At 42.8% G+C, this 70,851-nt stretch overlaps 6 protein-coding genes and 1 long non-coding RNA gene across 7 annotated transcripts in view; 1 reads left to right on the forward strand and 6 right to left on the reverse strand.

The window, feature by feature from the left end:
* Positions 1-8,305: 8,305 nt before the first annotated feature.
* Positions 8,306-14,427, reverse strand: LOC138952672 (uncharacterized). The gene is made up of 4 exons (XM_070324404.1): positions 14,254-14,427; positions 10,141-10,284; positions 9,358-9,577; positions 8,306-9,089 (listed from the first exon to the last, which is right to left on the reverse strand). The coding sequence occupies exons 1-4, from the start codon at positions 14,425-14,427 to the stop codon at positions 8,623-8,625; spliced, it is 1,005 nt and encodes a 334-aa protein (XP_070180505.1). The 3' UTR covers positions 8,306-8,622.
* Positions 14,428-18,317: 3,890 nt separating this feature from the next.
* On the reverse strand, positions 18,318-22,959 carry LOC138958536 (uncharacterized). Its single transcript, XM_070329738.1, has 5 exons — positions 22,808-22,959; positions 22,249-22,391; positions 20,737-20,880; positions 19,862-20,090; positions 18,318-18,895 (listed from the first exon to the last, which is right to left on the reverse strand). Exons 1-5 carry the CDS (start codon positions 22,860-22,862, stop codon positions 18,438-18,440), a joined length of 1,029 nt encoding a protein of 342 aa, XP_070185839.1. The 5' UTR covers positions 22,863-22,959; the 3' UTR covers positions 18,318-18,437.
* A 2,300-nt stretch (positions 22,960-25,259) lies between these two features.
* LOC138983003 (acidic mammalian chitinase-like) lies at positions 25,260-36,569 on the reverse strand. The gene is made up of 9 exons (XM_070356400.1): positions 36,435-36,569; positions 35,397-35,485; positions 33,185-33,371; positions 32,362-32,614; positions 30,773-30,894; positions 30,126-30,249; positions 27,145-27,327; positions 26,520-26,639; positions 25,260-25,554 (listed from the first exon to the last, which is right to left on the reverse strand). Exons 2-9 carry the CDS (start codon positions 35,479-35,481, stop codon positions 25,414-25,416), a joined length of 1,215 nt encoding a protein of 404 aa, XP_070212501.1. The 5' UTR covers positions 35,482-35,485; positions 36,435-36,569; the 3' UTR covers positions 25,260-25,413.
* An 8,322-nt stretch (positions 36,570-44,891) lies between these two features.
* LOC138983044 (zinc finger protein 271-like) overlaps positions 44,892-70,851 on the reverse strand; it is a 39,386-nt gene continuing 13,426 nt past the window's right edge. Inside the window, exons 2-6 of the mRNA XM_070356449.1 lie at positions 60,959-61,521; positions 59,613-60,617; positions 57,911-58,250; positions 56,002-57,472; positions 44,892-50,680 (exon numbers count right to left, since the gene is read on the reverse strand). Of these exons, the coding sequence (XP_070212550.1) occupies positions 50,456-50,680; positions 56,002-57,472; positions 57,911-58,250; positions 59,613-60,617; positions 60,959-61,250 (3,333 nt within the window). The 5' untranslated portion in view covers positions 61,251-61,521 and the 3' untranslated portion in view covers positions 44,892-50,455. The remainder of the gene's footprint in view (positions 50,681-56,001; positions 57,473-57,910; positions 58,251-59,612; positions 60,618-60,958; positions 61,522-70,851) is intronic.
* Positions 61,592-70,851, reverse strand: part of LOC138983117 (activated RNA polymerase II transcriptional coactivator p15-like) — a 72,529-nt gene continuing 63,269 nt past the window's right edge. The window contains exon 5 of the transcript XR_011461043.1: positions 61,592-61,723. The gene's annotated coding sequence lies outside the window, so the exon portion shown is untranslated. The remainder of the gene's footprint in view (positions 61,724-70,851) is intronic.
* Positions 66,347-70,851, forward strand: part of LOC138983008 (uncharacterized) — an 11,371-nt gene continuing 6,866 nt past the window's right edge. Inside the window, exons 1-3 of the long non-coding RNA XR_011461034.1 lie at positions 66,347-66,776; positions 67,458-67,523; positions 67,992-68,072. This is a non-coding gene — a long non-coding RNA (uncharacterized lncRNA). The remainder of the gene's footprint in view (positions 66,777-67,457; positions 67,524-67,991; positions 68,073-70,851) is intronic.
* LOC138950887 (uncharacterized) overlaps positions 68,921-70,851 on the reverse strand; it is a 4,957-nt gene continuing 3,026 nt past the window's right edge. The window contains exons 1-2 of the mRNA XM_070322592.1: positions 69,543-70,851; positions 68,921-69,271 (exon numbers count right to left, since the gene is read on the reverse strand). The exon at positions 69,543-70,851 is cut by the window's right edge and continues 3,026 nt beyond it. Of these exons, the coding sequence (XP_070178693.1) occupies positions 70,149-70,851 (703 nt within the window). The 3' untranslated portion in view covers positions 68,921-69,271; positions 69,543-70,148. The remainder of the gene's footprint in view (positions 69,272-69,542) is intronic.

Here is a 70,851-nt window from a genome sequence, read left to right on the forward strand (position 1 = left end):
CGAACATAAGTCTATCTTCGTAAAGCAGACGTGTTTTTGTGTGTGTCACTGAACAAAATATTGCGTTTTCTTCTGTAAAACTACTTGCTTTTGATTTTAATTTGGTATCGTCCTTTTCTCAGATCTGAACAGGATTTTCAATGAAGATTGGGAAAGTTTTTAAGAATCAATTTCTTGAAAGCCACAAGAAGCACGCAGGTAATTTTTGTTTGTTTGTTTGCTCAACGCCCAGCCGACCACGAAGGGCCACATCACGGCGGTGCTGCTTTGACATATAACGTGCGCCACACACAAGACAGAAGTCGCAGCACAGGCTTCATGTCTCACCCAGTCACATTATTCTGACATCGAACCAACCAGTCCTAATGTCACGCGCATTCTTACGATTACGACCATCTTAAGATGGCGCTGCGCCGGTACACGCCGCGTGTATTGGCGCAGCCGGCTTAAGACGGTTGCGCTATTACACGTCTGCAGAAAAACAGATGGCTGCGCCGATACACGTTCATAATCACAATCTATCAAACTTAAGTCGATACATATTGATAGTAGCCGACCAATGCTTTAAATGTAAAATGTGTGTATGTATAATTATCGGTGTGGGTTTGAAATGAAGTTAGGTAGTAGTAAACATTTGTTGTGAATATTACTATTCTGACAATGTGGGTAGTATGGAAATGTGAGCATTTGAATATGCCTTTTAGGAATTACAGTACCCAGGAAGAGAGATGAGAGACAGATAGAGTAAATCGCAATAGGTTGTGTGGAATCTTTGTGCTTTGTTTTAGGAAATATTTATTTAAACATTGGAAATTACTGTTATGTCATTGGGGGGGACAATATGTCTGCTTATTTCCTGAGGCATTACGGTAACTTATTTTTCCGAGCCTTGGCATAACATATTTATCACTTCATCGCTATAATGACAGTTTCTTTTACCTTGAATGACATAAGTAAAAAAATCAGGTATAGTTTTTTAGTTTTATATAAGTTCGAACTGCCCTTTTAAATTGTTTGATACTACGAAAAGTCAGCTGGATGTCATTCTCACCTGGTCTCCTCTTTTGTTCGGTGCCACCAAAGCATCAGTCAACCCTCTCAGTGGTATGTCTTTCAACACGAACTTGTTCCGTTTGAGGATCTCCCGGCAACTCTTCCTCTCACGTAAATCCTCTGGGGTTGTGGTTGGGAGGGAGCTGTTGTCCTTTATATACTTTACAATGTTGTTGTAACGGCCTTCAGTCATAACAAGAGACCTAGGATGGTCGGCCTGTTCTTTTGCGAGGGTCTCGCCGATTTCTCGCCAGACTGGATCCATGTTGGCTGGGAGAATGACGATGGTCAGAAAGCGACGGGCACACACAGTGACACTGAACACCTGGGGTGGAGGTCACGACGCGATCGTAAGGCATTTACAAACGAACTTAGCGATACGTCTGTCGTTTAGTGCTCGAGATCTTAACTTCACCAAAAATGTGAGTCGTATCTTCGCACGTAAAATACGTGCGTCTCATGACCTCGGGCCCCGGTCACAGTGAGTTTCCAAAGAATGACGCTATCACGTGTGACAACAACTCAATGTGAAAGTGAGCAATGCTCACACATTAGGAAAATAATAGGTTTTACTGAACGCAGTTTGCTTTGTAGGTGAACGTGTATCGGCGCAGCCATCTGTTTTTCCGCAGACGTGTAATAGCGCAACCGTCGCCGGCTGCGCCAATACACGCGGCATGTACCGGCGCAGCGCCATCTTAAGATGGTCGTAATCGTAAGAATGCGCGTAACACTAGCACTAACCCCATAATGCCAGACGCCAGGCGGAGCAGCCACTAGATTGCCAATTTTAAAGTCTTAGGTTCGAACCCACGACCTCCCGATCACGGGGCGGACGCCTTACCACTAGGCCAACCGTGCCGGTGCACGCAGGTAGGTTGTAGCCGGTTTTAGCGTGTCTAAATGGAGGGATATGGTTGGCCTTATTCCACGAAAACGCCGCAAGGCAAGATCTGACACGACAAGCCAAAAAGTTTGCACTGTGTCTAAAAAAACACACCAGTTCCTTGCAGATCTTTGACGTCGGAACGACAGATATAACTGACATATTGTGTTTGCTTGTTTGTTTGTTTATTTGTTTGTTTGTTTGTTTATATATTTGTTATCCACAGTGGGCGTCTGTGGTGGCAGACGTGGGAGGCCAGGTGGGCCTGTGTCTTGGCTTCTCTCTGATGACAGCAGCGGAGATGTGTGAGCTCTTGATTCGCATTGTGCGCCTTCTGCTCGCCAGGCTTCGCCCTCGCGCACGTGCCAATGAAATTCAAGACTTTGCTATGAGATGAACAGAAAAGGTGTGATTAAGGTCGCAGTGTGGGTCGCCATTTCAGAACTCGCCAGACTTTTACCTGGGATAAGTCAATTCCATCCTGACTGCCTCGTGTGCAAAGTGGATGATTTTGCATGGCCCGAATTCTCATATCGCCACTAGTGTTAGTTTAAGAACATAACGCATTAAAAACTTTCCACTCTTGATTTTTGGTGTGTTTTCGAGTGGAGGTATGGTCTTGTCCCATGTCAGGTCTGAGGGTGGGGGCAGAATCGTTTACACGGGAATGGCTGTTCCTCACAATGCGCCCCGTCTGCCTCATCATGCCGTTACCTACATGTAGTTACATTTATTTGTGCAAGTTGGGAAGGGCTGATGTGAACAAGATTGAGAAAACAACGCCAGTAAAGCCGGGAAACAAAACTCACAACATGAACAGTTAAAACAAATAGTGTCATTTTTGTCTTGTCTCCAATTGCTGTTTGATTGCACCATGCATCATTTCTGTGTGTAAGTTGTGAACAACCGATGTAAACGAGTAACATTCTAGCTGTATCTCTATGACAGAGGAAAAAGTCGCCTGATCCATTTTATGTTATTTATTGTGCGAGTATTGTGTTCTGTATCTATAATGCACTTTTATTCTCTTAGCAATTTGTTAATTTCCGAAATGTGTTTTTTCCTCAACATCGATAGATGTTGCTTTTGTTTTTGACCTGATTTTATTGATTGTGTAGATGGTGTAGTGTTTGAGAATCTGTTACCATCTAAGGGAAGCAACTGCTATAGATGTGTTAAGTAACTAACGAGAGTTAGTTCCCTTGTTACATACTCTGATCATCTTCATGGCTGACAATAAACACAGCTTGCCCCCTCAAACCATCGTTTGTCGGCTTTATCGTATACATGCATGGTGAACGTGTATCCACCTTCATCACAGACATCATATTGGCGACGAGGTAAATTATTTTACGTACATATCGGCTCTACCTTGTGCAAGAACTTTGTAATTTCACTTTTCTGACTTGCCACGTGCTCCTCAACTTCCAACATGGCTGAAGAGTTATCTGCACTACCTACTTATCCTTCGTTTGACTGTTCGTCTGATGGCGTGTCTATCAGATGGAGCAAGTGGATCGTAAGACTAGAGAACCTGTTCGTTGCATTCAACATTGCCAACGACAAGAGGAAGAAAGCGTTGCTGCTTACGTACGCTGGGAACGATCTGAATGACATTGTGGACTCTTTTCCAGCTGCTGATCTGACCCCTCGGGATGGTGAGACTCACTTCCAGAAACTTGTTGATCGTATCAATGAACATTTTAACCCACAGATCAACAGAGAGTATCAGGTTTTTACCTTCAGACAGCTCACGCAAACATCTGACAGTGTTGACATTTTTTATCAACAGCTGAAACGACATGCCTCTCTCTGTAACTTTGCAAACATTGAGTCTGAAATTAAATCGCAGCTGATAACCGGTTGCAAAGTGAACAAGGTGCGAGAGAAGGGCCTGAGCAACCCAGGAATAACACTGTCTGACCTCCTGCAGTATGCCCGCACATTGGAGTTGACTGCTTCTTACTCAAGAAAAATGCATGAAGACGGTGCAGTTAACCGACTCCATCGTTCAGCTACATCAAGCCAGCATCAGCCTGATCGACGTCATCACCAGCCCCGCCGTAGTCAAGCCTCACACCGTCATAACCAGCCAACCGAGCAATGCAAGAACTGTGGTGGTACATGGCCGCATGAGAAGGGACAGCATTCGTGCCCTGCTTTCAACAAACAGTGCCGCTCCTGTGGAAAATTCAACCACTTCTCATCCGTCTGCCGTTCCAGTCCACGCAACACGGCAAGATCAGGGACAGGTGGAAGGGGCAGTGCATCCTCTTCCTCCTCCCCCCAACAGCCTCGCTCTATCAAGCACAAGCCCAAACCTGTTCACCACGTTGAGCAACATGATGAATGTGACAACAACGACGCTTCGTTCATCGACGACGGCAATGACGCAGACACTGAGTACGTCTTCACTGCAAACGGCAACTCGAATCAACTGCCACGCTTCAAGGTCTACCTCAACGGACAACAGACAACCTTCCTTGCTGATTCCGGAGCTACAGTCAATCTGCTATCACGGACAGATTATGAAAGTCTTACACCCAAGCCACCGCTCAGCCCGTCAAACGTGAGAATCTCTGCGTACGGCAATCAACACTCCATCCGTTCGTTTGGACAGTTTCGCGCTGAACTACACACTGACACAGCATCCTGCTCAGCCACGATATGTGTTGTTCCAGGCAATGAGAAACCCATCCTGAGCTGGTCAACCTCGCAAACACTCAAGCTGCTGACCACCGTCCACTGCATCGAGCACAAAACTCAGCAAGAGAACCAGCTTGGTAAACTCAATGATCGACAAATCAAACTCCACATCGACGAGACGGTACAGCCTGTCGCTCAGCACTACCGTCGTGTTCCCTTTCATGTCCGCAAGCATGTGGAAGAACAAATCCGAAAGGATGAAGAACTTGGTGTCATTGAGAAGGCAACTGGTCCAACACCATGGGTATCTCCTATAGTTGTGGTGCCTAAACCCAAGTCTCCAGGCAAGGTACGCGTGTGCGTCGACATGCGTTCTGCAAACAAGGCCATCAGGAGAGAACATCATGCTACCCCAACACTTGATGAACTGAAAACCATGCTCGCAGGTGCTAAAGTTTTCAGCAAGCTTGACCTGAACCAAGGCTACAACCAGCTAGAACTAGCTGAGGAGTCACGCTACATTACGACGTTCTCCACACATCTTGGTCTCTACAGATACCGACGCCTCTTCTTTGGTGTGAACTCCGCAAGCGAGATCTTCCAAGAAACCATCAGGCAAGTACTGTCTGGCCTCAAGGGTGTCGTAAACATCAGTGACGACATTCTCTGCTACGGTACGTCACAGCAAGACCATGACAACAACCTACGCGCTCTCATGCAGCGTCTCCGTGAGAAAGACCTCACTCTCAACACTGACAAGTGTGAGTACAACAAGAAGTCGCTTGAGTTCCTTGGTCATATTTTCGGGGAAGACGGCATCACCCCAAGCCAAGACAAGCTCAAGACCATTCTTGAACTGCCAACACCAACCAACGCATCTGAAGTAAGAAGTCTTCTCGGCATGATGAACTTCTGTGGTGTACACTTCATTCCAAACTATGCAACACTCACCCATGAACTCCGTCTGCTGACAAAGAAGACAACACCATGGTCGTGGAATGAAAAGCATGACGCAGCCCTCGGAACGCTGAAAGCAGAACTCAGCAAAGCAACGACTCTTGCTTACTTCAATCCAGGAAAACCGACAGAGATCTACACCGACGGCAGTCCTGTAGGCATCTCTGCAGTCCTGACCCAAGACAAGCACATCATCCAGTTTGCAAGCCGAGCGCTCACTCCAACAGAACAAAGATATTCACAGACAGAACGTGAAGCACTCGCCATCACATGGGCCTGTGAGTATTTCCACATCTACCTGTTTGGTGCTACATTCACTGTCTACACTGACCACAAGCCTTTGGTCAGCATGTTCAACAACCCTCGTGCTCAACTCTCTGCTCGTGTTGAACGCTGGGTACTGAAAACACAGCCCTACGAAATGACTGTTCAGTACCGACCTGGTTTCGACAACCCCGCCGACTATCTCAGTCGACATCCAGTCCAACAGCATCCCAGCAGCAGAGAAGAGAAGATCGCAGAAGAGTATCTTCACTACGTTGTCGACACGTCCACTCCAAAAGCCATGACGTTAGACACAGTCATCTCAGAAACAGCGAAAGATGTCACCCTTACGGCAGTGATCAACGCAATCCTTACCAGTGACTGGGAAGCCAAAGACGACGTTGACACAAAAACTTTCAGAACCCTCTACTTGTGTCGTTCAGAACTCTCACTCAGTCACAACGCATCAGTTCTACTCAAGGGTACACGCATCGTTCTCCCAGAGTCTCTTCATCTTCAAGCTGTGAAAGTCGCTCACACTGGACATCAAGGCATCGTCAAGACAGTCGCCCTGCTTCGAGAAAAGGTTTGGTTCCGAGGAATGCAAGAGACTGTTGATAAAGCGGTGAAAAACTGCTTAACCTGTCAAATCTCCACTCCCACACCAGCCAGAGAACCGCTGAAGATGTCTCCACTGCCCACAGCACCTTGGTCTGAACTGAGTGCTGATTTCGCAGACGCACCCAACGGAAACATTCTCCTTGTCATCACAGATGAATATTCCAGATTCACCGTTGTTGACATTTTGCAATCAACATCCAGCCGGAGTGTGATTCCACGTCTCGACAAGATCTTCGCAGAATACGGCATACCAGATGTTCTGAAGACAGACAATGGCCCACCATTCAACAGCCACGAGTTCGCGACATACGCAACACACACCGGGTTCAAGCACAGGAAGATCACCCCCCTGTGGCCCCGTGCAAATGGAGAAACGGAACGCTTTATGCGTACCATCAAGAAGACTGTCAAAGCCGCCCATGCACAACAGCTGAACTGGAAACAGGAAATGTACAAGTTTCTTCTTGACTACAGAACAACTCCACACTGCACAACTGGTGTCGCACCTGCTACTGCCCTCTTTGGTCGCAACATCAAGAACAGACTACCACAACTCCCGCCGCAGCAGCCAGCGGACGCAAAGATGAGACAACAGGATGCCCGCGCCAAAGGCAAGATGAAGCTCTACGCAGACAACAAGAACTATGTCAAACCAAGCAACCTTCAGATTGGTGATTCTGTTCTCATCAAGGACACTTCCATTAAGAAGTCTACTCCTCCATTCAACCCAACACCCCTCACTGTTGTGTCAAAGAACGGTTCTATGATCTCTGCGCGCCGAGGAAACAAGATAATCACGCGAAACAGCAGTTTCTTCAAACGCTCCCCCAGACATCCAACTCCTTCAGAAACAAATGACGCTGAAGCTGACGCCGAAGCTGAAACTGAAGCTGTTACTCTTCCTCACACAGATGAACCAAACTCGCAACATGCACATAACAAGCAAAACCAAAACGCACAAAACACACATACTAACATCGCACCAACTCCACGTCGTTCGCACAGGGAAAAACATTTACCTACCAAACTGCAAGATTTTGTTCTGACTTGAACGTTGAACTGACTGATGTTTTGTAAAATCATTTTATTTCTGGTGCCTGTGCAGACATATTATTTTCAAGATTTTTCATGTCAAGTGCCTATTGTGTCGTTTTATTTCACATTGCTGTTTAGCATCATTTCACAGTATTTTTGGGTAACACGTAAATTCAGTTTTGTTTTGTTTTTCTTTAATGAGAAGGGAAGATAAGTACACTAATTTCTACTTTCATTATCATTTGTTAGTACTTTCAAAATTCATAAGGCTGAAGCATTACTTCATAAGATTTGGAGTGAGAACATTTTTCTTGTTGAATGTAAAGTTAAACATTTCTAGTCAGCATTACATTTCTACTTCTAGGCATCATTCTTTAATCTTCAGGAGAAGATATCATTTCTTATCATTTTGCTTGTCCAGTTATCCATTTTGTAATTTTGGATTTTACTTCTTAAAATTCAAGAAGGGGAGAGATGTAGTGTTTGAGAATCTGTTACCATCTAAGGGAAGCAACTGCTATAGATGTGTTAAGTAACTAACGAGAGTTAGTTCCCTTGTTACATACACGAATCATCTTCATGGCTGACAATAAACACAGCTTGCCATCGTTTGTCGGCTTTATCGTGTACATGCATGGTGAACGTGTATCCACCTTCATCACAGACATCATAGATGGTTATTATTTTTTTGTTTCTAGTAAATCAAAATTTTCCATCGTTATGTGAGAACAGTTTGTTGTGTCTGCGTGAATGTTCGTATCGTGTGTGTGAGTTCGTTGTTTCTTTGTGAACTAAAAAGCCGTATTGGCCAAGAGAAAAAATTCATAAAACAAAAACACAAAATAAACTTGTAAAACTGTCCTTAATTTCAGGAATACGAGCTTCTTTTGTGATATCTATGCCGTTGAGATCAGTTGCATCGAATGATTAAGAGAGTTTACTTCAGACACCAAGATGAATACTTATGTGAGTTTACCACTGGCATCAAATCTAATGATAATGAGAGTTTACCAAAGGCATCAAACCGAATACATCAAATCGAATCGTTATGAGAGCTTAATTACCATAGGCATCAAACCAAAACAATTGTGATAGTTTAATCATAATCATCAAGTCGAATAATGTTCAGATTTTGTCACAGCCATCAAATCGAGTGATTTTTAAAGTTTACCATAGGCATCAAAAGAAAAAGGTGCGTCGTAACCAGGAGCGTCAGGGTACAACAAGAACCCTGTGAAAGTAGTCCCTGGGGCGTAGTAATCCACCAAGTTATCCAGCGAGCGCAGCCACACGTCCTGGCGGTGTTTCAAATGCACGACGCCGTGCACAGTCCCCAGTTGTGTCTCATGTCCCACGTTACGTGTGGTTGATAAAGCCACCACCAACCCGTCGATGAGTAAGGCGAACATAGAGCTGGCGTTAGCCGTCTGTAATCCTGTGGTGGCAGCGAAAAAGTAGGTCCCGTCCATCGGCGTTCGAAATTTACCCGTAGCGGAGTTGTAACAGCTGCCCTCGTTGGCTGTCACGTTGCTAAGCACCAGGGTGATATGCCCGAAAGGCGGGGTGGAGGTGTTCCACAAGTTGCGAGCGTGAAAGTGGACGTGCTGTCTGGTCAGGTTGTCCAAATCTGTTGATACAGAATGGCTTTTTTGGTGGCGAATCAGATGCGCACAAAAAATACAGCAGAAGTTCATTTGAACGCTTAGAAGACGTTTTGCCCTTTTTTCTTCAGTTTATTTTTTAAAGGACTTCATTAACTTAGAACTTATCATGTTCCGGAGTCTTCTGTCTGTACGAAACAAATCATGCACGCAGTTCCAAACACACACACACACACACACACACACACACACACACACACACACACACACACACACACACACACACAAACTCACACTGTATGTCATCGAGGCGTTTACCCAAGGTTGAATTGAACTCTTGCAGCTTGGACTCAATGCCAAGGACGTGTGATGTCAGAGATGTGTTGGAGCCCCTGAGTCGCCCTTGTTCAGCTTTTCTGACGTCATGTTCTTTCTGCAGAGCTGCCTGCTGAGCCTCCAGTATCAGCATCCTCGCGTCCATGCCGTCCACGTGAAGCGTTGCCTCTCTTTTAGGCTGACAAATAAAAGCCTGATTTTAGCATAACTTAAAAGTATTCATCCTCGTCATTTAACTGGTTTTGTTCAATATAAACATGATAAATTCGAAATGAGGGTCAAAATGTTTGTTCCACATAAATGAAACAGTAGGAGCATGCCAAAACTTTGGATTATCTTTAGCAGTTGACGAATTGCGTTTCCATGTGTTGATGCTGAATGGTAGCAGTGAACTCATTTTCAGAGTGATAATCATAATCTAAGGTCGTGCTTACTAACCTCGGGTCGGAAAAGGAGAGAGACAGTATTGAGAGACAGAGAGAGGCAGAGACAGAGGGACAGATAGAGGGGGAGAAAAAACGGACGAGAAGAGACTAGAAGAGAAGATAATTATTTTATTCATGAGGGTAATAAATAACAGACAGAGAAAGGCGACAGACAGACACAGAGAAAGTTAGAGCGAAAAACAAAGAGTGATACAGACAGAGAGAGACAGAAAGAAAGCGAGGACAAAAAAAAGAGAGCGCTAGACATACAAAGAGGCGGACAGACACACAGACAGACTGACACACAGAGACTGACACTGTTTTCATCTAGACAGGCGAGATGTGAGGACTGTCTCGGGATGCCACAGACGTAGTCACCACCCTCCACAGGGGCAGATAACAACAGAGTGAAGTGCCCGTTTTCGTAGCTGGTACCAGTTATCGTCCTTCCTGTTGGTATCTGGAACAGTGAGATTAGTTTTCGTTCTTTGCCGTGTAATCGATTTGGTTCACCATCTCAGATCTGGCCAGGCTTTTATGGGATAAGATCATTTCCTCCACTTTGACTAACACAATCAACGACCTTGTTGATTTCTGTGTAGAGTGGGGTATACTTTTTTACACCCCCGGTATAGGGGTGTGTATAGGATTCGGTCGATGTGTTTGTTTGTTTGTGTGTTTGTGTTCGCATATAGATCTCAAGAATGAACGGACCGATCGTCACCAAACTTGGTGAACAGGTTCTATACATTCCTGAGACGGTCCTTACAAAAATTGGGACCAGTCGAACACACGGTTAGGGAGTTATTGGTGGATTAAGATTCTACAAGGACTTATAGAGGGACATATTAATGGTCAAAGGGAAATAACCTTCTCAGTTGGTGGCAGTGAGAATGGTAAGGACGGGGCAAGGACTACTAAAGGGAAGTGTTTTTCCTACCTCGGAGGAATTTCTTGTTTTTAATAGAAAAAGTCGTAATGGGCGGTATAAAATCCATTCAGCAAAAACAAAACAAAACTCTACTCTGCACGGTAAGCAGTCAGTGTGTTGAGTTTTGGTATGTTTCCAACCTTAAAGCCTAGCCGGATCTAAGCGAATGAGATTAATCGTTTACACGGAAAGGACTGTGCCTCTTCGCACATACACTCTTCAAAATAAGTTAAGGATCGGTTGAAAAAACGGATCTAATTATAAAAATTTGCCAAAAAAATTAAACATCAACATAATAATTAAAAGATTAATGTGTTTGAATTAACAAATGAACAATGAGTCTTGACCTAGAATTTTGTTTGGCAGGCAGAGTTATTTCCCTTTGTGGGACTTCTCAAAAGCTTCTGCATTTTGGAAGAAAAAGATTGTTTGTTATAGTCCCATGACATTTACGGAACGCATGCCAGGGCAAAAGGTTGTGATGCACGTGCTACAATGAACATTGCTCACCAGCTTGTGTTTAAAGGTTGACACGCTGACACAATTATGCACAGTAGCAACATGCCCCCACGAAGAAAACTGAGCGATTTGGATAGAGGAAGGGCAATAGGATGGCTACAAGACGGTGTTGCTGCCAGGCAAGTGGCCCAGAGGCTTGCAGTGGCTCCCTCTGTCATCATCAGACTAAAACAGAGATTCCACGCAACTGGAAGAGTGCAGGAGCGACAACGTTCTGGTCGGCCCAGAGTCACCACACAGCAACAGAATTGTATAGACATATTATTTTGATGAAGTAGTGTATGTGTGTGTGTGTGTGTGTGTGTGTGTATGTGTGTGTGTGTGTGTGTGTGTGTGGTGTGTGCGTGTGCGTGTGCGTGTGTGTGTGGTGTATGTGTGTGGGTGTGTGTGTGTGTGTGTGTGTGTGTGTGTGTGTGTGTGTGTGTGTGTGTGTGTGTGTGTGTGTGTGTGTGCGTGCGCGCGCACTCGTTTTTACCGGTCTCGGTAGTTTGCCAGTGTTAGTTTTTGTGCGCATGTAACAAGTTCTATGTTTATCTCTTTAGACTTCTCGTTTATTATAAACTAGGCTCTTTTTACATTTGGTCAAGTTCTTACTAAATGTTTTAACATAGAAGGGGAATCAAGACGAGGGTCGTGGTGTGTGTGTGTGTGTGTGTGTGTGTGTGTGTGTGTGTGTGTGTGTGTGTGTGTGTGTGTGTGTGTCTGTGTGTGTGTGTGTGTGTGTGGGTGTGTGTGTGTAGAGCGATTCAGAGTAAACTACTGGACCGATCTTTATGAAATTTTTCATGAGAGTTCCTGGGTATGATATCCCCATACGGTTTTTTTCATTTTTTCGATAAATGTCTGATGACGTCATATCCGGCATTTTGTAAAAGTTGAGGCGGCACTGTCACACCCTCATTTTTCAATCAAATTGATTGACATTTTGGCCAAGCAATCTTCGACGAAGGCCGGACTTTGGTATTGCATTTCAAATTAATGACTTTGGTCATTAAAAATCTGAAAATTGTAATTAAAATTATATTTTTATAAAACGATCCAAAATTACGTTTATCGTATTCTTCATCATTTTCTGATTCCAAAAACATATAAATATGTTATATTCGGATTAAAAACAAGCTCTGAAAATTAAAAATATAAAAATTATGATTAAAATTAAATTTCCGAAATCAATTTAAAAGCAATTTCATCTTATTCCTTGTCCGTTCCTGATTCCAAAAACATATAGATATGATATGTTTGGATTAAAAACACGTTCAGAGAGTTAAAAAGAATAGAGATATAGAAAAGCGTGCTATCCTCCTCAGCGCAACCGCTACCGCGCTTTTCTGGATTGTTAATTTCACTGCCTTTGCCACGAGCGGTGGACAGACGATGCAACGAGTGTGCGGTCTTGCGGAAAAAATGCAATGCATTCAGTTTCATTCTGTGAGTTCGACTGAGCTTGACTCAATGTTGTATTTTCGCCTTACGCGACTTGTTTAATTATACATTCAGGAATAGTGTATTCACTCTTTACGACTAAGAGAGGATCGCTTCATTCAGAGACAGGCCATGCAACAAAGAATGGCTACGGCAAACAACATTGGGCAACGCCTACAAGCTACCACCACCACTGTTGTTAGTGGTCAGACGATCCGAAACCGCTTACACAACTTTGGCTTGCGTGCAAGGCGTACAGTCCGAGGAACAACCCTGACTGCTAATCACCGAGCAGCTCGCCGAGCCGGGTGCACTCAACATGTGAGATGGCAACGTCAGCAGTGGGCTCAGGTGTTGTTTACAGATGAGTCCCGCTATTGCTTGGAACCTGCTGATGGTCGCATCCGAGTGTGGAGGCGTCGCGGAGAGCGCTTCGCAGAAGGCGCTGTTCTGGAACGACAGCGTTTTGGCGGAGGCTCTGTGATGGTCTGGGGAGGGATCAGCACACGTCTAAGGACACCTCTGTACCATGTAGTGGGCAACTTGACCGGTGTCCGCTACCAGAATGAGATCCTGCAACCCCTGGTCGTTCCAGCCCTCCAAGCGATCGGCCCTCGTGCGATTCTTCAGGATGACAACGCACCTCCCCATCGCTCTGCAGCTGTAAACACCTTCATCCAGCAGGCCAGGGTCAACAGGATGCTGTGGCCAGCCAACAGCCCGGACCTGAACCCCATAGAGCACATGTGGGACGAGCTTTGTCGTCGGGTACAGCAACATCACCCTCCTCCTGCCAATCTGGGTCAACTGCTGCAATGGCTCCAGCAGGAGTGGAATGGTGTTCCCAGAGCATTCATATGCAACCTGATCCACTCCATGCGCCAACGATGTGTTGAATGCCTGGCACACAACGGAGGGCACACGCGTTATTGACACTGATTCACATTGTTGTGAATTCCATTTTCGAGGGTTGTCACGTTTGACACACTCTAGCTAAATTGTCGCTACCGCGTTCGATCTTTGCTTTGTTTGTCATTACTCCTTGGTTGTTTAATTATATAATTTTTTAAAAATGAAAGAATTCGGTCTTGTCTGTTTTGTGTGGCGTGCTTGTAAAAAAGTGATCCTTAACTTTTTTTTGAAGAGTGTAGGTTCATCAAAGTCGAGGTGGGCTGGAAGGGGGAGGAGCACAAAAGCAGTAGCTCTCAATTTTGTTTTGTTTAAATCCGAATATTTCTTTTTTAATGTGTGTGTGTGAGGAGGGGGAGTTGGGTAGGCTTTGTTGTCTGTTTCTGCAATGAGCTTTAAATATGTTCTATTCCGACGGATATTTGATTCGTAGATAGATAAATTAAACTAGAGTGAGACCGGCAAGAGAAGCAGACAAACTGGCTGACATACTAACAGACTGACAGAGACAAATCAGACGAAATAAAAGCTCATAAAGCTAAACATGCCTAACAACAAGACCGTTATGTGTGCACGAGTGTTTTTGGCTGTTGTTCGATGAAGCTAATTAGTCTGATTTGTATTAATCATCCGAAACATGTCCCTTACCTGCCACTCTACATCGAACGGAGGATGATCCGGGAAGGTGAAGTTACCACAGCGCAGCTCCAGTGACCAGCGGCCATTTTGGTCCTGCACAGCGACATCGCTCTGTATCACGTGCAACGCGCTGTCTGTTGTAGGGAGGTCAGCTGAGGTCAAATTAACAGAACTATCTTTCATGTATCTTTTTACCGGATTAGCCTATGCCTGATTCACACAACAGCATTTGTCGTGCGTCTTTTCACAGTGTACATGCCATTTTGCCATTTTCGTCAGTGTTATGTTGCACACTGTAGCTGTTAAAAAAAGAAAAAGGAAACTAACATGATATGGAATGACAGGTTGCCATGGCGCCGGTTGGTATGGAAATGTCCAAGACGGAGAGGTGGTCCGTGTGTGTACTGGTAGTACTGGTCCGTGTGTGTACTGGACGATGACGACGGCTATGACGCAAAGATGAACTCGCTTTGCATAAACTACAGTACTACAAATAGTTTAACATTCAACATTGTAACCGTTATATCAAACAACCTAAAACAAACATATGTAGCACTTTTATCTATCGAGTAAAGAGCGTATAAATAAGGCAAGCAAAGTCAAGAGTTATCGTAAAAAGCAACGACAACAACGACAACAATATCTAGCTCATCGCATACCCAATATTTCGACGTGGACAGATCTACTCAAGGTGAAAACATCTCCGGAACTGCCACGACCGATAACGACCACAGAATAGCTCCCAGCATCTTCGTCGGTCACGTGACTGAGCTCCAGTCCCGCACTGTCGAGCAGCTGAAGCCTTCCTTCATAGGTGAGCATGGGGAGAAGATGTCCATTGGTTGACGTGGCGATTGTCTCCCTTACGCCTGAGACGTCCAACAAGTGCCACTTAATATTCTGGATCACATCACCTGCAACGTTAGCCCAGTCGTTTATACACAAATACTAAAAGCGATAATTATGATACTAGCACATAGTTTTCAAGACGATAAAGCGACGATACAATGTGCGCTATGACATTCTTCCACATAGATATGATACTAACATTCTCTTTGTGCTAAGTTGGAATTTTCGCTGCATGATTTTTCTTTTTTTTCTTTTTGTTTTTGTTGTTCTTGTTGTTGGGGGGTGGGGGAGGGGTTGGATGCAAATATCTATGGTGAACTCTTATGCATGCTAAACACAAGACGGTTATCAGGTTGCACTTAAAAAAAACAAATGTTTTCTTATGCGATTCAGTTTACATTTCAAGGCAAAAACTGTGTGTACATAAACTCATCATAGAAGGAACTTGGATCTCAAACGAATAGCTAGCCGTGGCAACAGCACCAGCACACCTGAGGTGGGGTTGATGACCGAAGTAAAGACAATAAATGGTTACGTATAATTCTAAATTTCAAGACCGAGGCTTTGAATCATTGTTCAAGTTGATCTAGGTGAACGTTGAGCTTCAAAAGGGTTGTTTTTTTGGAGTTTCGACGTCATGGCGGAAACAACTCACCTGCGGTCAGGTTGACGGACCAGGGAAGAGACAGTGTACTACCAGTACACACACGGACCACCTCTCCGTCTCTGACATTTCCAGACCAACCGGCGCCATGGCAACCTGTCATTCCATGTCATGTTAGTTTCCATTTTCCTTTTTTTTTTAACAGCTACAGAATTTTATAGACATATTATTTTGATGAAGTAGTGTGTGTGTGTGTGTGTGTGTGTGTGTGTGTGTGTGTGTGTGTGTGTGTGTGTGTGTGTGTGTGTGTGTGTGTGTGTGTGCGTGTGCGTGTTTGTGAGTGTGTGTGTGTGTGTGTGCGTGCGCGCGCACTCGTTTCTACCGGTCTCGGTATTCTGCCAGTGTTAGTTATTTTCCGCATGTAACAATTTGAATGTTTATCTCTTTAGGCTTCTCGTTTATTATAAACTAGGCTCTTTTATAATTATACATTCAGGAATAGTGTACTCACTCTTTACGACTAAGGTTGCCATGAAAATGAAGAAAAACATAGTCAACAGCAAAATTAATCTGACAATAAGTTACACATTAATCTTACGATACATGACTGGATTTGACTGATTTGACCTGTAGTCTTGACAAGATAGTAAATAGGTGTGTTAGAAGCAGAAAGCAGCTTAATCGTGATACACATAGAAGAATGCGGGAAATGGAACTTCTATGTGGCACAGTTATGATAAGGACAAAGTATGTGTGGCATTGAAGTCCGTTGTATTTTGAGAATAGACGAAAGCAATGATAAAAAGTTCTGTTCGTTCTGATAATCCGGTATACCTGTTAAACAGTTGCCGCGATGTTTTTATTTTTTGTTCTGGAACTCCAATACCCACACTACCATGCTTTAGAAAATACACAAACTGAGACTATCATTTTATGATTTCCGTTCACGATTTACATTGCCCAGAGTATCGAAAACGGCAAAGTCAGAGTGTTCCCATGCTCACAATACTAAGAAATGCCGCAGTGTGATATGAATGGGTTAGTTCTTGGGCGTGTCAATAATGTAGAGCTGATTTCATATAATATTGGTATAAAAGAGAGAGAGAGAGAGAGAGAGAGAGAGAGAGAGAGAGAGAGAGAGAGAGAGAGAGAGAGAGAGAGAGAGAGAGAGAGAGAGAGAGAGAGAGAGAGAGAGAGAGAGAGAGAGAGAGAGAGAGAGAGAGAGAGAGAGAGAGAGAGAGAGAGAGAACTCAGGAACTCAGGAACTCAGGAAATTTAATGCGAGGCCACCGGCATATACGCATGGGGGTTTACAAAAGACACAGGAAAAAAAATAGGAATAAAAATCCACAACAAAATTTCATGGTTGTACAGAAACAAGAGAAATATATATCGTGGCACGAAAATTTACAAATTTTGTCTCAAAGTATCAGTCATAGCAACAATTGCCTGTTTGAAATTTCTTCATCACGTGTTTTCATGGCATAATAACAATACATGGCTACAGCTCTATTAATGTATATACTCTCATTTTGTAGCAGAAAAAGAGAGAGAGAGAGAGAGAGACTTAGACTTAGACCTAGAACATTTTATTGACATAAAGGGTAAACATTTTAAGCCAAGGGCCTAATCTTACAACGTGCCCTTTACATTCACACTAACACATCCGCACGCATATAAACAACATAATATAATGAATTCATATAGGCATAACATGTAAATGTACAGTAAATAAGCATAAGCACCACGGCCACACGAAACACAAAATCTAATATACGAAGTAAAACAATATGAATACTATATGCTATGAATATGTAATATGACGTGAATATAATTATATAGTAATATTAATATAGTATACATTAGACAGAACTGTAAGATTCACATGATTATGTCACCGCGGGTGTGTACTTACAGAGAACAGTTTAGATGTTTTTTTAAAGAAGATTTAAAAATATTTACAGATTTGCTAGTTTTAACATTCGAAGGAAGAGAGTTCCACCTTGACGGCCCAGCAAAGGCAAAACTAGTTTTATATAGATCTACACGGGTCCTTGGTAGTAGATATTTATCTGATCCGTATCTCTCAGGAGCCTCGGTTATGAATGCATTCAAGTATGGTGGTGCTAGCCCATGGAGTGCCTTGTACATTAACACTGCAATGTTATTGTCAAACTGCTCCTGCAGTGAAAGTAAACTAGCAGCTTTAAGATTTTCTCACGTTGACAGATACGGGTTATTAACAATTAGTTTTGCCCCTCTTCTGTGCAGGGAATTTAATTTTTTAAGCAGATTTTCGCTCGCACCGCACCATGCAGTAGAAGCATAATTGATAAAAGATTGGCAGTGTGCCACAAAAAAAACATTTGTAGACCTTCCGCTTCTACAAAGGGTTTTAATCTGGATTAAGAGAGAGAGAGAGAGAGAGAGAGAGAGAGAGAGAGAGAGAGAGAGAGAGAGAGAGAGAGAGAGAGAGAGAGAGCGTGAGTGTGAGTATATACATTCAAGACAGTAAATAACCACACACACACACACACACACGCACACACACACTAACTGACAAACACATGAGTGCGGGCTTTGTTAGAAATAGAACATATTGCAGTCTGTGAACACTCCATGAAGATCATTCTGACAGAGCTTATATTGTGTGTCTTACATTCCAATAAAACATGAAAGAAGTGACGAAAGGGGTAAAAGTCTATATCAACACATAAGGGCATGGTCAACCGTAGACACTCTAACCAGGCCAGGGAAAGATAGCCGTGGAGTTGGGTGGATCAGGGTACAACAAAAACCCGCTGAAAGACGTTGCCTCCGAGAAGAAGTCCACGTTCTGACTCATCGCTCTGATGAAGACTTTCTGGGAATGCTTCAGATGTACGATGCCATGCGCCGTCGCAACCTGACCCTCCACGTTCCCTGGATTCCTCGTCGTCGAATACGCGATAATAATCCCTTCCACTATGAGCGCGAAGTCCGCATTTCGGTTTGGATCGTACGAACCGGTCGTAGCGGCGAAGAAATAGGTTCCCGGAAATGGCGTCATGAAGAACCCCGTGCTGGTGTTGTAACAGCCGCCCTGATTGGTCAAGACGTTGGAAAGCTTCATAGTAATGTGCCCTGAATGAGGAGTGGTGTCGTTTTTTAGGTGTGTGGCGTGAAAGGCGATGTGATGTCCGGTCAGGTTGTTGAGAACTGTCGAAACAAGAAGGAAATGAGTTTTGCTCTGTAAAGTATTTGAGACACTTCTTCTTCTTCAGCCGCATTCCTAGATCAGGCCTCAGATTTTCAGTCTGGTTATTTGAGACACTGAATGTGATTAAAACTGGCTGTTGCGACTGGACATGTAAGACGATAACACACTGTATAGACTTTTACGACAATTATATCCTAAACGTTAATTATTACACAATTAAAAAGTCATTTTAAATATTGCATTGTTAGAAGGTGAAATATTACACTCGTAAAACGTGAAATATCACAATGTAAAAACATAAAATGTTACACTGTTCAAACTTTAAATATCACACTGTTAAAACGTTTATTGTTACACTGCTAAAACGTGAATTATCAAGTCGTAAAACATACTAACACAAGAGAATATTAGGGACATGAAAGCATAGACTAAGTTATAAAAGAGACTCGGGCTATGGGTGATCACAGTGGTCTAATCAAACCCAAACATACAAAATCAAACCAAATCACAACAAACCAAACCATACCAAACCATACCAAACCATACCAAACCATACCAAACCAAGCCACATAAGGATAAGGATAAGGATAAGAACTCTTATAGTCCTGTGAGGTTACCCTCATGGAAATTCGGGCTGTTTTCTCCCAGGGGAAAGCGAGCTGCCATACAGTATACGGCGCTACCCTCTTTTTATTTTCCTGCATTCGTGTATTCATGTTTCCAAGCCCTGAGACTTTCGCTGTGAACTTGGGTTCTGTATCGTGCGGTATGCGTGCACACGGGGGTGTTCGGACACCGAGGAGAGGCTGCACAAAGTTGACTCTGGGAAATGAATCCCTCGCCGAACGTGGGGATCGAACGCACGCCGATAGCGACAACTAGTTTTGAAGCCAGCGCCGCGCTCTACCAACTGAGCTATTTCCCCGCCCACATAAATCAATGCAAATTTTTAAAAAAGCAATTACCAATAACTGGTTCAATTACAGAGACACGAGAAGAAAGGGAGACGAGGGTGGCTTTCGTTCGTTTTTCTAGGTCCAGAACGTATGTCGTCAGACTGGCGTTGGATTCTCGGAGTTGTGTGTGTTCATCTTTGATGACGTCATGGTCTTGTTCGAGCGCCGCCTGTTGCGCTTCCAGTAACATCAGCCTTGCTTCCACGTCGTCAACATGGAGGGAGGCCTGACGTAAGTCCTTTGACAAAGTGCACCAATAGAATATGCTTGTTCGGTCTGGGACATGTATTTGCAATGCAATGCTTGTGTGTGTGTGTGTGTGTGTGTGTGTGTGTGTGTGTGTGTGTGTGTGTGTGTGTGTGTGTGTGTGTGTGTGTGTGTGCGTGTGTGTGTTCGTGTGTGTGTGTGCGTGTGTGTGTGTTTGTGTGTGCGTGTGTGTGTGCGTGCGTGTGTGCGTGTGTGTGTGCGTGCGTCAGTGTGTGCGTGCGTGCGTGCAAGGGTGCGTGTGTGCGTGTGTGCGCGTGTGTGTTTCTGTCAACGTTAGAGAGAGAGAGAGAGAGAGAGAGAGAGAGAGGGAGAGAGAGAGAGAGAGAGAGAGAGAGAGAGAGAGAGAGAGAGAGAGAGAGAGAGAGAGAGTGCATGCTTCCTTGCGTGCGTGCGAGTATATGTCTTTTTCTGCTTGTGTATATCTATGTCTACGTCTGTCTACCTGGATGTCTGTCTGTCTGTCTGTCTGTCTTTCTGTCTGTCTGTCTGTCTTTCTGTCTGTCTGTCTGTGTTTGTATCTCGGTCTTTGTCTATTTCATTCTGTTTCAGTGTCCTTTTGTTACTGCTCTGCATGGTCAGGGTCATGTTCATTACATAAGAGTAAATTGTCAACCTACGCCATTTTCCTGCAAACAGTGTGCATCGCATGAGTTGGTTGGAATTCGGCAGGTGTAGTTACCTCCCTCTACAGGGGCAGACAACCTCAGGGTGAAGTGACCGTTCTTGTACCTTGATTCTATTACTGTTCTTTCTGAGGGAACCTTTCGAACAATGTCAGAGTTCGATCAAATAACGAAAACAAATAACACACACACACACACACACACACACACACACACACACACACACACACACACACACACACACACACATATATATATATATATATATATATATATATATATATATATATACGACTTGTGTCTGTCTGTCTGTGTGTGTGTGTGTGTGTGTGTGTGTGTGTGTGTGTGTGTGTGTGTGTGTGTGTTCGCGATGCACGGCCAAAGTTCTCGATGGATCTGCTTCAAATTTGGTGGGCATATTCAGGTAGACCCTGGACACAACCTGGTCGATAAGAATTTTCAACACGTGCTCTCAGCGCGCCGCGCTGAACCGATTTTTGTGTTTCTGTTCATTTTCCAAAATCCATTCCCAGTAACTCTTCCTTATCTTCTCCAGTGTTTTGCGTTTATCTCCCTTCCTTCGTGTGGCGTCAATCCATATTCCCGTTACTATTTTTAGAAGGTCACTGTCCACAACGCTCAATCCATATTCCCGTTACTATTTTTAGAAGTTTTCCTTCGTGTGGCGTCAATCGCGTACGGTGCGCCACACATTCGCCGGGTACCCGGCGAAGCGGGTATTCATCTATATATCTATATACGGCTTGTATGTGTCTGTCTGTCTGTGTGTTCACGATTCACGGCCAAAGTTCTCAATGGATCTGCTTCAAATTTGGTGGGCATATTCAGGTAGACTTCGGACACAATCGTGGACAATTTTGAACACGTGCGTGCTCTCAGCGCGCAGCGCTGAACCGATTTTGGTTTTTCTGTACATCCATTCCCATTAACTCTTCCTTATCTTCTCCAGTGTTTTGCGCGTTTATCTCCCTTCCTTCGTACGGTGCGCCGGCAAAGCCGGGTATTCGGCTCTACTTCTTCCAGGCGAAGCCGTACCCGGCGAAACGGGTATTCATCTAGTCTAGTATATATATATACACATAATCACACACACACACGTACACACACACACACACACACACACACACACACACACACACACACACATATATATATATATGTGTATAAACATAATCACACACACACACACACACACACACACACACACACACACACACACACACACACACGCTAAGCGAGCTCGAGTGTATGAAATGAACAACATAGCAGGCATGCCTGTATTGAATTTCTTTCTATTTGTACTGTCTTGTTGACAAGTATTAGCAGTGATCAAAGCGGTTGCATTGTTTGTATCACAGGTCTAGCTGCTGTCCACCGCCATGCCCCATCAGGGGTTAAAGGAATTTATACATTGAAACTTTAACTTGAAACTTACCAGTATACGAGTTATCTGTAAAACATTAAAACATCAGTCCATAATTATACCTGCCACTCCATGTCAAAGGCAGGATAATCCAGGAAGGCAAAGTTTCCACATCGCAGCTCCAGTGACCAGTGCCCATCTTGGTCCTGCATAACGACATCGCTCTGTATCACGTGCAACGCGCCGTGCGTTGCGGGGAGGTCACCTGAGGGTGACGGATTAATGTCAAGGTCATAGCAGCTGGATGGAGACGAGGGGGGGGGGGGGGGCGGGGGCGGTGGGAGTCCTGGGTTCTAGAAGCTCTCTCTCTCTCTCTCTCTCTCTCTCTCTCTCTCTCTCTCTCTCTCTCTCTCTCTCTCTCTCTCTCTCTCTCTCTCTAAATGTATTGATGGGGACTCGAGATAAGGTGATGGTAAGTGTGTGCGTGTGTGCGTGTGTGTGTGTGTGTGTAGTAATACGTGTGTGTTTGTGTGTGCGCGCGCGCGCGCGCGTATGTATGTGTGTGTGTGTGCATGTATGTGTGTGTTTGTGTTTGAGTGTGTGCACGCTATTAAAGGAACATAATCAAGATTGTATCGGATCTAATTTGCTGTCTAAGCCACTGAAAGGAATTGTACTTACAGAAGAAGGCAGCAAGTATAAGGCACAAAAGCTGCACTGTAAGGCTGGTCGTCATATCACAGGAACACGTGTATTTTTAACCTTCAGTAACATGCAAATCTGATGGGGTTTTGTATGTCATCCAGGGAGACTTAATCACACAACCTGCTGGGAACGAGCACCTGTCAGAATGGTCGCTTAAAAAAACCGCTAACATTTCTGGGGCAATGAATAGGCTGGTCACAAAAAGACATTGAGAGAATACTGTCGACCTGTGTGTGTGTGTGTGTGTGTGTGTGTGTGTGTGTGAGCGCGTGTGTTTATGTGTGTGTGTGTGTGTGTGTGTGTGTGTTGTGTGTGTGTTGTGTGTGTGTGTATGTTGTGCGTGTGTGTGTGCATGTGTGTGTACGTTTGGGTGTGTGTGTGTGTGTCAGTGTTGTGCGCCAGTGTGTGTGTGTGTGTGTGTGTGTGTGTGTGTGAATAGTCTGTGACTGCGTGCGTGCGTGCGTAGCTACAACCACAAAAACACGCACACGCACGCACGCACACACGAACGCACGCACATGCTATAATACGCACAGCGTGGATACATGTTTGAGATTTTAATAATAGTTGCTGTATTTCTTTGCTGGTTCAGTTGTGTGTTGAACATTCCGCAACCTTGTTCATGCGAGTATCATACCATCCTGTGAAACATCCCCCACACGGGTATGCTTTGAAAAAACGACCAAGAAAAACAAGAAGATTAACAGAAAAGTACATTTCAAACGTATGAAATATACAGTATATGAAAACACTGTACCCACCAACTTTCCAAAATGGTGCCTTTGGTGTATTATCTTTAAACATCACCAGATGTTTACATGCCCACAGATTCCCTTTAGAGGCACAGGCCCTTCCAGTGTACACGATTCGACTCACTATTGCAAGGCGTGCTCATGGGATACATAGAGCATATTAAATTGCTTGCTGGGTCGTACCAGATTTACACGAGTTGCTTTTCTAAATATTTTTTTGTCCAAAGCCTCGTGCAACCGTTGACGTCAAAGCAAAGAAGCTTTACATTAAAAAGTGTAGCTTGACGTGTTAGTTCTTAAAACTCTTCCAGGGGGAAGAGCAGGCGCCAAAGTGTTTCCATAATGACGTTTCCTGTGACATAAGCAACGAATATGCAGGTCCCTGCCGGACTAGTTTGACACAACATCTACATGTTGTACACACGTGTGGTTTGAACGATACTGTTATCTCATGAGTGGTCTCTCTCACGTATGTAGGATACAATCATTTCTCCACTTGGACACATACCAAACATTAACATTATTACAGCTCCTTTTGCCTAGTAGGAATGTTTGGATGCATTTATTTCTAAACAGGTACTGCCAACAATCGGTGTCATCAAAGAGCGTTTGGAATCGTACACCATGCATGCTGATTCCGGGTCCGTCACAACGTCCGGCGTTCCCGCAACCTTTCTACTGTCATCACTGCAAACCATGCAGCTGCATCAGTTTGACTTTTCTTTCTTATTGTTTTAAACTCAGTCATTGCCTTTCGCGCCACTAGTGGTCTGATCAGACGTTGGATTTATTCTACACAGCTTGCAACTGAATCACGGAAAGCATAAGCCTACTTATGTTTCGGCTGAAGAGGATGCTGTACTTTTCACATTTTCATGTTTCGAATATTTACAACGACATTTTGCGATTTACATGCCGAGTCTCAGTGATTATTAAAAATAATGGTCGAAGTTAGCGGATCATGAAAAAATTTTGTGCGAAAGTTTGATCGAATCCTATTTACTCAACCAGTCAACCTGCGCAGGCGATCGATTAATGCGTGGTTGTATAGTTCCGTGCAAATCATTCCATTCTGTTAACACTTCTTGTCAGTTTCCCTGTTTTGGACTAAAATCAAGTACACAGATAATTATGTTGTTATTCTGCTGTGGCGGTAAAGGCAGATATTGTGTGTTCTGTTCATGTTTTGGTATCGCTTAGGATAATGTTCTTTCGTCAAAAGGGACTAGAAGACGAACTTTTGCACCCGTGTTCCAACGTTAAAAACTGTATGAAGTTCAGTTTTCTGGGGAAAATAGTGTATGAAACCGCTTTATGTTCTTTAAATTGATGAGATGTGTGCATTTGGGTGCGTGTGATCTGTTTATAAAATGAAATAATTATTGTTGAAAACTGACCGTCAGATTGCAATCTATTGTCGAAGAAACAGTGAAAAGAAATTTGAAAGGGGAACTACTCTTGTCGCTCCACATACACATGCGCTTACACACACACACACATACACACACACACACGCACACACACACACACACACACACACACACACACACAAACACACACACACAAACACACACACAAACACACACACACACAAACGCAAACACGCTCGCACACACACTCGAGCGCGTGTATAAAGCAACACATGCGCGCGCATACATTTGTTTTAACTAAACGCAAACAACTCAAAATGCTTTTATTAAATGGCTGCAGTTATTAAAAAAAGCCACCGAACTCAGCAATTTTCAGAGAATCTGACTACTGTGCCGTGGCAATTTGAACAAATCCCTGTTTTTCGAAGCAGTTTGGGCACAAACTGCACGCTGGAACTTGTTATGCGCCATTGTTGCACTCGCCATTGACGGCGGACCATAGCGGGAACTTGCCCTGGCCACAGAAGTTGCCCGTGAAATCGTCCATGTCAATAGCCCACGCCATCACCCCGCCGTAGCCGTTGTTCTTGATGTATTTCACCTGTGCAAACAATACAGAAGCACACAGTTATTTAGACATGTTAATGACACCAAACGTCGAATTGACATCATGCCCATGATGACAGCAAAAAATCCAATAAATATTGTAAGTCAAAATGTTGTTACTATGCAAACTAGTTTTAATTTGAGTCTATTTGAAAAAAATCTCGAGACGAACACAGTGAAAATGCGAATTGCATCAAAAAATATTGTGTGTGTGTGTGTGTGTGTGTGTGTGTGTGTGTGTGTGTGTGTGAGTGTGTGTGTGTGTTTCTGTTTGTGTGTTTGTGTGTTTGTGTGTGTGTTTGTGTGTGTGTGTGTGTGTGTGTGTGTGTGTGTGTGTGTGTGTGTGTGTGTGTGTGTGTGTGTGTGTGTGTGTGTGTGTGTTGTGTGTGTGTGTAAGCGCATGTGTATGTGGAGCGAGTCATACAAAACTACTAGACAGGTCTTAATGAAACGTTACATCAGCGTTCTTCTAGATAATATTCCCAACCGTTTTTTTCTTCACGCCCTAATTTTTCAATCACATTGAATGAAATTTTGCTTTAAAAAAAATGACTCGAGTCAATCCGGACTCTGGGATCATATTTCAGCTTCAAAAGTTAAACAAGAATTAATTGATTCATAAAAAAACTAAAATTCCCAATGAAAACTTAATTCCAGTAACAGATTAAAAAAAACGATTGCATTGTATTCTTTGACATTTCCTGAATTCAAAAAAATAGTTATGTCATGTTTACTTTGTATTTTTTTTATTATTATTTTTAGAAACATCGGTTCCAATGTTGGCATGCTTCGCGGGGACGAGCGCAACCGGTGTTGGTCTTCGGCTTTTGGCTAACCAAGCTAGTCTCGGTGATTAAAGGCCGCAGGTTTTCAGTGTTTATATTTAGTTTAAGGTCGACAAATTGACTTAACGTTTTGATATTGCTTCACGTGACTTGTTTTAAACTAAAAATCAAGTACCTTTTCCCGAAGGCTCCTAGCGTCGTCATAACCCATCCACTGGTTACCTTTCACCATGTAGGGAACTTTCATAGCTGTGTCGAACTTCTTGACGTCAACAGTTCTCAGCTGAGTGCACACCTGAAATAATTAAGCGCGACTGTTGTTGTTTTTATCCTGGTAGAGAACAATAAAAAGTCGTTTGCATAATTCTCAATTTCCACACATCTCTAGTTCCACCTCATCCAACCTCATGCCCAACAACAACAACAACGACGACGACGTTGACAGCAGCAACAACAACAACAACAACGACGACGTTGGCAGCAGCAACAACTTACATCTTCACACAGTCACAGACATATAACGGCTTACTAGTGCCAAAACCTGGGGTTACCATTATCACGTGAAAATTACTAATTAACACAGTCAGTTAGCGTTTTCACGTGTTAATTACTAATTTTCAGTTTTGGCTCTAATGCGTAAATTAGTTATGTTGACGACATAATTGTAATGTTGTCGTGAAATTTAGTAAATGTCACCACATTATGTTATTTTCATGTGATAATTACAATCATGTAGTTCTGGCACTAGTAAGCCGTCATACAGACACACAGTAACTGACACACGTACAGCCTATTAATACCTCGTAGTAAGCCAGAAAACCAGCCTCTCTTGAGTATGGGCCTGCGATACCAGCACCACTGGCAGGGGCACCCAGGGAGGTGTCTGATGAGGACAGGTTGAAGGTGCGAGCATACAGGGGTACCCCGATCACCAGCTTGTCTTTAGGGGTACCTAGCTCCACCCAGTACCTGGCGGCCCAGTCCTGCAGACAGACAGTCAATCGAGGTGATTACTTTATCTATAACCAAGAAGTATTACAAAGGCGGAGAGCCTTCTCAGAGTCTGAATGTTGTACATGATAACTTTCTCTGTTTGGCAAATATTCCACGCAAATATTTGTGGTTGTCTTTGTCATTTTCTGAAAATACTGTCAAAGTGTTCTCTTGTTTCTTTGCTGACCATACCATTGACATTGTTCTTGAACACGTGTTCATTCAGTAACCTCATCAACCATTATTCGCAAAAGAATCAGAGAAATGACACCAAAGAATCTGAACGACGTCAAAACAGAAAACCAAGGGCGGTAAGGGAAGGAATAAGAGAAAGAGAGAGAGAGGGAGAGAGAGAGGGAGAGAGAGAGGGGGGGGAGAAAGGAGAACAGAGAGAGGGGGATATATATATATATATATATATATATATATATATATATAGAGAGAGAGAGAGAGAGAGAGAGAGAGAGAGAGAGAGAGAGAGAGAGAGAGAGAGAGAGAGAGAGACACCTTACATAAAATTGGCCAAAATATTATTGCAACAAATTTCAAACCCAAATTAAAGCATTAATTCCCGTGTCATTTCATTAAAACTGTATATGCCAGTTAAGACCGTTCACTTAACCTTCAGGATCACCTTTTGGATTAAATATTTCTTTTACAGGGATCACGTGACCGCCGCTCAAGTAAGGGTACCCTCAAAATCGACCAGACAAAAACAGAAGAGCCGAATGAAAAATTGACAAGAAATCACAATAGGCAAATCTCTGCAACTTTGACATACGAGAAGAAAGTCAAACCAATTATCTACCCTGAACAGATTGTTTTGTTTTGCTACCTTGCGTATTTCGCGTGCTATGCTATTCTTAGCTACTGATGCAGGTGTCGATCGCAAGAGCGGTCAAAAACGGAACGTTTTACGTCAATTTTTATAGGTATCATGTCAAAAAGCGCTACATTTTAGCAATGACTTGGGGGATTTCTTTGAAACTTTCGGAATATTTTACCAACATACTAAAGATACTTCGTGCGAAAGTTTGGATCGTTACAGTTGTTTATCGAGATGTGACGCAATGTTTCGGAAAATGTTGTTAAACTTGTCATAGGATTGTTCACTTGTCTTCAAAAAATTCATGACTTTGTATATCCACAGATAAATGATTGATACAGATTCTGTCTAAGTTTCATTTGCGTGTAGCCGCTGGCGTTAAATTGCTAGTCATGCAAACACATGAGAAACAAGAAGAGCAAACGCTCGATCGAGTCACTTTCGCAGTTCTGAATATTATATGAGGCATCAGATGGACAGGAAGAAATTGCTATTCACAACACAATGAGTCACGTTCACATAAAATTTGAGCCCGGTCACTTTTATAGTTTCCGAGAAAAGCCCAACGTTAAGTTGTGTGTTGCCGAACAGAAAAGGCTAGTTATCTCCCTTGTTTTTCTGATAACGTTCGTAAAAGGCTACAGATGTAAATACTTTGATGTAAAGAATAATCCTACAAAGTTTCAATCACATCCGATGAACTTTGTCAAAGATATAAAATGTCTAATTTTTCCTTTGACGCTGACCTGTGACCTTGAAAAAGGTCAAAGGTCAACGAAACCATCGTTAAAGTGTAGAGGTCATTGGAGGTCACGACTAAACAAAATATGAGCCCGATCGCTTTGATAGTTTCCGAGAAAAGTACAACGTTAAGGTGGTGTCTACGGACGGCCGGCCGGACGGACGGCCGGCCGGACGGCCGGCCGGACAGACTAACACTGACCGATTACATAGAGTCACTTTTTCTCAAGTGACTCAAAAATGGAACGTTCAAGCTGTTTCGCGCTTATAGCTGTTATCGCTGGGTGCCTTTTAAAACATGCTACGGTCACGCTTGGCTGGGTATCGCTGTGGCACCAGAATCATCGCTTATATATATGTAGCGTGTTTACAGGCCCAGCAAATTTGCGTCAGTGCTTACACGCACATAAAACTTTAGCAGTGTGTGTATCAATCATTTTTCTAAAGACATGCAAAGTCATGAATGTTTTGGACCCAAGGGAACAATCCTATGACGAGATTAAAAACTTCTTTCGAAAAATTGCATAATATTTTAACAAACACCTGTAACAATCCATAATTTCGCTCGAAGTATCTCTAGTATGTTGGTAAAATATTCCGAAAGTTTCAAAGCAATCCACCAAATCATTGCTAGAGTGCAGACTTTTTTGTCATGATACCCCTAAAAAATTACGCAAAAAGTCCCGTTTTTGACCGCTCTTGCGATCGACACCTGCATCAGTAGGAATAGCATAGCACGCGAAATACACAAGGTAGCAAAACAAAACAATCTATTCAGGGTAGATAATTGGTTTGACTTTCTTCTTGTATGTCAAAGTTGCAAAGTTTTGCCTATTGTAATTTCTTGTCAATTTTTCATTCGGCTCTTCCGTTTTTGTCTGGTCGATTTTGAGGGTACCCTTACTTGAGCGGCGGTCACGTGATACCTGTAAAAGAAATATTTAACCCAAAAGGTGATCCTGAAGGTTAAGTGAACGGTCTTAACTGGCATATAAAGTTTTAATGAAATGACACGGGGATTAATGCTTTAATTTGGGTTTGAAATTTGTTGCAATAATTTTTTGGCCAAGTTTAGTTTCTGGTATTTGGATTTCCTGTACTTGGCGACCATTTTTGAATACACCATGTGCTCCACCTCACTGACTCTTGCGTGTCTGAATGAATGTTTCCCTGTCACTCACAGTCACACAACCACTCGCAACCATCCAACACAACACTCACTACAGTGAGGTTCCGATCTTTGTCCGTCGCAGTAGGAAGAGCGAAGAGGGGACTGTTGTGTCCTGTCGTTGTCTCCCAGGATCCGTGAAGATCGTACGACATCAGGTTAATGAAATCCAGGTCCCTAACATCATTTGGTGCAAAGGAGATAAGAGACGAACAGAGTTGAATTAGGAACAGCGGATGAATTTACCTCTGCTGCAGGACGAAGTTGTTTGGGTGAAGGGGTGAGAGAGAAAGAGAGAGAAGGTGAGAGAGAGAAAGAGAGAGAAAGAGAGAGAGACAGAGAGAGACAGAGAGAGAGAGAGACAGACAGACAGACAGAAACAGAGAGGCAGAGAGACAGGGGCTGACAGACAGACAGACAGACAGACAAACAGACACACAGACACAGACACAGACACAGACAAACACAGACACAGACACAGACACAGATAGACGGAGATTCACATAATGGAAATAATGCTAACTTCATATTCTGAGTCGAGAGAGAGTGAAAGACAAAGACAGACAGACAGACGGACAAACAGACAGACAGACAGACAGAGAGACAGACAGACAGGCAGACGGACAGACAGACAGACAGACAGACAGTCAGAGACAAACATAGACCGCACAGACACAGATATACACGGACATTCCCTCACTTGGAAATCTTGCTAACTTCATATCCTGCGTCGATTGTCGCTTTCCCAGCACCCACTGCGGCAGTCAAAAGAAGAGTCTTTCTTGTTTTAGCCTTGTAAGCGTCGTACCCCATTCTCAGTTGCTGAAATAATCAGAACACTGGAAATTGGGCATAGTGGTCTGGCAGACCTTCTTGCAATGCAAGTTTTGGTGATATAGCTAATCTCCTTCCTAAATCCGAGCTTTTGAGCTTGAAATACCTTTCTCCAAAAACGTCTTGCTGCCCAGGTGTGGTTTTTACATTTAGTCAAGTTTTGACTAAATATTTTAACATAGAGGGGGGAATCGAGACGAGAGTCGTGGTGTATGTGTGTGTGTGTCTGTGTGTGTGTGTAGAGCGATTCAGAGTAAACTACTGGACCGATCTTTATGAAATTTTTCATGAGAGTTCCTGGGTATGATATCCCCAGACGTTTTTTCATTTTTCGATAAATGTCTTTGATGACGTCATATCCGGCTTTTTGTAAAAGTTGAGGCGGCACTGTCACTCCCTCATTTTTCAATAAAATTGATTGAAATTTCGGCCAAGCAATCTTCGACAAAGGCCGGACTTTGGTATTGCATTTCAGCTTGGAGGCTTAAAAATTAATTAATGACTTTGGTCATTAAAAATCAGAAAATTGTAATTAAAATAATTTTTTTATAAAACGATCCAAAATTACGTTTATCGTATTCTTTATCATTTTCTGATTCCAAAAACATATAAATATGTTATATTCGGATTAAAAACAACCTCTGAAAATTAAAAATATAAAAATTATGATTAAAATTAAATTTCCGAAATCGATTTAAAAACAATTTCATCTTATTCCTTGTCCGTTCCTGATTCCAAAAACATATAGATATGATATTTTTGGATTAAAAACACGTTCAGAGAGTTAAAAAGAATAGAGATATAGAAAAGCGTGCTATCCTCCTTAGCGCAACCGCTACCGCGCTTTTCTGGATTGTTAATTTCACTGCCTTTGCGACGAGCGGTGGACAGACGATGCTACGAATGTACGGTCTTGCGGAAAAAATGCAATGCGTTCAGTTTCATTCTGTGAGTTCGACTGAGCTTGACTAAATGTATTTTCGCCTTACGCGATTTTTTATTTTTATTATTATTATTTTTTTTTTTTTTTTGTCGATTGAGAACACGTCCAAACGTAATGGAAACAACATTGAATTTTTTTTTAATTAACGGCTTGCGCAAAACCCACCGATTTCCCGTCTTTTTCTTCTTTCTACCAAAATTTGAGGGCCCTGTGAAATGCCGGAACCGCTCCACAGCGATTCTTGCCCAGATCAAAACCCAATTGTTCTGAGCATAGTTTGCAGGACGCTGATCTGTTATTCAAAATCGAACACCTTCGCCTTATTTTTTAGACGGCAACAATTATAAGTTAATGTTGAAAATTAGACAAGGAGATGTCAAATCGAAGACCTGTGTATTTCTACTACAGTAGTATAAAGATTCAATCTGCGTACGGTCTCTCGTTGTACCGAACGTGTTAAACCCACACACTCCAAATAGCTCTACCCCAAGCTCGTTGAATATAGTCCTTACCTTGACAAGAGCTGTAAATTTCTGCTTGTCCCCAGAAGGGCTTCCTCGGCTGCCCGGATACTCCCAGTCAAGGTCAAGGCCGTCAAAGCCGTGTTGTGTGAGGAAGGTGATGGATTGGTCAACAAAGTCCTGGCGACTGGTCTCATTGGCCGCCATGGCCGTGAGGGGAGCCGCCTTCAGGTTCCATCCTCCCACAGCCAGTAAGGTCTTTAGGCTAGTATGTTTTTTCTTGAGGTCATTCACTCTTTCGTACCTGCAGTGTACACACACACAGAGAATTAACTCCTAGTCCTATAAGTGCTTGCATGGACTTGAAATTTCCGTTATTTGACTGGTTGTTATGTGAGAAATACCGAAAGAAAAACGGCAATTGGTCAGCATTTTTTGGCTGCTTTTTATACATTTCCGTATTCAGGGGCGGATCCAGGGGGGTTCCGGGGTTTCCGGACCCCCCCCCCCCCCCCCCCCACCATGCTAAAAATAATATTGGAAGGTATATTAAGGGTAGTTTCTTGGCTCAGAATGCACCTGATTTCTCCATTTTCCTTATTTTTATCAACATTTTCCGGGGGTGGGAGGGCATGCCACCGGACCCGCCTAGAAGGTTCGGCCGCTTTGCGCCCAAAACTAAACGCTTCGCGTCGTCGATCTGTCCGGGAAAGAAATTTGGAAACATCCCCTTAAAAATGATGTGATCCGACCCTGATATTAAAACAGAAGCTATCGCTACGAAATGTGCGTGTATGTGCGCGTGTGTTTGCGCGTGCGTGAATGCATGCGTGTCTACACGTTTGTGTGTTTTCGAATAAGACCAATAACTCACAGTCCCTTGGACCATTGTGAGCTCATGTCATTCCATTCATAGTGTGCTAGATGGTTGCCACTAAGTTTGGCGAAGGCAAAGATGATATGACTACACAGGCTTGGGTCGATGTCTTCAGGAAAGAAGGAAGCGTTGCCAGGTCGGTACTGAGAATAGTTCGTGTAGTAACAAACCCGCCTCTGGCATCCTGCAACAATCAAAATGACATGTGCCCATTATTAGTTTAAGCAAAAACTGTTTCATTACTGTGTTGTCCCATTGCTGTAAGCTTTTAGGTATCGATAGAACATTGGATTTTCCAATTTAAGCAATGTGTTGTCAGAGGACGACTACAACTCTTACTTAGGCGGCTGGTCTGGACTGCATGTGTGCGCGCCTTGAAACGCTGTAAATAACCCTTAAAGGCACAGTGCAGCTCACAGCCTTCGTTTTGCGTTTTTGTTGCAGCTGAGTGCATTTACAGTTCAAAAATCCTCCTATGGCAGTAAAACAAACCCAAAACTACCCAACGACGACATCTGTGAAGCTCGACAGTTTCTTGTTCACGCGAGTGCATAAATTAACCTAGTTATTACGTGGTGTTTGGTCGGAGTTCGATTCAACTGAGTGATTCCGGCCTCCATTTTGTTTTACACAAACTCATGATGACGTCTGACATAGTTTGCTAGTGACGTGTCTTTTTGTGCATGATGTGGTGATCTACCTGATCTAAATTTAGATCCAAAAATAGGTCAAGACCAGCCGGGTCCGAGTACGAAATTAATTCGTAAAACAATCGCAGTTCTTGACTCTTTGGGTGCAAGTCAATGAAACTTGGTAGTTCTTCTAACGGATAGCTGCCTGAGGTATGACTAAAAGCCCCAGGGGCTCCGTGCACCTGGATTTGACAAGTTCAGTACCTTTAACCTTAAAGGCACAGTAAGCCTCCCGTAAACCATCACAGATACTGTCAGGCTTTTACACACAGGACAAACGCCCTTCCATTTGAACGCTCACCAAACGGGAACATCCTAGGTGCCCTACGTAAAGAGCGAGCAATTTTCAAAGAATTAATTTTGCGGAGAGAGTGTCAGAGACAATCGGACCGTGGTGCGTTTTGGCGCTAGACCTAACTTTTAACATCTAAATAATACACTGACAGCTTGTTTCACAAACATTCTTAAATCATAAAAGAATTCTTTTTGCATCAAGACAAGATCAGTACAATTCGAAGTTTTAAAAGTTTGAAAAAAGAAAAGCCCGGAAGCAGGGTCACGCAAGGTCGTGGTTCTCGTAGCAGACGACGGTTCATACCTATCGCCAGTTCCCCTGAACAGTCAAAAGCCATCGCCAGAGTTCTTGTGAACCACAGCCGTTTGTTTCGTGCATATTCAGAGGTACTTAATAACGTGCTATTGCAGATACGCTCACAGCGAGTCGCATTCAAATTGCTAACTGATGACTACATTGTGAAAAAGGGAAACTTGATCACACGGGTTCACGATGGTTCAGGGGTAAGATAAACCACGCAAAAATAAATTCTTTGAAAATTGCTCGCTCTTTACATAGGGCACCTAGGATGTTCCCGTTTGGTGAGCGTTCAAATGGAAGGGTGTTTGTACTGTGTGTAAAAGCCTGACAGTATATGTGATGGTTTACGGGAGGCTTACTGTGCCTTTAAGCCTGGTCTGGACTGCATGGAGGGAGGCGATGCTTTACCACGTGCACCGGGAATGGGCTTTTTGGACGTAACGTGCATGGGAATGGGGAAATTCTCGTAGCGTGCACCGTGCACAGAGGTCCGGCGTGCACCGTGCATGGAGCTTTTTCGTAACGTGCACCGTGGATCACCGTGCATGGCACTTTTGGCCTCAACGTGCACGTGCACAGACCCCCCCATGGTGACCCTCTGCATGTGTGCGCGCCTTGAAATGCTGTAAATAACCCTTAACCTTAAGCCTGGTCTGGCGGACTGCATGTGTGCGCGCCTTGAAACGCTGTAAATAACCCTTAACCTTAAGCCTGGTCTGGACTGCATGTGTGCGCGCCTTGAAACGCTGTAAATAACCCTTAACCTTAAGCCTGGTCTGGACTGCATGTGTGCGCGCCTTGAAATGCTGTAAAACACCTTAAGCCTGTCCTTAATTGAGTCCGTAGTCGACTTCGCCCAATCAAGGACAGGCTTAATTCGGTCGGAGGATACCATTCCGTTTTAAAACCCCAAGCAACTTACCTGTCGATGCGTCGCTTCTTGTTTCAAGAAATAGAAGTATTAGTAACAGTCCAGCGGACAGCGCCCTTGTCCAGAATGACTGCATTTTTCTGCACAGATCAGACATGTTGAAAAGAGAGTTATATCACTACAGAAAGAAGTTACCCACAGGACAGGGAAGTTCAGTTGCAGCAAACAGAAAAAATCCAAGAAACAAGTAAGTAAACATATGAATATTCAGGACACGAACTACTTTGTACAGCTGAGCCGGTGTGACGCCGTCATCTTGGCCCTGCCGTCATATTACCCCCTTGATTTATACTCGAGACTGAAATGTTGTTTCCTGGTAAAATTAATGAAGTGAAATTATTTGAGGACGAAAAGCATGTCAGTTTCTTGCATGTGAAGAAAATTGGTGCTAAAATGTAATAGATTTCACCCAAGAAATCTATTTCTTCGAAAACGTGTACCGAGTGGTTACGCCCGTTGAATGAGAAGGAAAACATTTTAGGATGAATCAAATTTCTAAGTTAAATACACAAAATTGGTTGGACAAATTTTGTACCCAAGATCGCTCATCAGTACTATCGAAGGGTGTTTTTTTGTTCAGTGTGGAGTTTATACAAGATCAACGAGGCCGAGAATCGTAATATGACGGCGGGGCCAAGATGACGGCGTCACACAGGTATGCGACAGGAGTCGAGTTTAGAGACTTTAGTTCAGGGAAAAATGCATTCTGGGTTCAGTTTATCCCGGGAGAAAACTCTTACCCCGACTCCTGTATAATTATAGCAGCCTAGGTTTATTTTAGTAATCAATACAGATATAAGCATCCCGGCCTTGCATTTGGGTTGAAAATTGTTTAGTCTTTCAAAATCTGTAAGTAATTTCATACACTTCATTTTATAAGAAATTTAAATACATAACCTACAGCAAGAGAGAGAGAGGGACAGAGAGAGAGAGAGAGAGAGAGAGAGAGAGAGAGAGGGAGAGAGGGAGAGAGGGAGAGAGAGAGAGAGGAGGAGGGGGGGGGGGGGCAGGCAATATTTTGATACTTACCCCTTTCAGCCCAACGTGGATCACCCTGCGGACTAGTGAGGTCGAAAGCGCTCCCTCCAGAGGCAATCTACCAACCCTTATATTGGCTGTCGCAGATCTATACGTATCGGTTGTATAACGCAACGAGATATCTAACACTTCTCCGTTATCTTTAGGGGGGCGGGGATATAGCTCAGTTGGTAGCGCGCTGGATTTGTATTCAGTTGGCCGCTGTCAGCGCGAGTTCGATCCCAGGTTCGGCGGAAATTTATTTCAGAGTCAACTTTGTGTGCAGACTCTCTTCGGTGTCCGAACCACCCCCCGTGTGTACTACATTGGGTGTGCACGTTAAAGATCCCACGATTGACAAAAGGGTCTTTCCTGGCAAAATTGCTTAGGCACAGTTAATAATTGTCTACCATACCCGTGTGACTTGGAATAAGGCCGTGAAAGGTAAATATGCGCCGACATGGCTGCAATCTACTGGCCGTATAAAATTTCATCTCACACGGCATCACTGCAGAGCGCCTAGAACTGTACCCACGGAATATGCGCGATATAAGCCTCATTGATTGATTGATTGATTGAAATCAAGTTCATCTCCCACAAAAGTCAATAACTGCTACATCACAAAGAAGTGCTAAATTAATGTCAATATATTTGTCCAATAACAAGAAGCGTGCACACACGTTTTCCGTGCTGCAGGCATCTCATTGGTAAACGGGTCGCGTTTCAAATAAGACAAAGGTATACTGTACATACATGTACCTTGATGTTAGAAAGGCGGCAGGTCCTGATTTAGTTCACAGTTAACTTCTTAGTTTGGCTGCTGTCATGATTTCAGAAACAATGCCAACTCTCTTTAAAATATCTTTAACAGAGAGAACATTTCCTCAGACCTGTAAAATAACAATAAAAAGCTCATGTAAATCCAACTTATTAGAAAAGAGAAAAGGAACACTGCATTAATAATATAAACATCGCCCAGTGTCTTTATACATTTTAGTTGTACCCGATCAGTATTGGGAAAATGTGTTCAAGCATTTGTGTTTCTGTATTCAATAGTAAATAATATATATTCATAAAATGTCTCACTCATGATTCATCCCAGGGGATTCAACTATTTTTCATTTCTTAAGTATGCAAGACTATTTTTGCTTGCTCACTCCCCATGTTTTCTGTGATATTTCAAAAGCATTCGACAGAGTGTGGCTCAAGGACCTTCTGCATAAAGTATACATGTATGCTATTGGCATAAGAGGTGGCTTGTTTAACTGGTTTAAAATGTATTTGAAGGACATAGTTTAGGCCGTTGTTATTAAAGGCAGGCAATGGTAAGGTTCTGTCCTGGGACTATAATAGTTTCTTTGCATCACTTATACAAGTGTGGGTTGAACCGGCGCCCGTGACGCACTGGTTAGCGCATCGGCCTGTGGGCGTGAGTTCGAATCCCATCAGAGCCATGGAATTACACTGGCGATTGTTATTTACTTCACGAATGCGACTTCCATGGTCCCAATGTTATGTTTACGTGTCCAACACCGCAGGCGCAGCAGAAAGACAGTGTACAAAGAACAGTATGCAAAGATTACTATAACGCGCCGTTTAAGAATTGCCAATAGTTGAATGTTCGAACACTGCTTTTTAAGTGTTTATGTGTTGATATTATTACAAAATGCCAAACCGTCGCAACTTGGGAGATTTGAGACTTTTTTGGGTCCGGGAGTGCCTCTTTAATTCATACGACCTTGACCGGATAACGTTCATATTGTGTCACATTGATGAATGCATTTACTGTGATCAAACCATCTCATCTGTTTGCACGTCCTCTTTCCCGCAGCCGGTAATTTCCGCGCATATGTAAATTCCGCGCTTGTAAAATACATGTATGCTCCGCGCAATATCGGGTTGTAACTTCCGCGCACGAATTACTGGTTCGGCTCATACAACTTGCGCGCGTACTCACAGTCCCTACGACAGGAAGGAATACGTCAAGTCCATGGCCTGGAAAAATTTGCCGGCCATGCTGTGACTTCCCCCCTCTTGTACCTTTGCTGCAGTCTCTGTGACTGTGATACCAGACACCCGAAATTTCTGTAATTTCTGTTATATAATAAGTGAACAAAATATTCTTATACGCATGGTTTAAGTCTTCATTCGTTTTTATCGACTTGTCTGTGTAATAAAGACGTGTTCAATATATAGATATACAAGTGTCAGTTTTCATGGATATACAAGTGTCAGTTGTTAATGTCTCAATGTCTCACATTTGACCGAGCAAAGACACGCGCGCTAGTTTCACATCACATTTTGCTAAAACACGCGCGCATCTTACATATACACCACGCGCGGGAGTTTCACATGCGCGGAAGCTTCAAAATTGGGAAAGTGCGCGGAGTGTTCATGCACCCCTCTTTCCCTACCACACTGGGATTCTTTCCGTCATAATTCCGATTTAATCTTTAACGTATGCATCCGGATATTGGGGTGTTTGTGGGTGGGCGAAGGTGTCCCACACTCTGTGTATTGTTTTCAAGTGAGAAAGTATCAGCATGCGTCTTCAAGGCAACCGATCTACGCAAAATGGGCGTCGTCCGAAACATCTTTTCGAAGTATGCGGGTAGTAAACCCATGCTTAAACGTTCAGCAAGCCTTTTAGATTACATTAATTAATAATATATCAGCTTTTATTTTTGGTATTACTTTCATTTTTTTAAACGTCAATATTTAAAAGCATAGCCCTTTCCTTCACAAAAGTGGCCATTAAAACAGCGCAATGTTGCCCAGAAAACAGTCGTGCTGTGGATGTTGGTACGTGCTCAGTTTAGAGGGATGGCCTTATTCCATGTAAAAGCACGGCCTTTTCTGAAATGGAAGGCCGACCTATTCATACAAAAATGACTGTGTCTTGAGTGAAGCATGGACCCTTTTACTGTCACAATACGCACAAGGTACATACTTTACTATGATAAAAACTGGCGGCGTAACAAGGGTATTCACTCTTTGTCAACTCATGCAAACCCGACAATTATTTTCGGAATTTGTCTATTTTCCAAGATGATTGCCTCTCCTGGATACCATTTTCTAAGTTTTGATACAATTTCTGTAGCTTGTATTCTATAGTTTTGTTATTAAATGTGTTTCAACTATGATTGTTTCGGCAGTCAAGGGGTTGCTTATGTGAACTTAATGGTTAGAATCTGCGTTTGTGCTGCTTGTGATGCACAATATGTTGAACCTCAATGTAACTGCTATGAACAATTAGAGCGATACAATCATATAGCAAACGTTATTTGCGATTACTTGCGTAAACAGTAAGAGTGAGGTGAAAAAGTGAGTGACAGCTGTTGTGTGTGATGAACTACCTCCCCCTTTTTTCGCTGAGTCAATACTTCACAAACACACTCACAAACACACGCGGCAAACGCACACACTCACACACGTAGGCTACGTACACACACACACACACACACACACACACGTACGTACACACACACACACACACACGCACACACCGTGGCGCACACACACACACACACACACACCGTGGCGCACACACACACACACACACACACACACACCAGGGCCGGACCAAATGAGTTGTAACGGGGGGGGGGGGGGTGTTCCTCCTTTTTTGGGGGGGCAAATCAGCGAAGTGGCGAAGCCACAAGCGCGCGCCTGCAAAGCAGGCGCGCGAACTAGGGGGGTCCGGGGGCATGCTCCCCCGAAAAATTTTTGAAAAACGGTTAAAATCTGTGCAATCTGGTGTATTCTGGGCCTTGTTTTGAGGGTTAATAGCAGCATTGTTTTGGTGCTAAAACTAGTAAAAGAAAAAACAATACTCAAAGCAAGGTACATGCTTTTTCCAGGGGTGGGGTTCCGGAACCCCTGGAACCCCCCCCCCCCCCTGGGTCCGGCCCTGCACACACACACACACACACACACACTTTTTCACCAATGCTGAGGCACGTCAACGCGACCTTGATCGCAACCAGTACAACACCCATTTACAGCAGTACCTGTCAGGTCCCTCGATAGCACCTCCTTAAACAAAAAGGGCAAAGCCCATACGACTCACATGCTTGACCTTGACATGACCTTGACCTTCATGGTCAAGGTCAAATAACAAAACCTAGCAATGACATCATGCACTAAGAACTGCTTTACAAATTTTTCCTACCAAAATACTTGTGACCTTGACCCAAGGTCAAGGTCATCCAAGGTCATGCAACACAAAGCTGTTAATTCAAGACATAGGAAGTACAATGGTGCTTATTGGCTCTTTCTACCATGAGATATGGTCACTTTTAGTGGTTCACTACCTTATTTTGGTCACATTTCATAAGGGTCAAAGTGACCTTGACCTTGATCATATGTGACCAAATGTGTCTCATGATGAAAGCATAACATGTGCCCCACATCATTTTTAAGTTTGAAACAGTTATCTTCCATAGTTCAGGGTCAAGGTCTGGATCTGGATCTGGATCTGGATAACCCGCCCGGGTTGGTGGTTGGCGGGTGCGCCACAGAAGCCGACGACTATCAACATGACGTTGTTGTTTTTTTTTGTTTTTTTTTGGGGGGGGGGGGGGTGTGCGCATCTAAAAGAGTCTTAAAAGTTCACTGTACACAAGGTGGATATAGTGTACAACTCCAGCTGGTCTTCTTGCTGCTGTACTTGCGGTTTTAGTCCGTTTGCCCTAGAATGTAGGCTTTTCAAGCACAGTTAAAAAATGCTATGTTACAATGTTAAAAACTGGATAAAAACTACTGAGGCTCTCACACTGGTTTCTGCCCCCCTAACGCCGATGAGAAGGCGCTGGGCGTGGTCAAGGTGACGGTGGCTTCGCTCAAATTGTTCCACTCGATCACTGTCTTTATAAAGAACGAGTTCCTGTATTGATCTGTCTTTGAGGTAGGAGCTTTGAAACAGCGGCTGTTGTTGGTTGCCTGTCTCTGGAGGATGTTTTGGCTCTCATACCCCTCGTAGGCTTTAGGCTTGACTCGGCGCCGAGATACGCTCACCGGGGTGAGGAAGGAGTCAGGGGGTAGGGCAGGTACAAGTCCATTGATGATTTTGAACAGCATCGTCAGGCGAAGTTGCTGACGGCGTTCCTGGAGTGTAGGAAGTTGGAGGTACTCTAGCATCTTGGTGACGCAGCCTGGGTCCTTGGACACGTAGTCTTTCGTGATGAACCTAGCGGCTAGGCGTTGGATGCGTTGGAGTCTCTCAACGTCTTGTTTGTAGTAGGGGTCCCAGACCACCGCCCCGTACTCAAGGGTGGACCTGACAAGAGTGATGTAGGCAAGGCGACGGCACTCACGTGGGCAGTTCCGGAGGTTCCGGCGTAAGAAGCCTAGGGTAGATCCTGCCCTCTTGCAGAGACTAGCGATGTGGGGGCCCCACTTCAGGTCGGCTGAGATCTGTATGCCGAGGTACGGGTTCTGTTTGACCTGTTGGAGGATGGTGTCTCCGAGGCTGTAGAAGTAGTGGGATGTGGATCTGGTGGAGAGGACGTAGCACTTCTTAGCGTTGAACCTCATCCCCCACTGGTTGGCCCACTCTTCCAAGCTCTTTAGGTCTGCCAGTAGCGTAAGGTGGTCCTGGAAGGTGCGGATCTGGCGGTAGAGGAGACAGTCATCCGCAAAAAGTCTGACAGATGACTGGACTGAGTCTGGGAGGTCGTTGATATGGCACAGGAACAACAACGGACCCAGCGCTGTGCCTTGCGGGACGCCGGACTCGACCTCTACCTCACTTCAAAATATGTATACAATCCAACTTTGAAGAGCTCCTGTGACCTTGACCTTGAAGCAAGGTAAATCAAACTGGTATCAAAAGATGGGGCTTACTTTGCCCTATATATCATATATAGGTGAGGTATTCAATCTCAAAAACTTCAGAGAAAATGGGAAAAATGTGAAAAATAGCTGTTTTTTAGACTACATTTATGGCCCCTGCGACCTTGACCTTGAAGCAAGGTCAAAATGCTATGTATGTTTTTTGGGGCCTTGGCATCATACACCATCTTGCCAAATTTGGTACTGATAGACAGAATAGTGTCCAAGAAATATCCAACGTTAAAGTTTTCCGGACGGACGGACGTCCGGACGGACGGGGGGGGGGGGGGGGGGGGGGGGGGGGGGGGACGGACGGACGGACGACTCGGGTGAGTACATAGACTCACTTTTGCTTCGCATGTGAGTCAAAAAAAGAAAATTTCAGCTGACCAAAAGTTAATTATCTTTACCAAAATATACCCGTCATCAAAGGCCACTTGCAATAAACGGACATTTTGGGCTGGTCCCACGATCGATGTCCTTTCTTCGCAGGTACCACGTACCCATCTCCATTTCATGTCAAAGGCCCACTCCGCCTAGTGAAGACAGTTCGCCTCACCGTCTCAGATCTAGCCAGGCTTTAACATGGGGTAAGACCATCCCTCCACTTGGTCACATACCAAAACTGAGGAGCCACAGCAAGGAGTCTTTCTTTCTTCATTTGGTGTTTAACGTCGTTTTCAACCGTTCAAGGTTATATCGCGACGGGGAAAGGGGGGAGATGGGATAGAGCCACTTGTCAATTGTTTCTTGTTCACAAAAGCACTAATCAAAATATTGCTCCATGGGGCTTGCAACGTAGTACAGTAATTATATGACCTTACTGGGAGAATGCAAGTTTCCAGTACAAAGGACTTAACATTTCTTACATACTGCTTGACTAAAATCTGTACAAACATTGACTATATTCTATACAAGAAACACTTAACAAGGGTAAAAGGAGAAACAGAATCCGTTAGTCGCCTCTTACGACATGCTGGGGAGCATCGGGTAAATTCTTCCCCCTAACCCGCGGGGGGAACAGCAAGGAGTCGTGGTGTTGGTTTGGTATGGGATCGTCTTATCCCATGGTAAAGCCTGGCCAGATCTGAGACGACCTGCTTTCACGGTGCGGAGTGGGCCTTTAACTCTTGAATCATAGGTGTATCACCTTCCTACATTTGTCACATAAACCAGAGTAATAAAGTTTGCTTTCTGCATTATCTGAAAACATCGTACTGCTTGACTGCAGAAGTGTATTGTATATCCATTGATATTCTGTGCATCTCCCACCCATCCTCGTCAACACCCCCCCATCCCAATAAAAAATGTTATTAAAAACATCTCTGCCAATTTTCCTTAAGCATGATGGCGTTTGAGGTTTGAATTAATGTTTTTGATATTTATCAGTCTATTTTGTTCAGGTCAGTGTGTGTGTGTGTGATAGCATATGTGTGCGTGCTTCCAAGTGTGTGTCAGGCATGAAAACTGAAGAAAAAAAAATACTGAAAACAAAATTCGAAGGCGCGTAGCGCCAAGTTTTGCAGGCGCGAAGCGCCAAGACTTCTAGGGGGGTCCGGGGGCATGCTCCCCCGGAATTTTTTTTTTTCAAGGGTGCAATTTGGTGCAATCTGGGGCTATCTGAGCCTTAAAATTGGATTCAAACATGGCCCCAAAACTATTTTACTATAACTATGACTAGGGAAAAAAAAAAAAAAAAAAAAAAAAAAAAGGAAAAATACGGAAAAGAAAACAAAAAACGGTTTATTTTTTTCAAAAATACGGAAAATACGGAGAATTTTCATGCCTGGTGTGTGCAAGCCTGCGTGTGTGTGTTCCTCCTTTAATAGCAAAAGTTGTCAATTTTTTCTGATCTGTTAAGATGTTTGGTGGCTTCTTGACAGACCTGCTCTTTTACTGGGGGTTCCACTGTAGTTCTTCACAACTTGAGTCATGATTGGATTGGATTGGATTGGATTGGATTGGATAAGATTTACAGTCCAGTGAGGTTACCCTCATGGAAATTCGGGCTGCTTTCTCCCCGGGGAAAGCGAGCTGCCATACATACGGCGCTACCCATATTTTGTTTTTTTTCCCTGCATGCCGTGTATTCATGTTTCCTAAGACTTAATGCCGTGTGAGATGGAATTTTTTTTACTTTATTCCAAGTCCCACGGGTATTTGATGGACATTTTTATCTATGCCTATACAATTTTGCCAGGAAAGACCCTTTTGTCAATCGTGGGATCTTTAACATGCACACCCCAATGTAGTGTACACGAAGGGACCTCGGTTTTTCGTCTCATCCGAAAGACTAGCACTTGAACCCACCACCTAGGTTAGGAAAGTCGGGAGAAAATTGCGGCCTGACCCAGGCCTGAACACGCAACCTGCCAACTTTCCTTCCGAAGCACAAGCAACATGTGACCTCCCCTACCCTTAACCACAAAAATGTCGACCTCTGGTACAACACTATTTCAGGTGCCATCATCATCTCTTGATTTTCTGTCGTCCTCTGGGTCACTCAGCTCACAGCATTTTCTCCATTTCTCTAACAACACGCAGAAAGCACACACACTTAAACATACAAACACACACACTATGACACATACACACACACGCCCACACACACACACATACACAAATAATGTATGGACATAAGAAACTTTTTTTTATTTTATGAAGGAATTTTTATTCCCTACATTCAAAAAAACACAAATACAAATTTCAAGATTTCCACCAAGAAGTGTTACACAACACAAGTCGTAAGGCGAAATTACTACATTTAGTCAAGCTGTCGAACTCATAGAATAAAACTGAACGCACTGCATTTTTTTATCAAGACCGCATACTCTTAATTTCGTCAGTCCCCGCTCGTGGCAAAGGCAGTGAAATCGACAAGCCAGAATAGTGCGGTAATGGTCGCGCTGAGCGGGATAGCACGCTTTTCTGTACCTATCTTCGTTTTAACTTTCTGAGCGTGTTTTTAATCCAAACATATCATATCTATATGTTTTTGGAATGAGAAACAGACAAGGAATAAGATGAAATTGTGTTTAAATCGATGTCGGACCTTTTATTTTAATAATAATTTTTATGTTTTTAATTTTCAGAGCTTGTTTTTAATCCGTATATAACATACTAGAGGAATACCCGGCTTCGCCGGGGTGAATCGCGAGACAGAGACAGACAGCGTGGCGGTTCATCACAATCACCTCTGCAAGCGAAGTCCTGTCAAACGGGATTGAGCATTTTAGAGCTTATTTCTTAGCCCTATATTATCTGTTGTGGCTTCTCAAATGCCAGAACATACAGACAGACGAAAGCCGCTAGACCCCATCACAAACAGAACTCTACAATCAACAGGTTTTTTCCCACACACACACACACAAACACACACACAGAGAAGCCGTATATATATATATGTATATCTATATCTATAAATATATAGAGATAGGTGAGAGTGTATTTTTTGCGTGGCTATAAATTGATTCGACCTTTTCACTTTGACAGTAAGAACAACTTACGGGTGCAAGGGAAGCGTTCTGGACAGCGCAGTGACATTCTAAAAATAGTACCTCAGAAACGGGAATTTGGGGTGAACGGCGCGACAGAGACAGACAGCGTGGCGGTTCACCACAATCACCTTTGAAAGGCGAAGTCCTGTCAAACGGGATTGAGAATTTTTGAGCTTATTTCTTAGCCCTATATCATCTGCTGTGGCTTCTCACATGCCAGAACATACAGACAGACAAAAGCCGCTAGACCCCATCACAAACAGAACTCTATAATACATAGGTTTTTGCCCACACACACACACAAACACACACACACACAGAGAAGCCGTATATATATATGCATATCTGTATCTATAAATATATAGAGATAGGTGAGAGTGTATTTTTCGCGTGGCTATAAATTGATTCGACCTTTTCACTTTGACAGTAAGAACAACTTACGGGTGCAAGGGAAGCGTTGTGGACAGCGCAGTGGACAGCGCAGTGACATTCTAAAAATAATAGTAACTTACAACTGAACGGGAAAGCCACACGAAGGAAGGGAGATAAACGCCAAACACTGGAGAAGATAAGGAAGAGTTACTTATAATGGTGAAATGAACACAAAAACGAAAATGAGTTCAGCGCTGCGCGCTGAGAGCACGTGTTGAAATATCTCATCGATGATATTGTGTCCGGGGTGTAGCTGAATACGGTGTCCAAATTTGAAAAAGATCCACCGAGAACTTTGGCGTTGTGATGTGGTGTAGCGGCTATGGTGTGTCGGTATGGGGGCCCGGGTAAGCTGAGGTGGAACCAAAATAGCTGAGGTGGAACCAAAATCGGTTCCGCGCTGCGCGCTGAGAGCACGTGTTGAAATATCGACCAGGTTGTGTCGTGTCCCGGGTCTACTTGAATATGCCCACCAAATTTGAAGCAGATCCATCGAGAACTTTGGCCGTGCATCGCGCACAGACACACAGACACACAGATACACAGACAGACACACAGACACTAGTCGTATATATATATAGATTTATATGTTTTTGGAATCAGAAAATGATGAAGAATATAAAAAAAAAAAATCTTAATTACAATTTTCAGATATTTAATGACCAAAGTCATAAATTAATTTTTAAGCCTCCAAGCTGAAATGCAATACCAAAGTCCGGCCTTCGTCGAAGATTGCTTGGCCAAAATTTCAATCAATTTTATTGAAAAATGAGGGTGTGACAGTGCCGCCTCAACTTTTACAAAAAGCCGGATATGACGTCATCAAAGAGATTTATCCAAAAAAAGAAAAAAACGTCTGGGGATATCATACCCAGGAACTCTCATGTAAAATTTCATAAAGATCGGTCCAGTAGTTTTCTCTGAATCGCTCTACACACACACACACACACACACACACACTGCACACACACACCACACCCTCGTCTCGATTCACCCCTCTATGTTAAAACATTTAGTCATTACTTGACTAAATGTAAAAATAGTCATTCACATTTTAAGTATTTGTTAAATACTGAACAAAAATGTTTCTTTATTTGGTGTTTAACGTCGTTTTAAACCACGAAGGTTATATCGCGACGGGGAAAGGGGGGAGATGGGATAGAGCCACTTGTCAATTGTTTCTTGTTCACAAAAGCACTGATCAAAAATTTGCTCCAGGGGCTTGCAACGTAGTACAATATATTACCTTACTGGGAGAATGCAAGTTTCCAGTACAAAGGACTTAACATTTCTTACATACTGCTTGACTAAAATCTTTACAAAAATTGACTATATTCTATACAAGAAACACTTAACAAGGGTAAAAGGAGAAACAGAATCCGTTAGTCGCCTCTTACGACATGCTGGGGAGCATCGGGTAAATTCTTCCCCCTAACCCGCGGGGGGTACTGAACAAAAATGAGTTCAGCCCTTTACCAGGCACTACACCCTATGCACAATATTAGACCAAAAGTAGGGCTGGGCGTTTACTGAATACTGGGCGCTCACAAGGTACTTCACGGTAGTTACTATACGTCCCACCTCCAATATGTTGCACAAGCAGCTAAAGTCTAATTTTTTTCTCAAAAGAACTTTATCGATAGCAGCGGTAAAGGTACCTTTTTGATTCGCACATGTTTGAGCAAAACTTTTTCAGTTTTGATTCTCAAAGTTTGAGTAAATAAATCAAGATGTACCATTTACATAGCTTGTACATAAAATTGACTGCAAGCATCTGCTTCATTTTGTTTTGTGCTACCAGATTCCCTCCAACAGTCTCCCTTTTTTTGCAATGCACATGTACATTTCACAACACACACAGCAACATCAACAACTGTTACATGACTACATGTATACATTTTACATAAAATATTCTCATAGCACACACATGCATGGACACAACTGGACATCGTTTGAAATGTATGACAAGAACAATACTCCATTTATCACTGCACAGTCAAAAATATTTGCAAATATTCAACTTCAACTTTAATATAAGTAATCAATATGTATGGCAACATATTTTCAAAATGACAACATAAACTATGATTCATTTCTTTGTGAAAAATACAGATGATTTGGCTTGGAAAAGCAAAACCTGCCTTTAGATAACTATAAAAACATTGAACACAGAATAAGGAGAAATAGCAAAATTGAGGATGAAAAACAAATTAAAGAACAGACAAATGGGTCCAAATCACTGGCTTTAAAATGCTCATTTCACAGAAAGAAGGAACTGACTATCAGAAGCATTCAAACTCAGCACAGGCTGCTTCATCATTTCATCAATTACTGCCCTTGCTTTCTTTATTTGGTGTTTAACGTCGTTTTCAACCACGAAGGGTTATATCGCGACGGGGAAAGGGGGAAGATGGGATAGAGCCACTTGTCAATTGTTTCTTGTTCACAACAATATATTACCTTACTGGGAGAATGCAAGTTTCCAGTACAAAGGACTTTAACATTTCTTACATACTGCTTGACTAAAATCTTTACAAAAATTGACTATATTCTTCTATACAAGAAACACTTAACAAGGGTAAAAGGAGAAACAAAATCCGTTAGTCGCCTCTTACGACATGCTGGGGAGCATCCGGTAAATTCTTCCCCTAACCCGCGGGGGGTATCGTATTCCTTCCTTCCCAAGCAAATGATCATGGATTATTCCGTTACACATCTGCCAAATAGTCCATTATTGAAAATACTCTTTTAGGGTTTTCAGCGGTCCGGAAAAGTAAGAGCCCATTTACCTCAGACAAGCTTTTCACAACATCCTGAGCATGTTCCACACTTCCAATCGACTTTAACCTGCGATCGGGACAAACAACTAACTTTGATGTGTATGTCATGCAGCGCACACACAATATGATACATTTTTCTTTCTAAATTCAGCGTTCATCAGAGTTCACACTAATATGTTGCAGAAATAATCGCTGGCACGTAGGGATCGCTCACATGTTTTGATCGAGGTCACGCGTGTTTGGCTTGTGGTCACGTAAGTTCAGGAAAACACATGTGCTTCGCAAACACTTTCAGTGATCAGCAAGCCATTGGTGGCGATTCTTTGCTTCGATGATTATATTTTTGAAAGAAAATGATATCATATTAAGTGCACGCTGCATAGCATACACATCATAGGTAATTGTTAGAGTTTCAATTTCTAGAAATGTTGACAAACGACAAGAAAAATCAAGACCATAATTATTGTTAACCAAGTCAATTGATTTTTAAAGCATTATGCTCATTATCACAAGAGCACACTGTGTACTTTTTATGCATCTTTAAATCATGCCCATGATTATCACAGCAATCAGAATTATTTTGATGCAGATGAAGAGAAGCTTACAGCGACAGCAGATTGTTTGTACTGTATGTATCGTAAAGAATGGGCAAACTGGTAAATCGCACACCCAAACAAGTGTATACAAATGTGTTGCAAACTCTCACATTTACGACCTCATTTTTACACACTCTGAAGATTAGTTAGTTTGAAAAAAACCCAGAGATATCCCTTTGAAACAAAAAAGATTTTGCAGCACATTTTACAATGCCACTTCCAGTTCTATTCAGGGAGTTTCTTAATTTAACCATTTTTAGCACATAGTTTTCAACATACCTAAGAGGTGTTCTTTCTTTATTTGGTGTTTTCAACTACAAAGGTTATATCGCGACGGGGAAAGGGGGGAGATGGGATAGAGCCACTTGTCAATTGTTTCTTGTTCACAAAAGCACTAATCAAAAATGTGCTCCAGGGGCTTGCAACGTAGTACAATGTATTACCTTACTGGGAGAATGCAAGTTTCCAGTACAAAACTACAAAGGACTTAACATTTCTTACATACTGCTTGACTAAAATCTTTACAAAAATTGACTATAATTCTATACAAGAAACACTTAACAAGGGTAAAAAGAGAAACAGAATCCGTTAGTCGCCTCTTACGACATGCTGGGGAGCATCGGGTAAATTCTTCCCCCTAACCCGCGGGGGGTCTAAGAGGTGTTGCTGTGGTCAAGAGAGATTAAACAAAGAAGAAAGGCCCATGTGGATAACCCTTTTTACATCAGTACAAAATCTAAACAAGATTACATACACTTAACAACAGTACCAAACAACTCTGTATGCCACCACTTCTTTGACCCTACCAACAACCGGTTTTAATCTGACTAGCCTCATTCGCCAGAAACTTTTCCCTCGCTCTTCTTGGGAGTTAGTGTCTTCAGAATCAGTGTTTATCATGCCGTTTCCTTGTCCGTGTGTTCCTGAGTGAACTGGTCTTTGTGGTGCTTCCTCTTGTGTTCGTTGAGCTTGCCGGCGGTGTAGTAAGCCTTGTCGCAGTACTGACACTGGTGTTCCTTGATGCCCGAGTGCCGCTTGACGTGAATCTGGTAGCGGTAGCGGGTAGGGTACGACTGCCCGCACAGGTCACACGTGTAGGGCATGTCCTTGGTGTGGGTCACCTGCACACAGACAACCGGCTGAATATAAGATTATGGACTACATAGTAGACTACATTCATGGTTGAATGTACGTAGGTGAGAGAGAACACGATAAGAAAAACACCCGCTCACAGTCACACACATATATTTAATTCAGTACAATCAGTAAAGTTAATCAACATCTAGCTTACAATAACACACACACATAGGCTCTCTCAAAGACACGTCAGTGAAACAAGTAAAGCCAACTCCCACATATGCACACACACACACACACACACACACACACACACACACACACACACACACACACACACACACACACACACACAGAGCAAATTTAACCCATCATAAGACACACTAATGCCATGCCAAAGTTTGAATTTTATATGACTTGGGTACATCAGCCTACATTTTTTTGAGTTTGTCTGCAGAAAAATTCACTCCCAAAATAATCAAACTACCAATCAAGTTTATGCAGCTATTTCAAAACTGTGACTGCATGACTGCTCTATCTCATACAGTGGTTTAGAACCGCTATGAAAGGACTCCTTACATTACAGGCTGTCTAGCTATCATGACAGGTATTTTTTGGTCAAGATAATACATTAATAATAGACACAGTGACTAGAGAAGGTGTCCTTTGTCAAGGGGTGTTCACTGTTCTCATCTCTGCGGAGCCCTGCATTGCAGTTTGCACACCACTGTACCTCGCCCTCAACGATCATGGCTTTCCTTTGTACAAGTTTTACAAATCAGAACAGGGGTGCGTTGCTTAGAGCTACCGATCTGTTCGCGCAGAGACAAAAAGTTTTCATGTTGTGGGCAACGCTATGTTCGCGGCGAACTGTTCTACCCTCTCTACCTACTTTCAACTAAATGGACCCGTCTCTTCGCTGACGGCCGAGTCCATGCATGCATGTTGGGGGCGATCATGCAAACAGTCGCTTTGTACTTGGAACAGCATTTGCCCTCAGGATATCTGTGTGAGTGCGTGTGTTTCGTACCCCACGTGGAGAAGCAGGGGCTTTCCTTTTTACATTTATTCAAGTTTTGACTAAATGTTTTAACATAGAGGGGGAATCGAGACGAGGGTCGTGGTGTGTGTGTGTGTGTGTGTGTGTGTGTGTGTGTGTGTGTGTGTGTGTGTGTGTGTGTGTCTGTGCGTGTGTGTGTGTAGAGCGACTCAGACTAAACTACTGGACCGATCTTTATGAAATTTTACATGAGAGTTCCTGGGTATGAAATCCCCAGAGTTTTTTTCCCATTTTTTCGATAAATATGTCTTTTATGACGTCATATCCGGCTTTTTGTAAAAGTTGAGGCGGCACTGTCACACCTTCATTTTTCAATCAAATCGATTGAAATTTTGGCCAAGCAATCTTCGACAAAGGCCGGACTTCGGTATTGCATTTCAGCATGGAGGCTTAAAATTTAATTAATGACTTTGGTCATTAAAAATCGGAAAATTGTAATTAATTATTTTTTTATAAAACGATCCAAAGTTACTTTTATTTTATTCTTCATCATGTTCTGATTCCAAAAACATATACATATGTTATATTTGGATTAAAAACAAGCTCTGAAAATTAAAAATATAAAAATTATATTTAAAATTAAATTTCCGAAATCGTTTTAAAAACAATTTCAACTTATTCCTTGTCGGTTCCTGATTCCAAAAACATATAGATATGATATGTTTGAATTAAAAACACGCTCAGAAAGTTAAAACGAAGAGAGGTACAGTAAAGCGTGCTATGCAGCACAGCGCAACCGCTACCGCGCTGAACAGGCTCGTCACTTTCAGTGCCTTTTGCACTAGCGGCGGACTACGGTCATTGTGAAAAAATACAGTGCGTTCAGTTTCATTCTGTGAGTTCCACAGCTTGACTAAATGTAGTAATTTCGCCTTACGCCACTTAGGGTTTTTTTGGTGGTCAGATTCACAGTTGGATTTCTTGTTGATTCCGTAAAAATGTGTAATGGTCTTCATGTCAGTCAAGTAAAGGTTGATTAAAGGTGAAGGTTTAGGAGTAAATAGCCTGTGTGTGCTCTCTCTCTTTCTCTCTCTCTCTCTCTCTCTGTGTCTCTGTCTCTATCTTTCTCTCTCTGTCCGTCTGTCTCACCCTCCCTTTCTCTCTCTCTTTCTCGCTCTCTCTATCTCTCTCGTCCTCCTCTCCCTCCCCCCCTCTTTCTTGCCCCCTCTCGCCCTTCCGCACACACGCGCGCGTAAACACACACACACATACACACACAGCCACTCACATACGCACACACAAACAAGCAAAATACACCCACACACTTCATTGCACAGAGATATGAAGGTGGGGAAGGGGGGAGAGAGAGAGAGAGAGAGAGAGAGAGAGAGAGAGAGAGAGAGAGAGAGAGAGAGAGAAAAGGAGAGAGAGAGAGACAGAGAGAGACAGTGAGAGAGGTAAAGAGAAAGAGACAGAGAGAGAGAGAGCGGAGACAGACGGACAGAGAGAGACATACAGAATGTGTGTGTGTGAGAGAGATGGAGAAAGAGAGAGAGAGACTGAGACAGAGAGAGAGAGAGAGAGAGAGAGAGAGAGAGAGATTGATTGATTGATTGATTCAACTTTATTACAGAAGGATGGAGATTTTAATTTAGGCGTTGCCTAGTCTTACAATCTGTCCTTGCTAACTAACATGAATACAAAACAGACATGAAAACATTATAAGAGCAAAAGAGGTTGACGGCAAAAATAATCGTACATATGATAATAAATGGCATTTAAACTTAAAGGCAAAGAAAAAGTTATAGTATTTGATACTATTAAATACAATAACAGCAATAGAAATATGAAAATAGAAATATTGGTAATGATGATGATGTCATAAGGCCAACAAAAAAAAAAGGTGTGGTTACGGTAACATAGCCAAAAAAAATAGGGTAGGTAGGTAGGCAATCACTTTTTTTTTTTTGAAACTTTTTTTTCTAATGTGTACAAATTAAACCTACTCGACAGGGAAATAAGTGTGCGACTCGGGCGCTTTCGCTTTCATTGCGTTTTTTGCACTCGGTTTTTTTTGTTTTTGTTTTGTTTTTTTGTTGACAAATGTAATAAAAAGTTATAGGATCGGCCCCTAAAATTAGGGTAGGTCGGGTTACCGTGACCACACCTATTTTTTTTTTAGGCCTAACGATAATAACAATACTGACTGTAATAAAAAAAATTTTAAATTTAAAAAAACCGGATGATGATAAGCAAGCAACAAACAGCAAGTCAAGTATACTCAAAAGTAAAATACAAAACAAACAAAAAATAAATTAAAATAAAAAAGTCACGAGCACTAGAAACATATGGTCCAAATGAAACAACAACGGCAAGCAAGCAAAATAACAAACAGTAAGTCATTTGTATTTTACAAAAGATACCAACAACATAGCAAAAGGAAGAAAAGAACTACAACAAAGGATACCAACACAACAGTAACAACAGAAACAGCAACCCTGAAAAGAGACTGCTATAAGATAACCGGTATGTATGATAACATTAGGACGGTTTAATACATCGGAGTAAACCCATTTTGAATCACCACTAGGTTACGATAACGGTGGAACGCTCCACTTGGAATCAGATTTGAAACAAATGTCTGTGTATTTGCTTTTTAAAGGCTTTGACTGATGGAATATATTTTAATGCTGTTGGAAGTGAATTCCACACTGATGACCCTGAAAATGCAAGACTAGACTTGTACAAATCTAGTCGGGGGCGAGGTGGAATGAATTTAGAGAGAGAGAGAGAGAGAGAGAGAGAGAGAGAGAGAGAGAGAGAGAGAGAGAGAGAGAGAGAGAGAGAGAGAGAGAGAGAGAGAGACACACAATGACAATGACAAATCTTTATTTTTCGAGGGTGACAAGAATAAGCATAGATATGCTTTTTTTGCATCTGGCCCTCGCCCTAAAGAGGGACTAAACTATTTTACTATAACTATGACTAGGGGGAAAAAAAAAAGTTACAGTCATAAAAACATTAATGGTAGAACATATACGTTTATGTACATGAAGCGCATTATGTAGAAGCATTGTAGATCATACGGTTGTGTTCACAACTGGGTGTAAAGCAATGAAGATAGATAGAGAGAGAGAGAGAGAGAGAGAGAGAGAGAGAGAGAGAGAGAGAGAGAGAGAGAGAGAGAGAGAGAGAGAGAGAGAGAGAGAGGGAGGGAGGGAGGGAGGGAGGGAGGGAGGGAGGGAGGGAGAGAGAGAGAGAGAGAGAGAGAGAGAGAGAGAGAGAGAGAGAGAGAGAGAGAGCTCTTTCCCTCTTTATGTCTTATCACAATAACCCGCAAGTTTTTTGTGAACGTCAGCCTTTTCGATCTCGTGAAAAAAGCAGATAACGCAACCTTGCAGCAAATACAAAACCACAGGTCAAACAACTAAAACACACACACACACACTCACATGTGTATACGGAAATATGAAGGTGGGGTGGGGGGGGGGGGGAGAGAGAGAGAGAGAGTGACAGAGAGAGACAAAGTTTCAGTCAAAGAGAGAGAGGGGGAGAGAGAAAGAGAAACAGAGAGAGAGAGAGAGAGAGAGAGAGAGAGAGAGAGAGAGAGAGAGAGACAGACGGACATAAAGAATGTGTGTGTGTGTGTGTGTGTGTGTGGGAGAGAGAGAGGAGGGAGGGAAAAGAGAGAGAAAGAGATAGAAAGAGAGGAAAAAAGAGAGAGAGACTTTCAGACGGACACAAAGAGAGACAGACAGATATCATATAGAGAGAGAGGTAAAAAGAAAGAGAAAGACATAGGATTAGGAAGAGTGATATGGGGGGTGGGGGGGGAGAGAAAGAAAGAAATAATGAGAAAGAAAGAGAGAAAGAAAGAGAGAGAGAGAGACAGAGAGAGAGAGACAGAGACGTAGACAGAGAGACAGGCACAGTGGGACAGAGAGAGCGAGACAGAGAGAGAGACTGCGATAGAGAGAAAGAGAGAGAGAGTCAAACAGAAAGCTCAGTACAGTGCAATAGTTTCTGGCGAGCCACCTCCCAGGTACGTTACAGAATGCTCGGCACAAAACCCCGTTGCCTAGACCATTCTCGGCGAGCGGTCGCCTTTGTTACGCTTCAGTGACCCCAGACAATTACTTGAACACATAGACTCACTTCTGAGTTTACAACGTGCCTTTAGAATGTAAGTGTATACCAGTACAACTTGCAGAAACGAAACTCAATCTTTAAACTTAGCTTGCTAAAATAAATTCCTGTATGTTGAATTTTACAAACTAAATCCTAACTAAGCCTGACACTGACAAATCTAATATTCTAAATCGATGTGAAAGGTCAAAATCGCCTTTTTTCTTCGTAAAATCTTACCTGTATGTGAAGTTTGCGATGACCTCGTTGTTTGAAGGCCCTGTCACAGTAGTCACACTTGTATGGTGTCTCCCCAGTATGTGTGCGGATGTGTGTGCGGAGGTCAGACTTGGCTGCAAAGCATTTCTGGCAAGTCTCACACACATAACGCCTGGGCATATTGGACTGCGACATTCTCCGACGTGTATGCTCGTTGTAGCTCGCCACTCCCTCTTTGACCATTTCCTCCGTCATCTCATCCTCGTCTAAAGGCTCCGTCTTTATCTTGGTGAAGGCTTCCTCACCCTGACCTGTCTCATACGGTAAGTTCTGGACCACCTTTTTCACATACTTTTTCACCTTGCCATAAAGCGGATTGCTTTTGTCATCTTCGTTTCCCTCGTACATGTCCGTAGGCTCCTGCTTTATGGTCAGTCCCACACACAGGCTGGTGTCGTGACTGGAATAAATATGTTTTTTCATTTCCACACAGGTGGTAAAGACAGTGGGGCATTTTGAACACTTGAACGGTTTACCCTCGGATGGCTTGTGGCTATGACTGCTGTGAATGGACAGATGGGAGAGAGTGGCGAACTTCATGCCGCACAGGTTGCATTCATAGAAGGACTGGATGCGGTCATACTTGTGCACCCTGTGCTTATGTTTGTCTACCTCGCTGATGAAACGAAACTCCTCCCCGCAGATGTCGCAGCGTACAAACTTCTTGAAGGTGTGGATCTTGCGGTGAGTCTCCAGCGACCACTTGCGGCGGAACACCTTGGAGCACTGGTCACAGGAGAACCTCTCTGTAACGCTGGCGTGTGTGCGGCGATGCTGGACCAGGTACTCCTTGCCGTAGATTTTGCGGTGACAAACCTCGCACTCAACGAAGCGTGCCTGATCTTTGTGGAGTTCAAAAACATGGGCTTGGAAGCCATCGGCACTGGTGAAGGTCAGATCGCAGAAAGGGCAGGAGTGCAGTCTGCTTTTCCCACAGTTCCGAGACTTCTCCAGTGAGGTTGATTCCAACGAGCTCAGCTGGTCATCAACAAGCTTCAAGTACTTCTCTGTGTCCAGTGTCAGGTCCTGGTTCTCTTCATCCACTTCCACTTCCCTCTTCTTCTTCCTTTTCTTCCCCTTCTTCTTCTTACTCCCCACTTTCCGTGCTAGCAGCTCATGAAGCTTTGCGTCCAGTCCAGCGGGCAAGCTCTCGTTGTTCTTGTGACCCTTGAGGTGTGCTATGTACCCACTGCGCGTAAGAAGCTGCACGCCACAGATCTCACACTTGCAGTCCTCCTGGTGAACGTGAGCTTCATGATGCTTGTCCAGAATCTTTTGATGTGTGAAGGAAGCATTGCACAGCTCGCAAGAGAATGGTCGTGAAGTGCCGTGTTTTTTCTGGTGCTCCCTCAGCTGTACCGTGCTGACGAACACTTCGCCGCACTCGCTGCACGACATGAACTGTGAAGCTGCCCGCTCTTCAACACTGTGGCTGAAACATAAGAAAAGGAAGTGATATCAGTGAGAGATTGATGAAGCACTTATAGAACATGACGCAAAATCTGTTTGAAAGAAAGTCTTAAAATCACAGTGATGCTGCTAATGCTAACTTAATATTTCTGTCCCCAGAACTAGTGTCTATTTGGGACATGACGTGGTTATAAGCTAGGGCACAGTGATGCAAAACTAAAGTGAGAATAGACGCATTCCACAAATAACTCTGTCGGGTTTGTAAATGTTGTGTAAAAGTGACCTTTTCTTGCAAAACCTCTAACAAACATTGGAGGGGCCAATCCCTAGCGACAGGAGTGTCAATACCATGACCCTGAGGAAGGTCTGAACTGAATAAAAATTTAGTAAGCCTATGCATGTTTTCTTTACTGTTCAACAAATGTTTGCTGTATTTATCATAGACAATGACGCAACTGACCTGTAGTAATGTTTCTCCAGGTCAGGACCTCCTGCGAAGTGTTCCCCACACACAACGCAGGCTGGTGCTTGACGACAGTACTTCATGTGTGTTCCCAGCGAGCCGCGTAGTTTGAAATACATTCCGCACATCTGACACTGCAGCGACTGGTTGGCCGAATGGTACGCAGCGACATGTGCCCTCAGTAATCTCCCCTCCATGAAATTGGCGTCACAGAGGGAGCAGAAGTAGGGGAAGAGTTTTTCGTGCTCAGCGATGTGGAGTACAAGCTTCTGTTTGTCCGACAGTTTGTCGCCACACATTGGACAGACGAGGGAGTCAGCGATTGTAGAAAACAGACCTGTATACAATGTAAGATCACTTGAATCAATCAAGTATGTGAAGTAAAGTCAGGAATAAATATTAACATGTTATCTGAAAGCCTGTCGCTACACATTAGACACAGGAGGGAGCCAGTGCTTGAGGTAAACAGACCTGTCCTGTGTAAAGACTAAGCAAGCTCAGTCTTTACATAGCCTAATAGGACAGGTCTGTCTAAGCTTGCTTAGTTATGAAGTCAGTAAGTAATACTGTACTGCATATAATTGTTAATTAACATTTGTAAGCAAATGAAACAAGAAATAAAATCAAAGACAAACTCTTCCTTTACTAAATACCAACACACTGAAACTTCTTTGAAACTTAACAGAAACAAGAAGAGCAAACGCTCGATCGAGTCACTTTCGCAGTTCTGAATATTATATGAGGCATCAGATGGACAGGAAGAAATTGCTATTCACAACACAATACAGATGTAAATAATTTGATGTAAAGAATAATCCTATAAAGTTTGAATCAAATCCGATGAATAGTTTCAGAGATATGATATTTCAATTTTTTTCCTTCAAGACATACCTGTGACCTTGAAAAAGGTCAAAGGTCACCAAAGCAGACGTCAAAGTGTAGAGGTCACTGGGAGTCACGTTCACATAAAATTTGAGCCCGGTCACTTTTATAGTTTCCGAGAAAAGCCCAACGTTAAGTTGTGTGTTGCCGAACAGAAAAGGCTAGTTATCTCCCTTGTTTTTCTGATAACGTTCGTAAAAGGCTACAGATGTAAATACTTTGATGTAAAGAATAATCCTACAAAGTTTCAATCACATCCGATGAACTTTGTCAAAGATATAAAATGTCTAATTTTTCCTTTGACGCTGACCTGTGACCTTGAAAAAGGTCAAAGGTCAACGAAACCATCGTTAAAGTGTAGAGGTCATTGGAGGTCACGACTAAACAAAACATGAGCCCGATCGCTTTGATAGTTTCCGAGAAAAGTCCAACGTTAAGGTGGTGTCTACGGACGGCCGGCCGGACGGCCGGCCGGACAGACTAACACTGACCGATTACATAGAGTCACTTTTTCTCAAGTGACTCAAAAAGCAGGGCCTGTAGTTTTTTTGCGCAGCAGGGCCTGCCATTTCTCCTAGGCACTCATATACATGTATGTATAAAAACCCAACTGTCAAGGTTTAGCATACTCCTTACGGTACCCATGTTGTTGATCAGTTTGTATAAATGATGCGTGTGTTGGTGTATATGGCTGGATTGAAATGTTTTTTAACCGCAATGTCATCACAAATTCTCAACCTTGGGCAATTAAAGATTCTGTATTCTGTATTCACAACAACTATCATTCATAGTATCAACTACACCCTAGCGTACCAACCTGTCAGCCCAGTATCATCATCAAGAGGCTCAGCTTTGATAATCATCACTTCAACTTTGTCTGCGTCCATCCCTTGGGCATTCTTCTGCACTTGTTTTGGGTGTTTAGATTTACGCCTGGAGTTGGAAGAAACAGAGGTGTTTGTGGAGTTGTCAAACAAATCCTCCACTGAGTTGAGGGACTGCGAGGTCACAGAGTCCTCATTCTCACAGCCGAGAGGGTCATCAGTGAGAGATGAGGAGAGGAAAGGTTGAGGGATTCTGCTGATCTCATCTTCCACATCTTCCTCTTCTTCCAGGTCCTGTTCAGTGTCAGAGAGGAGGTCTGAATCCTCCGATTCCTCCTTGTCCTCTAAGCCTTCTTCACCCTGGAATTCCTCATCTACTTCGTCTATCTCAATATCTGGCTCTTCTTCGCTATCTTTTCTTGTCGCCTTTTCTCCTACTGCTGCTTCTTTCTCTTCTTCCTCTGTCTCCTCCTCTTCTTCATCACCTTCATCATCATCATCATCATCGTTTTCACTCCAAGGTATTGCGCTGTCAGCCTGTTTTCTGCTGTTGGAAAGATAAGCGCTCTCGGACAAAACCTCCACAACAGTTCTGCACAGCAGGTCTGGCAGGTTCATCATCTCTTTACCCGACCGAAGTCGGTTTAAAATGGATGCGTCAACCAACATGTGTCCGTCCAAGTCTTGTTTGGTTGTGAACTCTGTCCCACAGGCTGCGCAGGAGAAAGTCTTACTACCCAGATGTTGCAGGTGATGGTCTTTGAACTCCTGAACGTCCTCACAGCATCCACCACAATGGTCACACTCAAACCTGAATGCATCAGTCTCTGGTTGACAGCCAGCTGTGGAAAGGTGCTGTCGAAGGTCAAGGAAGACGTCAAATTCATCAAAGCAGACAGGACAGATGATGTCTTCATCCGGTTTGGGTTGAAATGGAATCTCTGGCGTAGATGTGTTCGATGAGGTCTTCTGGGCCATGTTGTTCTCTCTCTCAGGGTCTGCAACACATATGTGTAAACCATTTTGAGAAATTGTCTCAAATAAAAATGTGTCACGAACTTCAGAGGAATCTGTCTCAGACCCAGGAGAAAAATAAAGTGATATTGTTCTCACATCCACAAAAACCAGTCCACAGACACACGTTAAAAAAAAAAAAAACCAAGACACTCACAGACACAGACATACTGTGCGTACAGTACCCAGTACACAAATAGTAACACAGGCGTACATCACAATTCACATCACTCTCATTTAACAGTAACACCGAGAGAATATGAGAACGGCCATGGGAGAATGGCCATCATGGTCAAAGCGAAAGTGTAAACAGCACTTGACAAACCTTTTTCAGAGTTTTCATAGTACTCCTCATCTGTAGCATCATCATCTTGATCATCATCACTCGCATTCCGCTCTGCTTCAGCACAGTTTCCATCACTCCCTTCCTTGCTTTTACAACTTATCTCACTTTCAAAAACCACCCCTTTCTTGTTCTCGAAAGACGTTTGCTCTTCCAAGTTTTCTTCATTTTCAGAAACCAGAACACTGCTCATATCACCATGGTCACCGGCAGTATCTTCTTTCAGTCTCTGTCCCACAGCCTCTGCTGTGGACTCTCTGGCACTACCACTCATTGCTGCAGCATAAACGTCATCCCTAAGAGTAGACTAGAATTTAAAGAATGTCAGCTTCAGTGGGTTCTATTTGCTGACTAGTAGCCTTAGTACTTGGTTGTGATTTGTACCAGCATGTCTTCTTTCTTCTCTTTTCTCATCACAGCTGCTGGGGCTCTCTTGTCTTTGTCTGCTGCCCATGTCCTTAATCATCGATCATTGTCACTGTCTGAAGGGCTTGTCATGGTCTCAAAGGTCCATGCTTGCGCAGAGTTCTCTAGGGGCTAGGTATCTGCAACAAGACATTCTTCTCTCATAACAATGTGTTTCTGCTATTAAGATATACTGTAGTGAAATAATGCTTTAACCTTCACAGGGTTCCTGCAGGGCAGAGCTGATACAATTCAAGGAGTTTTCAAGGACATTTCCAGGACCAAATAAATGCTTTTCAAGGACATGATTTTCCCCAAATTAATGCAAAGCACCAAGCTTACCTTCAGTTTTTCAAGTCATCAAGTTTCTGGTGAATTTCTATTAGTCATTCCGTAGTTGTTTCCCTTGCCAACTTCCGGGAAGGGAAGCAACTACGGGTGACTAGTAATAGTTCATCTGCTTTCGTTTTCACTCGATCTTTTATTCTCCCAAAATGTGTACTGTATTTGACAAAAAAAAAGGGGGTTGCATTTTTTTTAAAATAAGACAAGCTGCAGACGAAATGTATAGACAACAATTTGGAAAAATCAAGTACTTTTCAATGACTATTTAACAAAACTCTATTTTCAAGCACTTTTCAAGGCCTGGAAAAGGTTTTCCAATTTTCAAGGAGTTTTCCAGGGTTCAAGGACTCTGTACGAACCCTGCCTTCAACGTACATGCTTCTTGGGTCGTGGAGGACCCAGAGCCTCACAAAAGTGTCTGTATCTCTAAAACTATGGGGACTTTTGGATGAAGACTTCATGTAATTTTCTAACACCATAGAACCTTCCTATCAACCAATTTTTAAAGGATTATCTTTGTAAACAAATAAATAAACAATGTCGTCATTTGAACTACAGTCCGGATGTTGTGAATCGTGGCCGACCCGTAGGGAATTAAATGTAACCGTGTGCCAAAACACTACGATCACCTCGGGAAGCGAAGTGCAATCAAACAGGTTTGAAAATGTTAGGGCTAATTTCTTAGCCCTATAAAAACTGTTATGCAAACCCGAAGGTTTCCATGAACATACAGACAATCGGAAACCACCAGACCCCATCACAAACAGAACTCTACAAACCACAGGTGTTGACTTTAAAGGCCAACAACCCGGGTGCAGAGTCCGTTGTGAAAGGAGCGGTAGCCTCCCCTGTCACAATCGCCCCCGTTTGAAATGAACTTCGTCCCGAAGTTCCGAACCGGGAGACCACTGTCCATCCCAAGTTCGCAGAATGGGAACAGCACGAAAATGTTCAGTGGTCATATTATGCCATTACCTGAACATATCATGCCGAGTCCCATCCCTGCTCGCAAGCGCCAGATGTAACCGTGTGCCAAAACACTACGATCACCTCGGGAAGCGAAGTGCAATCAAACAGGTTTGAAAATGTTAGGGCTAATTTCTTAGCCCTATAAAAACTGTTATGCAAACCCGAAGGTTTCCATGAACATACAGACAATCGGAAACCACCAGACCCCATCACAAACAGAACTCTACAAACCACAGGTGTTAACTTTAAAGGCCAACAACCCGGGTGCAGAGTCCGTTGTGAAAGGAGCGGTAGCCTCCCCTGTCACATAAAGAAGGTATTTTACGGTGTTTACCCCGATTCGGATGGCGTGGGTCGTGTACGACCCATACTCTGCAAAGAGGCGGTAAAGAGTTTATCTCTATTCGGATGGCTTGGGTCGTGTACAACCCATTCTGTTTACATTGAATCCTTCTTTAGAAGGTATGGGTCATACACAACCCACATTATCCAGACCGTGTAGTCCAAAGCGTTACCAAGTGAAGGTTAAATTTATAGAAATATGCAGGGCTAGTTTTCAGAGATTGAATATTATAACAAATATAAGATATTTGGTGGCTTGTTGTCAGACCAGCTTTTTTGTCTGTCCAGAGGAAGCATATCTTCTTCGATTTCATCTTTATCGACTAAGGCTACAGGCCAAGGTTGATAAAGATGCAATAGTCTGAATAGAAGGCAATATATATATATATATATAATTATATATGCTCCCCAAGGACTGACAAAACAGCTGATACAGTGGTCAGGCAACATGCAACCAAACATTGTTTTTGACATCATTTTGGTACTGCAAAAATTACGCACAATTATTTACAGGGAGCCATTTTGTGACTGTAGAGTGCATTTCAGGGCTCCAAAGCGAGTCATAAGTTCAAGCGATCTCGTAACACGTATCTGAAACGCAAACTTTGCCTCGCTCTTCTTCCAGTCTAAAATTGCACAAAGCTGCCATCATATTTTCAAGGTCAGAATAACTTTTTAGCATGTGCCCTTCCTTTGAAGTGTTAGAAGACTTTCCATCGTGAAATTTGCGATTGCACAACTTAGTTGCAGTAATTATTAACATGGGACTTTGAGAGTGAATCACTGAATGTTTACACAAGTTGTTGTCCTCCATATCAAACAAACGGCATGGTTGGCTTTTACTTTGACAATCCACGCTTCACCCGAAGCTATTATAAAATGTTTAGTGGCTTGTTGGCAGACCAGCTTTTTTGTTGGTCCGAGGGGACCATATCGTTTTTTGTTTCATCTTTATCGACCAAGGCCCAAGGCCGCGGTTGATAAATATGCTACAAAAGGCGATATGCTTCCCGAGGACCAACAAAAAGATGCTGGTCTGACAACAAGCCAGCAAACATCGTTTTTGACATCATTTTGGTAGTACGACAGTATGCACAATAACCCAAAGGGAGCCGGATTTTTAGAATGCAGTTCATGGCCTCGAACGTGTCAACTGTCACAAGTTCAATTGATCGCGTCATAATTGAAAATGTGATGTCAAACGTAAACTTTACGTCGCTTTTCTTCGAGTCTAAAAATGCAGAGGTGCCATCGTATCTGCGAGGTCAGTCACTTTTAAGCATGTACCTTTACTTCTAAGTGTTTCAAGCCTTTCGTTTCTTAGTTGCAAAATGACCATGAGTCGTCAGGGTAATTTTCAACACTGATTGGGTCTTTGAGAGTGAACGTTTACAGTCGTTGTCCTCAGAAACACGGTACGTTCCACAAATCAAACAAACAGCCTGATCGGCTTTTACTTTGACAATCCACGTTTCTGAAACCTATTCACCACCTCAATTTGTTACATGGGCAACAGTGGTTTTTTTATTCCCCAGCTGGTTAGGCCAAAAAAAATAATACTATTAATAGGTGTGGTTACGGTAACATAGCCAAAAAATATAGGGTAGGAAGGTAGGCAATCACTTTTTTTTTTTAAACTTTTTTTTCTAATGTGTACAAATTAAACCTACTTGACAGGGAAATAAGTCTGCGACTCAGGCGCTTTCGCTTTCATTGCGTTTTCTGCACTCGTTTTCTTGTGTTTTTTTAATTTTTTTGACAAATGTAATAAAAAGTTATAGGGTCAGCCCCTAAAAATAGGGTAGGTCGGGTTACCGTAACCACACCTATTTTTTTTTTTAGGCCTTATGAATGAAAACTCGTGAAAATGATGACAATAAAGATTTGTCACAAACAGGGATCGCGCTAGCTTTTTAAAAAACGCGTAAGTCATACGCAACGAAACGAAAAAAACGCGTCACGGACCAATATTTTTGCGTACAACGAAAACACGTACAGACACAAACAAAACACGCACGAAAGACTTAGAGACACTCCTTACCTAAATACGGCGAGTTTTCCTGTCGAACTCCGCGCACGCCTGTCGAATAACACCCCTGCTGTCTCCAACCTTCGGGCCTTGCGAGTTTGTTTCCCGCTCTAATACGACTAGACACACTTTCCGCCTTTTGGAAGCGCGAAATGGGAGAGCAGCTAATGTCTGTTTCATTATCCGACAAGACATTATCTGGTAATACCCTCGTTACGTTCGTTTGCGATACTTCGATGCAAAAGGAAACGGACTTTAGTTTTGAGCGCAGATTTCATGTGTGTCGTCACTTCTCGAGCCCTATAGTCAGTTTCAGGATCGGGTGATTATTAAGTCAGAGCAAAAGCGCTGCGTGAAGACAAGAAAAAGTTACAATATTATTGCGTATGGCTTACGCGGCGCGGCGAAAAAAACGCGTCAGCGACTTTTAAAATGCGTCAAATGCGCAAAAATCGTGCGTAAACGCGATCCCTGCGAATAAACATTGTTTTTTGTTACCCAGTTGTTTATGAATAGAAATTATGACAAATATTTAATTTATATTATTGAAGGCACATGTCCATGAATGTAGTCCTTCCTAAAGAAATAAATTGGCTTGCTATTTTTGATTTGGCCAGGCAGCTTTTGCATGGAGATAAGGCAAAAAAAAAAAATGTCTGTTTCTGGTAACATGGCTAAAAAAAACAAGGTCGGTAGGTAGGGATTTTTTATTTTATTTAAAAAAATATTTTTTTTTTACCCCAAATGTAGACCAATAAAACTAACTTTAAAAATCGCGCAAAGAGACTGGATTCACTATACATAGAGACAAGACACTCAACACATTTACAAATCGTCAGCGGACTTTCGTTTTCACACGTTTTTGTTGTTCATTTTCTCACCCTGTCCTTTACCACCACCAAAACAAACAAAAATTTTTGAGTGTGGAAAAAAAAGTTTAGCGTCGGCGCCGAAATTTAGGGTCGGTCGGGTGACCAGAAACAGACAATTTTTTATTTTTTTTTGCCTAAGGCTATTCCCTCCACTGGGAGTTCCAAGGACACAGCGCATTACCAAAAATCAACATCCTGACTTCTTACAGACTTACTGCCCAGAGTGGGATTTCCAGAATGTACATTTTAGAATCATATTTTGCATGAAAATTAAAGATAGTAGATCTATATAAATTATGATATAATTTGTGTTTTTGTTTCACGTTCCGTTAAAGATACTGGACTTGTCAAATCCAGGTGCACTGAGCCCCTGGGGCTTTTAGTCACACCTCAGGCATCTATTCCTTTGAATAAATACCAAGTTTCATTGACTTCCATCCAAGGAGTCAAGAACTTCAATTTTTTTACGAATTAATTTTTAACTCGGACCCGCCGGTCCTTGGCCTATTTCTTAATTATTTTTAGATCTGCATCATCTTGAGGATCACATAGAATGACACGTCACAAGCAAACTAGGTCACACATAATTGATGAGCTTGTAGGAAAAAATGGAGGCTCATTCAGTCGTATCGAACCAGGGTGATAAGAAAAGAACAAAACGCAAGGGTCCCCGGCCGACTGTACCGGATTCAACCAAGAAGAAACGAAAACGCACTCGTGCACGTAACTATGACACGTCGCGCGTGTATATCGGTGAGGAGCTTGCGCGTTGGAACGAAGTGAAGAATTAATTTGGATTCATCACCAATCCGCAGTTTGCTCGTCACCTGCTGAACAAGTGGGTATTTTTTCATGCATTTCATGAGATGTTTAGGATGCTATTTATGTTATGTGATGGAAGTGTATATTGGACTTGTTTGTGAAAAGTAAATTGACCAAAGAATTACTGAATTAGGGTGGGAGGGATTTGTTGTGGAGCAGAAATGTATCACCGTGAGTCAGTAAAAGTAAGTGCCCGTTGCCCTGACAAACTGTCGATACTTTGCGTTCGGCGTTTGCTTTGATTACTGGGAACTTGCGTAAGCTGCTGTCTTGTTTAGTGTCGTTTAGTCATCATTGCTTGTGGTGTTGGGATTCCCAATTTATAACCTGTAAAAAGGAAAATGTATGCACGAGGTGTTTGACGATTTATTTCGGATAAGCGAACCGTTTCTTTCTGCGGCCATTTGCGTCTGTTATGATACTATTTATAGAACTATGCAAATGAAATATTACAAAACATAGATCGGCGCATTGTGCGATTTCTGCTCTACACTGTGTAATTTGTGTGTGTGTGTGTGTGCCCCTGTGTTCTATGTGCCCTCGTGTGTGTGTGTGTGTGCCCCTGTGTGAATGTGTGTGTGTGTGTGTATGTGGCCATGTCTGTGTATCCCTGTGGTTGTGGCTTGTGTTTTTCATGAGTCTTGAACATTATTTATTTATAGGACATTTACTTAATTTTTCTTATTTTGTGAATCAGCATTGAGGCTACAGCAACAATGCCAAGCAGAACACAGGCAGGCGGTACTTCTTTTGATCTCAGCAGGTAGTTGTATGTTTTAAATTATCAATAAAATAAATAGTAAAAGCCAAACAGTTAGTTGATACTAAATAATATTATGATTTGTAAACGATAACAATTAAGCTCAGGCTGCTGGGCCATAGAATATCATGCCTCACGCCTAACATATATCACGTATACATCATGTCTTTTTTTGGTAGGACGTTGTGGCAGTTGTAGATTAACAAGCATTGAAATGATGATGGTGACCAGGATGTTCTGAGAAGAGGGTGAGCTTGCTTGTTACATAATTCATATTTTGTATTTTTCCATGTTTGAAAATATGTGTCACTATCTGTGTCTAGATCATCAGAAAGTAATGAAGAAAGCTGCGTGAAATAACAAATATTCTGAGAAATGGTTTCACTTAGACTAGAGTTAAAGTATAGTGGTATTGTAGTTGAATTTGCAGGAGAGAACTGTTGATTAGTTAACATTATATGCTGCTTTCAGCGACAAGAAGTTTCATGGATCAAGAGCTGGCAGGACTGTGAAGCAGAAAGAGCTATCTCAGTCTTTCATTGACCCACTAGAGTGAGTTGTTTTTCTTTGATAAATATTGTGTGGGTGTGTTCAAAACACATGCTGTTTGTTGTATACGTATTAAAACAATATTTATAAAATAAAGTTGATTAATGTGAATACTGCAAATTTCTGTGTATGATAAAATCCTTTTATGGTTACAAATGGGTATTGGGATTTGTTTCATTTATGATTGATCAGAACAAATACATTCCTTTTCTATTTTCTTGAACTCTGTGTGTCGATACTGCTTGGCCAAAACTATCTCATTCTCATTGAGTGAATGATAAATTCTTCAAATAAGTTTTTCTGTCAGGAACTGGTTAATTCTGCAGATTCCAATAAGCAATAAATTGTGCATTGTGTAATTATCTTTCAGGTCATTATTGGAATGTTCAGAAACTGCTTTGACTATTGTAGGTATAGGGGCTCTTTGTGACACATGTACCCATTCATTAATCTTACTTAATTATCTTAGTTTTCCCTCAATCATTAGCTTTCAGCATTTAATTGTTATGGGTAGCAGCTCAAGACAGCTACACTAATGGTAGTACTAATTGAAAAGTGTAGTGGATCTAAGACTAAGAGTTGATAACATATGTTTCCCATGGCTTTACACAATTTGTACTACCTAAAGCAAGTGAGTGCATGTTAGTTTTAAAACACATAGAGAATACCACATGGTTTGCTGTGCTGTACCAGATTGACAGGAGCTGTTTTTTCACATATTGAACTGCGAGCGATGTTGCAGTTCCACTTTTTACCTTGTGTTTTAGATACAATATCTAAGAACACACCAAAGTTATATTCAAAACTTTACAACAGTCATGCTTCAAATCAATCTCGTAAAACACTGATGATTTAGATTAATGAATAAATTTATTGGTTGGTAATATTTCCGGATTCTTTAACAAACTATTTCTATTTTAGATCTAACGAATTTGCGTTCATAGTTAATTGTTCTTGCATTGACAGCTAGTTTAGGTCGAACTGGACTTATCTCAACTGGGCTGGTTAGTTATAAAGTCCGAATGTCCTGATGGAAGCCTGGATTCACATGATGACCATAGTATTGACGAACTTGATGCAGATCACTTGATGATGATGATGATTAGTAGACAAACTCCTTTTGCTCCTCGCTGGTGGATCACACTGGTGGCGTAGCTTGGTTAGTTCACCCTTATCCCAGCGGATCCCAGACGCTCGAACCCCTGGATCAAAGGTAATACTTGTTATTAACAACGGTATCCTAGGATCAAGGTTAATTTTGATTTCTTGCCCTATCTTCATGTCGGGCGGTTCGCAGACAAACCAAGCATGGTTACTGAATAAAATACTAGATCTATATGCCGAACTAACTTGCAGCATGTACGTTTATGATTAACTTCATTAAACATTCTAAAACAAATATCATATGCGAATAGATGTGAGTGTATAATAGCTGTTCCTTGATGGGCGCTCGATATTACAACGACACCTTACCTCTTGATGCTCCTTTCCGGACACTACTCTACGAGTCTGTGCGGCTGCGGGTTACATCTCAGGCCTTGGGATGGTAGGTTAAGTGCCGGCGGCTTTTCATCGGTGGTTACACAGGATTCTTGTTCCCCACTTGTAGCCTCTCAGTACCCGGCAAATAGAGTGACCGTAATGGTTAGCGGTTCACGTTTCCTTCCTCCAAATAACTGTTTTCATCCCACGATGCAACTCCATGAGTTACGTAAATTCGCATATTAATGACGCAGTAATGACGTTGATCCAACATGTAGATTCTCATACTAGTGACGTCATTACTTCGTCTCCAAGGTCTCGTAGACTCTTACCCTAATGGTGCAACAAAATATTTCAGTCTCGGCTAAACAAGAGTTGTTTGGAGTTGAGTCGTAACATAACCCCGGGGGGTGGACAAGCGAAATCTTATTTCGTTTCCGTTTATACGACTCAATATACAATACAATACAATACAATATACAATATGCATATACAATTGTTTCCACATTTTGGAGTAGATCCGCATGAGCCTGTCGCGGCCAGTTTGGCCTCACTACTCCAACGGGGTGGACAAATTTTCCTTCTGGACTCTGAAACTCAGTTGATGCGACTCAAATAGTCGGCACCTAGGTTGTCCTTTCCTGGCATCTTCACCCATCGAAACTGGCCTCGTGACGTCACAAACGCGGTTTTGTCTCTGTCTTCCTCGACAATGGGTATTCCCCAGTAGCCACGCGTGAGACCTAGCTTGGAGAAGTACTTGGCTTTTCCTAAGCTTTGGAATAAATGTTGAACGTCGGTGATGGGTTCCCCATCGAACACCGTGACATCATTCAACCCACGGAGGTCCGCGCAAAAGCGGTACTTTCCTTCTTCTTTCTTTTTGACGAGAACAATGGGTGAATTGTAAGCTGAGTTGGCGGGTTCGATGACTCCTAGCTTCAACATCTCTTCGACTTCATTCTCCACCATCTTCACATACGCATGTGGAATGGGGCGTGGTCTTATATAGACCGGTTTCTTGTCTGTGACCTCGATTCGACACGTAGTCAGATTCGTGGTGAGTGGTACGTCGGTCAGATTATCTAGTCTGTCCGCGCAGATCTGTCTCGCTTCAGTTCGCTGTGACTGAGTGAGTTTCTCTGAAAAGTGCACGTGGTCTAAACCTTCTGTGCGCTTTGTCTCAAATGTTGGGATAGTCCTCTGACTGTCCAACCTGAAGATGTCGTCGTTAGTGGTTTCGTCCTCCTCTACCACTACTGAGACGATCACTTCTTCTTCTTCTTCTTCTACTACTGCA

This window comes from Littorina saxatilis, linkage group LG1, assembly GCF_037325665.1.
Source record: "Littorina saxatilis isolate snail1 linkage group LG1, US_GU_Lsax_2.0, whole genome shotgun sequence".
NCBI lineage: Eukaryota > Metazoa > Mollusca > Gastropoda > Littorinimorpha > Littorinidae > Littorina > Littorina saxatilis.

What these genes read in the sequence shown, in the direction of transcription:
- LOC138983003 (XM_070356400.1), bottom strand. Translation starts at nt 35,481, where the DNA reads ATGCAGTCATTCTGGACAAGGGCGCTGTCCGCTGGACTGTTACTAATA. An exon ending in AAGAAGCGACGCATCGACAG is followed by an intron (nt 33,372 to 35,396) that starts GTAAGTTGCTTG and finishes TGATTGTTGCAG; the next exon opens with GATGCCAGAGGCGGGTTTGT. An exon ending in TCACAATGGTCCAAGGGACT is followed by an intron (nt 32,615 to 33,184) that starts GTGAGTTATTGG and finishes TGTACACTGCAG; the next exon opens with GTACGAAAGAGTGAATGACC.
- LOC138952672 (XM_070324404.1), bottom strand. Translation starts at nt 14,427, where the DNA reads ATGAAAGATAGTTCTGTTAATTTGACCTCAGCTGACCTCCCTACAACA. An exon ending in CGTTCGATGTAGAGTGGCAG is followed by an intron (nt 10,285 to 14,253) that starts GTAAGGGACATG and finishes TCACTGTTCCAG; the next exon opens with ATACCAACAGGAAGGACGAT. An exon ending in CCTGTCTAGATGAAAACAGT is followed by an intron (nt 9,578 to 10,140) that starts GTCAGTCTCTGT and finishes TTTATTTGTCAG; the next exon opens with CCTAAAAGAGAGGCAACGCT.
- LOC138958536 (XM_070329738.1), bottom strand. Translation starts at nt 22,862, where the DNA reads ATGACGACCAGCCTTACAGTGCAGCTTTTGTGCCTTATACTTGCTGCC. An exon ending in CCTTTGACATGGAGTGGCAG is followed by an intron (nt 20,881 to 22,248) that starts GTATAATTATGG and finishes ATTGTTCGAAAG; the next exon opens with GTTCCCTCAGAAAGAACAGT. An exon ending in ACTGTTTGCAGGAAAATGGC is followed by an intron (nt 20,091 to 20,736) that starts GTAGGTTGACAA and finishes ACTTTGTCAAAG; the next exon opens with GACTTACGTCAGGCCTCCCT.